Source organism: Castanea sativa, chromosome 2 (assembly GCF_040712315.1).
Source record: "Castanea sativa cultivar Marrone di Chiusa Pesio chromosome 2, ASM4071231v1".
Taxonomy (NCBI): Eukaryota; Viridiplantae; Streptophyta; class Magnoliopsida; order Fagales; family Fagaceae; genus Castanea; species Castanea sativa.
The window spans coordinates 13485957-13538179 of NC_134014.1; the positions used below are offsets into that span (position 1 = coordinate 13485957).

A 52223-nucleotide genomic window follows, 5' to 3' on the forward strand; every position below is an offset into this window, starting at 1 on the left:
TCCGTTGAACCAAGCCGCTGACCCACTCCGTCGACCCACGCCGCAAACGCATCTCGAAGTCTCTGCTCTGACCTTGCCGTCACAGACCCACGACAAGAGCTCCTCCTCTTCCTCCTCCTCCCAGCTAGTAAGTCTTTCAAACTCTCACTCTCACTCTCTCTACCCCACCTCTCGCTTGCCTCGATTCTAAATCGGAATTGTAGATGAATCGGAATCATTGTGGGTCTGTGATATAAATAAAAGAAACATTGGAAACAAACCTTAGATAATAAAAACATTAGAAAGTAGTATATTGTTGTAGAATGTGATATATTGCTGAGAATGGGTCTGTGACTGCTTTTTTTTTTTGCCGCGGTTTTGGTATTCCCAACTTGTTTAATTAATAAATTTATTAATATTTAATTATTTATTTTAAAATTATAAAAGCGCTAATTAAAAAAAAAAAAAACCTGAACCCCGTCGTCTCTGGAACATACCCCAAACCCCTAACCCTACGAGCCGACTAAGAGAGAGAGGACTTTGGACTGTTGGTTTCCGCCACAAACCTTACCTGACCGTATTTCTTCATTTCAAAGCCCAAAACTGCATACAATCTCTGTAAGTTGTTATCATTACTATTTGTTTAGTTAGTTTGCTGGGTTATTACTTTGTTTGGTTGCTGAGGAGTTGAAGGAAAGTAAGTGAAGGAGAAACTTTTGGGATTTTTTTGGCTGTTGTTTGTGGCCCTCTATGTGTTTCCAGTTTCAATTGGTTTTCTACTTTCTTTCTCAGCAACCAAACACTGAAAACCCATTTCAAGTTTCTGTTTCTTCTGAGCTAGGCAGACGACGTTGTTACTTGTTAATTGGTTTTTGGATTTTTTTTTTTTTTTTGGTTTAAAAACGTTTTTATAATTTTATTAAAAACCGCAGTTAATTTTTTTTGAGAAATATGATAGGATCTCATTCATTCTCAATTTTACTTTTATGTCTAGCGACGTCGTTTAAGTTACAACATAAAATAAAAACCCTATAAAGCTTTGCTCCCCAAAAACACCAAAACAACAACCCACACACACTGTCACACTCACGCACACAATCGTTCTCTCTCTCTGTTACCAATCAAAGGGAAAGTTCGTTCTTCTTGTATGTGAAGTGAGAATTTGACTTAAAGTTTTTCGATTCTTCTCTTTTCTACTTTGGTGGAATACTTTGTAATTGTTCCATTTAAGACTTTCTTTTTCACATTTTCAATTATACTAAAACTTTCCTTTTGACAGTAAAAGAAGCCTAGAATCTACGCAAAAAATACTTGCTTTTCTAAATATTTTTGTTTTTTTTTTTTTTTTTTTCAAAGCGGCGGTTTCTGTCTCATTTGATTATTGCATTAAATTTGTTTGATATGGCAGAGCTGGATTAGGTTGAGAAATCGAGGGTTTTTGAAATGGATATTGATTCTGATTCCAACAGTTTGAATGTCAAGTCATCGGAGGAAGGTGCGGCAATGCAAATGGATTCTTCTGACTCGTCAGCCGCTCAAGTAATTGCTCTCACTCAACCCTTCTTTGTTTGTTTCGTTTTTTTTTTTGGTTTTTAATGTTTTTTTGTTGTTACATATGTTAATCTGTTTGGTTGCTGAGAAAATAATGGAATAGAATTTTACATTTTCAGTCAATTTTGTTTTTATAGTTTGTTTTTTTGTTTGTTTTTTTTTTTAAATAGTTCATTTTTCATGTGTTTAATCTCTGTTTGGTTGTTGAGAAAACTTAGGAAAGTATAGGAAATGAAGGAAAGTGTTTGATTTTACATTTTGAGCGCGTTTATATACATATTAGTTCATCTTTCATGTGTTTTATCTATGTTTGGTGGTTGAGAAAACGAAGGAACGTAATAGGAACACAAAGACAAAGAAAAGTGTAGAATTTTACATTTTGAGTGTGTTATTTATTTACTTTAAATTAGTTCATTTTGTGTGTTTTATCTCTGTTACTTGTTTAGAAAACAAAGGGAAGTAGGCTTTTTGAGTGCTTTGCTGGCTCAGGTCCCAATTTTTATAAATATACATAAACCCATGATTCATAGATTCAGTATCTGATTTTTTGTTTTTTGGTTTTCTGTAACACTTGTAGTTGCTGACTAAAGTAAGATTTAGCTTAATTTTGGTAGTTGGATGATGCACAGTATTGATTTTTCATTGATTGAATCTGTGTCAAAGGCAAAGGGCAAAGAAAAAGAGGAGCTTGCTGAGACAATGGATAAGCTAAATATTGAGGGATCATCATCTTGGCAGGCTGGGACTTCGTCAACCAACTTCAAGAGAAAACCAGTTATCATCATTGTTGTAGGGATGGCAGGTAATTAAATTAACCCTAATCGGTTTTGTTTAAAAGTAATATTGGTTGTCTTTTCATTGATTTATATGGGTTTGGATTTTTGGGAACTTTTTGGTATGTTTACTGTTTGGAGATAAAGACTGAAAGATGTTATATGGATTTTCTTAGGGAGTGGAAAAACAACATTTCTTCATCGGCTGGTTTGCCACACCCAGGCTTCGAATATTAGGGGTTATGTGATGAACCTTGACCCTGCAGTGATGACACTTCCATATGGCGCTAACATTGATATAAGAGACACTGTGAAGTATAAGGAAGTGATGAAGCAGTACAATCTAGGACCTAATGGTGGAATTTTGACATCGCTTAACTTGTTTGCTACGAAGTTTGATGAGGTAAAGCTTACATGTCAAATATCTGCTTTAGAGTAGATCTGTTATTCTAGCCTATGAGTTCTAGCTCAATTGACACTTCCTCCTCCCACAATGATGGGGTGGAGGGTGTAGTCATGTTTTAAGACCCATCGATTGTGCACATAACTTACCAATAAAAAAATATATATTAAACTGTTAGAACAACTCAATTGTTTAGCACGTCCGGCTTCACCTTTGCCATTAATGAGGCCTTGTTGTGAGTCTTGTGACCTATAGAATGGGTGGTATTACAGCCATTTATAAGTGTCCTCTTTGGACTATCAAACTAATTACTTATAAAAAAAAAACTATCAAACTAATAAACATCCTGAAGAAATCTCTTGGAGAAAAGGTTAGATTGGAATTGGCTGGTTTAAGCACATAGATTGTACTTCTGGTTCAATATCTATTAATTTGCATGCATAAGCCAAGCACTTTTCAGCCATGGATACTCTATGGTGATTATATATTTATGGATTGGTTTATGTTCTCATTTCAAAATCTTTTACTCTCATTTATTGTCTGTTCCATTTTTCACCAAGTATTTTTTTGTATAATGATCTTTATGATGCCTTATATCAGGTTGTTTCTGTTATCGAGAAGCGAGCAGATCAGCTTGATTATGTTCTTGTGGATACTCCTGGACAAATTGAAATATTTACTTGGTCTGCTTCTGGTGCTATTATTACAGAAGCTTTTGCTTCAACCTTCCCTACTGTTGTCACTTATGTAGTTGATACGCCTCGTTCTTCAAGTCCAGTTACTTTCATGAGCAATATGTTATATGCTTGTAGTATACTTTACAAGACAAGGTTGCCTCTTGTGCTGGCATTCAACAAGACTGATGTGGCTCAACATCAATTTGCCTTGGAGGTTTGTTTTTACTTGACCCTTCAAGTACATAATTTATGTTGAAGTTACATTATTTAAACCCTTGTGCTTCTAGCTTTCTACTTACCAGAAAAATGGAAAAGAAAAAAAAGAAAAAAAAAAGAAGAAAAAATTACTGATGCTTCTGTTTGGTGATAATTTTGATCATGTCTTATGTTGGTGAACCTTTGGAACTAAACCCCAAAGTCTGAACTAACAATTTCATTAGTCAAGCAAGTAACATTAATATCAATATGTTTAGATCTTTTGAAGTCTATACTAGTTGGGACTTTGTTTCAGTGGTCTAGAATTTGGGGTTTCACACAATGTATTTCCATTTCTGATTTTCTACAATCTGTCAGTTTTTCTTCTTGAGTTACTTGTAATTGTTTTAAGTAGTGTTAATCATATGTACTTTTTATTCAATAAAACTTTGATTACCTATATTAAAAAAAAAGATCTATTCAGGTACCCAGTCTGTTTGGTGCATTGAGAAGCTAAATTAGGGTAAACTCATTAGTGTTTGGGATCTTTGTAGTCTGGTTGAATTTGTATTACACAAAGCTGTGCATTTTCTATCATGCCAAATTTTGTTAGTGGTTCTAACAGAAAAATATAATGTTCATTTCTATCATGTTTGATTGCCAAGGTTATTTTGGAATTCTACCTCAGCTGGTTAGTCTTTTTTATTTATTTTTTTAAAATTATTCTAAATAGTTTTGCTCCTTTCTTTTCAAAGCCAAATGATGAAAAAAGAAAGAAAAAGTAAATATCATTTATTCTCTTCACTTCTCGTATTTTCTGAAAATTTAAATTTGACTCTTCCTTTTGCCTCTTTTAAACAAAGTATTTGATATGATGGTCTAAATCTGATTCTCTGGATGCAGCTGTTTTCTCACCCTTTGCTTTGGACACTATAATTTTTTCTCCTTTCCCTTTGTTGTCTGGTTAACTTGCATATATATACAACCAGATTTTGTTTTGTATTTATATCCTTGTCTTGAATGCTGATGTGCATGCAGTGGATGGATGACTTTGAGGCCTTTCACGCAGCAGTAAGTTCAGACAGCTCATACACATCAACTCTAACTCAGAGCCTTGCCCTTGTTCTGGATGAGTTCTACAAGAATTTACGGTCAGTTGGTGTGTCTGCTGTTTCTGGTGCTGGAATAGACGCCTTCTTCAAGGCCATTGAAGCAAGTGCCGAGGAGTACATGGAAACTTACAAGTATTGCCTGAACTTGATAAATGTTCTCCTTGCTTTTTTGTTACAGTTCTATTGCTTGGCAATGCTATTGCTACCATAATGGTCAGACTAAATAATCAAACTTTTATTACTTTTGCTGCTTATTCTTGTTTGTGCAGGGCTGATCTCGACAAGAGATGGGCAGAGAAGCAACGTTTGGAGGAAGATCACAGGAAGGAGAACTTGGATAAATTGAGGAAGGATATGGAGAAATCTGGGGGAGAAACTGTTGTCTTGAGCACTGGTCTGAAGGACAAAGGAGATAGGAGTAAAACCATGATGGATGGGGAAGATGAAGAAATAGAAGATGAAGATGATGATGATTATGAGAGATTTACTGACGATGAAGATGCTATAGATGAGGATGAGGACGAAGATGAAGAAGTTTCCAGATTCTCCTTTTAGTACAGCTTCAATGCTGACAAAATTTTCTTGAACCAAAATTTTGTATAGAATTTTCACTAGTAACTAAATTTCTAAACCACTGATTTAACGCCATATAGTTTTGCATGACTTGTGATTCAACGTTTACAGCACTCATTTTTGCGTAGGTAAGTTATTAAAGGTTCTGCTGTTTGGTTTGATATGGTATGCATAACTTTGTAATTGTACTTCTGCTGCTGTTCTTGATTATTTTAACCTGCCTCTACAAGTGAAATGTTGGATTTTGAACATGGAGGGTCTGTCATTGCATTTCAGTTGTGTATTTGTCATTGCATTATTGCACATGGAAGGTCTGTTAAGAATGATGAATTCCATATTTGACAGAGTTCCTATCAATTGTGGCACATTATGCTCATAGAAACTCTTGTTAGCTTGTTAAAGCTTCTCTACTTCTACTAGTGCTTGCTTTTCTTACCGACATGCATCCATGGCTTGGCTTTGTGAGAATGTGTGCATTTGGATGAGCTTATGGTTATGGCACGACCGTGTGAGAATGTGTGCCTTTGGATGAGATTATTTTTATCGGTTATCTTGTTTACGGTATAAAAGGTATAAAACAAGATTTGTCGCCTGAAAAAAAAGTAGTGTTTTAGAAAGTTTTACGTTCTCTTTTTATTAAGGATGAAAATAAGTTGAACCAAATGAGTAATATGATGTCATGTCATCTATTCATTTGTTACTTTTATTTATTTATTTATGAACTATTCATTTGTTATTCAGCTAAAAAAAAAAAAAAACTATTCATTTGTTACCTTGTAAACTATTCATTTACTAGTGATTGAAGTGTTTATATGAAAAAAAAATTAAGATTAAACACACACCGACCAAACCGCACTTGTAGGGATATATTTAACTGCATATACCTTTTAATTATTTTTTCATATTAGTTTATTATATTTAAAGAATCACTAGTAAGTGCTAAAAAGTTGCAAATTATTAAGGAGTGGATTACAATAAGAGTACAATAATTTACATGATTTGATGCCTTCTGACTAGAAGATGACAAAGAAGACACGTGTGTTTACGTACGTTTTGAAAAGTGGACCACGTGTTGACCATAGCCTAGTTGTGTAGATTCATATTAGATTACAGACACCACCACTCTCTTTTGGTGCGGTGGTCACTCTACTGTGGCATTAGGTATGGGAGAATCTATATTACTCTTGGCATTCAGATTCTTAAGAATCACATTCTTAGGAATTACATTCCTAAGAATGTAGCTATTCCTATATTTGGTTTCATTGAGAATATTTTAAGATTCTTAAAAATGTGAGATAATAATGTTTGGTTTATTCCTAGGAATTTTAAATGAATTATTTATTTTTCTTATTCTATCTTTAGATTTGAATTTGAACTACCAAGTCCTTAAAAAAAAAAATATCCCTCTAAATAAATAATGAAAAATCAAATATTAATTCTTAATTATGAATTTTTTTTAAAAAAAAATCTTCCTCTAAATAAATAATGAAAAACTAAATATAAACTATTAATTATGAAAAATTCATTAAAATTATAGTTTAACATTTCAAAATGACACGTACAATACAAAAATAACTATTTAAATTCTCAAATGCTTTTATTCTTAATAATAATTTTAAAAGAGTTTAATCCATAATAATTTGTTTTATATTTTATCTTAATTGCTTAAATGATAATGAAAAAGGGTTAAAATTGTCAATTTATAAAAAATACAATTTTCTTTAAGCTTAGGAATCTGGATTTTCACCTGTTTTAAAGGGATATCCACATTCCTATTGAGAGGGGAATCCAAATTCCCCTAGTATCTGATTTCTTAGCGTGATTTGCAACCAAACATGAAAATTTTTAAACATTCCTGAAAATCCAAAAATATTACCCCGTACCAAACGCCACATACAAATATAAATGCTTATGGGGGTGGGAGGCAAGGGTCGAGGTTCAAGTCTCTAGGAGGAAGTTGCAACCAAGGTTCAAGTCTCTAGTATCTGATTCCTTAGCGTGATTTGCAACCAAACATGAGAATTTTTAAACATTCCTAAAAATCCAAAAATATTACTCTGTGTCAAACGTCACATACAAATATAAATGCTTATGGGGGTGGGAGGCAAAGGCCGAGGTTCAAGTCTCTAGAAGGGAGTTTCACACGCATATACACCTAAATTAAGTTAGAGTAGAAATTCTATATTGTAAAAAAAAAAAAAAAAGAGTAGAGAAAATTTTATCAAAGAAGAGAGAGACAAAAAAGAAAAAAGAGATGATCTTTTTTCACAATAATAAATTGTAATTGAAAGAATATCAATTTCAAAGGACTAATTATTCAAAACACGTTTCATCGTGCACCAATCTCATTGAAAGAATATCAATTTCAAAGGACTAAATATTCAAAACACGTTTCATTATGCACCAATCTCATATGCTAATGAAAAATTTCGTGTCACTAGATTAATTGGGCAACATAGATTAATTCAAAATTATAAATAAATAATAAAATAAAATATTTAATTAATCAAGTTTCATTTAAAGTAAATTAACGAGTTATACATAAACACATATTGATTTTATGTCCACCAATTATGATACATAATTTCATTACTTGAAAATTTTTAGTAAATATAATTTAAGTAATAGAGTTTTATATAGAATAAACTACGCATAAAATTAATAAATTACTTGATAATTTTGGTAATACAATTTAATTAAAATAATTTATTCTATCTTAATGAGAATTTAACTACTTGTTTCAAGATAAGATAATCACTTGACTCAATCACTGGTTGTAAGATGTGGGCATCCAGCTTCAATCTTTTTTTTTTTTTTTTTTTTTTTACGAGATAAAAATTCTATTCTAACTTAATCTAAACTCTTATTTATCTAATCTGTTTAAATAGGATAATCCGTGATTTATGATCATCAAAATAATATATCTATATAATAGCCTATTAGCTGGCATAATCGGCTTCTTTATTTTGTGCGATCTTTGTAGGATAAGAAGGATGGTGGTACTGGTAGATACCATTGTTGTGTTTGTGTCCCAGTTAATCATTGCGTCTTTGTTAATATTGTTATAGTTGAGTTTGGCATTGTTTCCAAAGGTAGCCCTAAGGTCAGTGACATTGAGATTTTTATGTGCAACTGTGCAAGTACTAATGTACCATATGGTATAAGTTATAACCTTGGAAGCACGGGTGCGGCGTTTGGGCTGCCGCACCCGCGTCTGACGCGGGGACACACAGGCGACGCCGCTGCCTGCGCGTCCGTGCCGCCTTGGGCATTAAAAAAATACTTTTTTCGGCGCGATTCGCGCCGATACGGGCCGACGCGCGCGAAATCGAGCCGATTCGGCCCGAATCAATACGTATCGGGATCAAACCGGTACCGGCAAAATCGGCCGATACCGGCCGAAATTCAAAAAAAAAAAAATTTCTCTTCAGCTAGGTTCTCTTCCATTCTCTGTATTCTAGTTATTATTTACTATTGCTCTTAAATTTGGTATATATTTATATAATGTGAAAAAAGTATGTTTAGCAATATATTAAAAATAAAAATATTTTTAATAATTTTTTAATTGCCGCACCCGCACCCTACTTTTTCAAAAATTGCCGAGTCCCGCACCCGCTCCCGCACCCACACCTGAATCCCGAAACGCACCCGTGCTTCATAGGTTATAACTACGCATAAATGATACGAGGAAGAATTGTCATATGATTATTGCACCAGGGCCAGAGGGGTTAGAGAAAATGATGTAACAAACTTACTTTTGCTCAAACTGATTATATTGGTCACTTTCGTCGAGAGCTGAAGCTTTTCACTGCAAACCCAATAAGACAGAAAAGGCTACCCATCATTATTTGTAATCATCGTGTTTAGAATCTTTAGATTATTGTGAGTTACTAGTTCTAACTCAACATTGATTCTCACATAATAAATAAAAAAAAAATAAAAAAAATAAAAAAAATTCTAACTCAACATTTGGCCAAAATTAGAAATTAACATTAATTTCCAAACAATATAATTAGTAGGCACTGTTACAAAACTATATTTTTTACTAACATCTCGAGTCTCATAGACTCAATTTTGGGCTTAAAAATCGAGTCTTTGAGAGTCGATTTTCATGGTCTGATCCCGTCTGATGTGGCATTTTTTCCACCTGGCATCTACCTGAAAATCGAGTCTTAGAGACTCAATTTATAAGCCAAAAAAAATTATAATCATTCATACTCCAACAAAAACACTATATTAGACTAATTTTCATACAAAATCCAAATAAAAAAATACCCACAGATGACCCAAACCCCAGCTTTCAAACCCAAATAAAAAATAAAAATCACCAAATCTTTGTCACAAAAAAAACCCAATCCCTAACCAACCAAGACCTGAAGGAGGAGGAGAACGATTGGTGGTGTTTACGGTGTGATTAGTTACCTATGGTAGTTGCAGAGGTCATGGGTCTCGTTCCCTCATTACTAAGAAAACTCTCTTCCATGTCTGTGGAGCACCAAAGCTAGTGTCAGTAGCACCCGATCAGAGCCTTCAGTGAGGAACTAGCAGCAGCGGTGGTGAGGAAAAGCTCAAAAATTCCTAGACAACTATTTGGCGCATTTTCAAACCCAATGTGTTGCATGGGTTTGGCGCAGTGGTGCGGTGGTGGCGTGGTCTGGCTGGATAGGGTTCCGAGTCACTCGGCGCGGAATGGACCTGCGAATGCTAGTGCTTGTGGAACTGAAGATCTGAGTTCGGAGAAGGGTTTAGGGTTTTGGAGGAAAAACTCGCCACGAATGTCGCCGGCAGTTGCAGCTTGCCAGTGATTTTCATCTTTGAAAGCTAGATTCGCCCATTTAGTGAGAGAGAGAGAAAGAGAAGGTGTTTGAATTTGTGTGTGTGACAATGAAGAACAAGAACTCAGCTGGTTTTTTTTTTCTTCCCTGTAAGTGTGTATGTGGCTTGTAGGATAAATCGAGTTTCTAAGACTCAATTTCCAGGTGGACGCCACGTGGAAAAAGTACCAACTTAGACTTGATCAAAACATGAAAATCGACCCTCAAAGAGTCGATTTTTAGGCCTAATATCAACTCTTTAGACTCGAGATGTTAGTAAAAAATATAGTTTTGTAATAGTTCCTACTAATTATTTTGTTTATAAATTAATTTTAATTTCCAATTTTGGCCTCAACATTTCATAATGTAGTACTAGTACCTCATTTTTTTCCATGTAAAAGTGAATTTCACTAAGAATTTTATAATTCAATTGATATTTTTTAATATTTTTAAAATTGAAAGTCCAATTTTTAAATTCTTTTTTCTTTTAACTATTGAATTTTTTATATAGTTTTTTTAAAATGATGAATTTCACTTAAAAATTTTAGGGGGATTCTAGGCTTTTGCCCTTTTATTTATTTATTTTTTTATTTTAAATCTAGCAATATGCTATTGTTTTGAAACTATTTAGGTCCGTGTTCCTGTTTTGAAACTCAATTTTATCAAAATCAAGTTTTAATGTAAAACTCGATTGGTTTAAAATTGAGTTATGCCAAATGAAATTTAAAAAAAAAAAAAATTGTGGAACTCGAGTTCATGGAGCTCGAGTTCCATTTCCATACAATTATTATTATTATTATTATTATTATTTAAAGTTTGATCGCCTATACTTGATTTTCTACAAAACAAGTTTTACATTGAAACATGATTTTGAAAAAAATCGAATTTTAAAATAGGGACACCGACCTAAATAGTTTCAAAATAGAGACATATTGCTAGATTTTAAAAAAAAATAAGGGTAAAAGCCTAGAATTCCCAAAATTAGACGTAAAACTTGTAATATTTAAAAACAAGAAAGATGATAATACTCTAGACTCTAGAAGCAATGTAGGCTCATCTTTTGTAAGTTTCACTAATTAATGGCTTGTTTATTTGTGTTGTTTAAACAACTGTTTTCGTTGTTTAAATAATACAACACGTATTTTTACAATATTTTTTTTACCCACACGTATTTCCACAATACTTAAATTAGAACAACATTACCAAACACGTCATAAATTTGTTGTGACATTCATCATTCATGAAGGTAACAAAGTTTTGTAGGTTTCAATTAGCTCAACTGGTAAAGTTTTTTATTGTAATATAAATTAAAAACTTTTTTTTAAAAAAAGTAACATGATTTAAAGAATATTTGAATAATTTTTCCCACTATTGAACAAACTCAACTTTCTAATACTATTATAACCAAACCAAACAAAACAAAACCAGGGACAGAAAATTTCAATTACAACCTGTAACCTGTTGTTTGTGTCAAACAACTTCAAACCAAACCGGACGATTGTGCCAAACAAACAGTTCATACTTCATATATATTACACGAAAGAACCAAAAAAAAAAAAAAAAAAAAACAGTTCATATTTATCCGGTGACAAGCCGGTAATCAAGACTGACCTCTAAAAAAAAAGGAATAAACAAATTTAAAAATGCAATAGCCGATAAGAACTGTACCATACTTGGACTCTTTTTTGCATTACAAGTCTGGTTAAACTATAGATCACCGCAAAGCTCTCTTTTCTAACTTATCTCAATATTTATAGTCCATAGATTCCAAACCAAAAAAAAAACAGATTACAGAGTTGCTGAAGAAATTGACAGATTACAGAGTTGCTGAGGAAATTGAATTCCGAGAAAATCAAAGGGAAAAAAAAAATGGCGAAACACGAAGAGCTACCAATCCCAGTGTTCTCGTCGCTTGAGCCAGTGTACGGCGACGGTTCTCAAGCTGAAGAAGCTCAGCTTCGTTTCGACAATCTCAAGTCCAAGTTTGTCCAAGTTTTCGGTCACGCTCCTCACGTTTTCGCTCGCTCTCCAGGTGTGTGCGTTTATCGGTGTTTGGTTGCTGAGAAAGTGTTTAGAAAAATTCCAAAATCAGAGTTTGGAGAGAAATAAAAACTCTGTTTGGTTGCTCCGAAACTCTGCGATAATAAAAAAAATAACTCTGTTTTTAAATCTCATTATAATACTGTTGAAAACGACTCTAATTTCTTTCTCTCTCTCTCCGTATACGTGTATGTATGTGTGTATGTATATATATATATGTGTGTATGTGTATCGCAGTAATTTCAATCCTTAAAGACTGTTGTACGTATATTTATGTATGAATGAATCTATATTTGTGTATGTATGTATGTATGTATGTGTACGTATGTATAATGTATGTCTGTATCATATATACATGCGAGACGTATGGATAGGAAGGAGAATTGTGATGATAAACGTTGTGATTGGTGTTGCTTTTGATTGAATTTGAGAGATTTGTTGATGATAGATTAGGGAATTCTATGGTGGATGAATTGATTTTGTGGCGGTGCAGGGAGAGTGAACCTGATTGGAGAGCACATCGACTATGAAGGTTACTCGGTGCTGCCAATGGCGATACGACAAGACACGATTGTGGCTATTCGGAAGCACGATGAGGGAGAAGGCGAAAAGGTTCTTAGAATCGCAAATGTTAGTGATACGTATCCTATGTGTACGTATCCCGCCGATCCTGATCAGGTATAATACTGGCGATCAATTTTTTTTAGCTGTGATTTGTGTTTGTAGCTAGAATTGCCTTACTTGGCGTTTTTGATTGGATAATTGACTGTTTCTGTTAATGATATTTTTGGTTTAGATAGATGATTAAACTGTTGTTGTTGAATTAGAAGTTCAGATCTGATATGTGGAATAAAATCATTGCATTAGATGTTGGTAGAGTTCCTTTTTGACATTGGATTGCTTTTTCACTTTTGAGACCAATCTTTACTGTTCACCATGCCACTTACAGCTGTATCCCTTGACCACTTGTGTTAAAACTAAATTTGGTATAAAAGATTTTGAGATTGTTTAATTGTGCAGGAAATTGACTTGAAGAATCACAGATGGGGCCATTATTTTATTTGCGGGTGAGAAATGAAAACCCATACTTTTTATTTTTGGCTCTCTGTTATTGCTTTCTAAGTTACTAGTATAATTCTAGGTTTAATTTTTTTCTGAAGCCTATGGTACTGAATGTTGGGCTCTTAAGAAGCAACAAATTCATTAAATGAGTGTATTTGAAATGAGAATGCTAAGATGGATGAGTAGATAAGAAAATATAGGACTCAAACACGGAATTACACTTAAAGATGGGGTGGTCCCTATTGATTAATGCACAAGTGAGAAAGAGTGAGCTAGTTTTAAGTTGAGGGAATGAAAAAGGTATAGGAAGATAAAAAATAACATTAATAGAAGTAGTAAAAAAGGACATGTCAATCAAGGAAAACAAAAAGTATATGTGACCAACTGTGACTAGTCTGTTGAGGATCCATAATTGACTCCAAAGTTTTGTGATTAGAGCTTGGTTGTTATTGTTGTTGTAAATTCTTTCTGAAGGCACTTCAAAAGGGCATGTTTTTGTTGCAAAGTTGAAGTGATATTGGGTGCAGTGTTGTACCAAATGACCTTGATGAGATAATGTGACAGTATCTAATGCATGTTTTGTGTTTTGACCAAATTGTAGTACCCTACCTGACCCATTATTTTTATTTTTAAATTATTCTATATCTCTTTCAAAACAACTACTTTCTGCATTTATTTTGACAAATAGTGTACAAATTATAAATTAGCAGAAAGTGATGGTCTGTATTCTCCAGGTACAAAGGTTATCATGAATATGCTAAATCAAAAGGAGTGAATGTTGGTGAACCAGTTGGACTAGATATTCTTGTTGATGGAACAGTTCCCACAGGTGTGTTTCTCATTATTCATATGGAATGGCATTAGCTATGGTGTTCAATTGAAGTTGATCAGTTCACTATCATTCATACCATGACAATGATGTAATTCTTTACTTTCATGCTAGAGTCAAATCTGGCTCACCATTTTTTTTTTTTTTTTGAATTTTAGGATCTGGACTATCAAGCTCTGCAGCATTTGTTTGCTCTTCCACAATTGCGATAATGGCTACTTTTGACGTAAACTTTCCTAAGGTACATATTAATCATTACAGATTGTACAGTGTTGTAATTGTTGTATATAAGGGAGCACTTAAGGTTAAAGAATCACTTATTAAACAGACCCGACCAGAACTTGTGTGCATCTGTGCCTGCAGTTGCTTGATAAAGTGCTTGTTCTACATAAAGTAATCTATTTTGTGGTAAAACTATAATTATGGTTAGAGGGTCCTCTCAAAAAATTCAACATTACTGAATTTGGCAATGTAACATTGTCAATTCATTTTCCCAAGCACATGAAACTATGAATTTTTGTCTTTTATTAATTTCTTGTTCTCTTCTGGGGCAGCCCATTAACAAGTGTTGAGCAATTCTAGCCTTGATATGCTTACAGATTGTCAAACTTTTTATATTAAGCAAAGCATATTAAGTAAATTTCAATCCTATATTACTCATACTTGCAAATCCTATGATTTATACTTGATTAATATGGCAAGCCTGCCTTCTGGTACCGTTGGCAGTTATTTAAGTCCTATATATCCCTTTATTTAACTGTTTCAGATGCTAACAAATGTTTCTTGTTGAACAGAAAGAAATTGCCCAACTTACATGCGAATGTGAACGACACATTGGAACACAATCCGGTGGAATGGATCAGGTCATACATTTTTGCTTTTTAATGATTAATTCCATTCTACTTTTCCTGAATTCCTGTAACATATGCATAATTATGTTCCTCTGAAAGTGTGACTTATTCTTGTTGTATTTGGTTTAATTTCCCTAATGTACTAGTCTCTTTTCACATGACAGGCAATTTCGGTTATGGCCAAATCTGGGTTCGCAGAGCTGATTGATTTCAACCCTATTCGTGCTACTGATGTTCAACTTCCTGCTGGTGGGACGTTTATAATAGCCCATTCCCTGGCAGAATCTCAGAAAGCAGTCACTGCTGCTATCAATTACAATAACAGGGTTGTTGAATGCCGGCTGGCTGCTGTAAGTTTCAGCATTTCTTAAAGATTTGAATGCTTTTTAACCAAAAAAAAAATCTTGAAGATTTGATCATAAAATGTTCCTATAAATTTGCCAGGCAGTCTTATATATTTGACTTGAATTATGCCTGCTTTAGGTTTCATATCACAATTTTCAAGACACTTGCCAATTACTTTCACCATGTTAGAAAAGGATGGGTAGCTAGAGGAAGATTTTGAGGGTTGTGGTTCAAATATTTTTTCTTAGAGACAGAGCTAAATTTTGAGTTGGATTATAATAGAAAAGCCCATGCTATCAGCTGAGAAACTGAACTCTCTCTCTCTCTGTGTGAAGAGATTCATGTTTTTCATTTCTTACTTGAACATTGTGAGGGATCACTACTTTTTTTACTTTCATAAATATCTTTATATTCACGATGTGATTATATTAAAAATAAATAAATAAATACTTACAATGTCATTGTGAAATATCTTCAGATTGTGCTCGGTATAAAGCTGGGAATGAAACCACAAGAGGCAATATCAAGTGTAAAAACTCTTTCTGATGTTGAAGGGTTATGCATATCATTTGCCAGTCCTCGTGACTCTTCTGATCCTGTACTTGCTGTCAAGGTATTTCTTTTTCTTATCTTCTGCCGACATTGAAAATATTTTATAACAAACATATTATAGCATAATACATCCATGTTGGATCTTCTAGTCACGTGTGTGTGCATGTGATGAATGTATATAAATTATCTGTCTTTCTTAAGGAATTTCTGAAAGAGGAACCTTATACGGCTGAAGAGATTGAGATAATCACAGAGGAAAAGCTAACATCAATTTTTGGAGATTCTCCAACTTCTTTGGATGTGTTGAGAGCTGCCAAGCACTTTAAGTTACATCAGGTACTTTCTAATTTGTGGTCTATAGATGGCAAAGATTAGTTTTAACCATTTCATAGTGAATTATGATTTGGAAGTTATGAATCTTGCCTGTTCATATTTTCCATGTTTTAGTATATTTTTTTAATAAGTACTATAGAATTGTAATAAACAAAGGAATGCTCTAAATGAAGAGCTTCCTAAAGAGTTCAACCGAATTCTTAAATGATCCATAAAATCAACTAAAGAAATACAAGAAACCCCCCAAATCATTGTACAACATTCAAAATAGAAAGCACAAGGGGCCTTAAGATCAACCATAGATCGCTCCATGCTTGCAAAAGTGCAACTATTCCATTTCCTCCAAATGAGGGGTCATGCAGCATATATAACTAAGAGCATGCCTCCCTCTCAGCCCTTTACATCAAGATAATACGTCAATTACCTTAGGTGGCATCACTACAGCTGGTTTAAAATGATGGTTATTGTCTAATTTATATATTAATTTTACTTATCAAAAAAAAAAATGATGGTTATTGAACCTGCTTAAATTTAATGAAGTGTTGTAGGTATTCACTTGCTGCTCATTTTACAAATTCATTCAGTCCTAAGCTTGCTAATCTACATCACAAGTTCATGATTTCTATTGTTAACGGATATGCAAACAATCATGGTCTTGAATCTTGTAGTTTCCTTAAAAGCAAAAAAGGGGGAGGGGTGTGGAGGGCCTGTTCAGGGGAAGACCCAAAAAAAAAAAAAAAAAAAAATTATAAGTACCCGAGGTCCTGAACCAGCAGCTAAGTATTAACCTGTGTTTCTGAATAATTTTTCAAAATAGTGGTCATATCATAAATATTATCTTAGAAATTTAAAACCAAAATTTAAAAATATCAGTGCAATTTCATTTCGAGATTTGGCTCACTTTGCAATTTTTCTGAAATATGACAGCGAGCCGCTCATGTTTATTCTGAGGCCAAGCGGGTACATGCCTTTAAGGACACTGTATCATCAGATTTAAGGTGAGTCACATGAATTGATTGATAGTAGTTTTATTAGCATGCTTATACATGTGCATGCATTTATTTTGGTTGAGATGAACATTGCTGATTGTTTATCAGATAGAGACTATGAGATGTGGTGAAACTAGAAGTTGGAAATGCGGGGCATTCTGTTGCTACTCTATGATTTCATGCATGTGCATGCTGCTACTTGTTTGGCCTTTGTATGTAACTCTGCCTTTGTTGTCACTTATGGCCTTAATCCTTTTATGAGGCTGGTCCAAGCCCCAAAAAGGAGGGAGGTGGTAAGTTGGCGTCCAGAATAAAACTTAATCACCATAGTTTATGCATTATATGTTCGTGTCATTTCTGTAATTGGGATATTCTTATATGCATTTGGATCCCTTATGAACTAGGTTAGGACTTGGGAATTATAATTTAGTCATTGGTTGAAGGTCTGATGGTAATAGAACTCTGTGATGTGGATTATACCCAACTTAATTATGGCTGATTTTATTTTTCATTATTGTTTTCTGTTGTGTCCTTTTAAATTTCAGTGTTAAATAAATTACATGATGTAAAACCTGTTCATGCTATTATCCAAGTTCAACTTTAAAAAAAAAAAAAAAAAAACGAAGTTCAAGTTTATTCAATTCTAATTTTCTACTAATTCTTGCAGTGAGGAGGACAAGCTAAAGAAGCTTGGTGACCTTATGAATGAGAGCCATCACAGCTGTAGTGTTTTATATGAGTGCAGGTATAAATGTTCAAGTCCAGCTTCTAGAATGTGAAAGCACACACTTCCAATTATTTCTCATCATTAGTGAAAAAACCTCGTAAAAAAATTGGAATAATTTCTCATATAAATTTGCAGCTTATATGTACTCAATTAAATGTTTTTGGTGTTGACAATTTTTCCTTTTTTTTTGTTCTTTAAAAAATTTGAGCATTTCAAAAAGGCTCTTCACAAACATCTTCTTGGCAGTTGGCATTCTCTACTTAGAGAGAGAGTGATGTGTCTTTGTTGCTTTTGCAGGACTTGATTGAAAGCATGCATCTTTATTACATTAAAAAATGTTGAATTTGATCTACTACTATTATGATGATGATTTTGTCCCCTATTGTGCACTCTACAATCTGCATTAATCATTCTTTTATGAAATATGCTCTTTTATTTCACAGCATCTTGCTGTATTTACTTTTGTCTTATTTTTGTTGTAACTAGCTGTCCGGAGTTGGAAGAACTTGTACATACATGTCGGGAACATGGTGCACTTGGGGCAAGGCTTACAGGAGCTGGATGGGGTGGTTGTGCAGTTGCTTTGGTGAAAGAGAGCATTGTTCCACAGTTTATCCTCAATTTGAAGGTAAGTCTTCTATGTCCTAAATGGAAATTTCTCCCTGTATAGTTAGACGAAGCAATTGTTGACAATGTGATTTGTTACGTGTATCAGGAACGCTACTATCAATCAAGGATTGACAAAAGGGCTCTTAACAAGAATGATCTTGGCCTCTATGTTTTTGCTTCAAAGCCATCAAGTGGTGCTGCTATTTTCAAGTTTTAGTATGAAATTTGGGGATTATAGGAACAGCCAGGTCTGCTATTAACTTAATTTATGTTGAGAAACCTCATGAAATTCTTGTCTAGTTGATTAAATTCTGATCTTATCATTTTAAAAATTTTTCTTGGAATGGAATTATATGGACCTCCTTTACAAAGAGACAGATTAATCTTCTCAGAAAATAATTACGATCTGGCCTACAAAGTTTGTTCACTAAAAGAAATATCTTTCATATAAAAATGTATCCATTTAAGCAGCTAGTCAATTTCAATACTCAGTTTTATAAAGCTTCACTTTTCTAAGTACAATTATACTTAGGGAAATCAGCAAAAGCTAAACCCAAATGCATGGACTAAGCTTATTGTTGTTGAATTAATTCAGTGATTGTGACGGAACACTGGAAAACGATACATATCATGTTAGCCTTGCGGCAATGCATCAGTAGTGTCAAAGAATTGCTGGTGCGATCTCACTAGAGACAAACCAAATCAAGATATTTCCTTTATCTTTTTTGGTGGTCCATTAACTGAATAATTGGTTTCGATCCAAAAAAAACGCTGTATGTATGTATATTGATGGGGGGTGTAGGGCCGTTGTGTTGTGATGGTTGTCCCATCAGATATACTGTTCTTCATGGATTTTGTATATCGAATCCCACGTGGGTTTGCACTAAAATCCCAATGCTTGGCGGACCCAAGTTGACTGTGGTTCAAAACAGGCTGACCGCTTTATATCTGTCGGTTTATGACCCTACAAAAGCCTATATTTAGGGGAAAAAAAGGAGGAAAAAAAAAAAATAGCAATGCTAATGATACAAAAATTCTCATAATTTTTTGCCACAATTAATAGTTTAGTTACAGTTAAAACTCATTATAGTTGTTTATATAACTCGGTCACCTTGTAAAAACCAGTGTAGGACTCAATAACGTGACGTTTGGTACGGGGAATTCACATTACTCTTGGCATCCAGATTCGAATCACATTCCTAAGAATGTAGTTATTCCTGTGTTTGGTTTCATTAGGAATATCTTAAGATTCCTAAGAATGTGAGATGATAATATTTGATTTATTCCCAAGAATCTTAAATGAATTATTTATTTTTCCTATTCTATCCTTAGATTTGAATGTGAACTATCAAGTCCTTAAAAAAAAATCTTCATCTAAATAAATAATGAAAAACCAAATATAAACTATTAATTATGAAAAATTCATTAAAATTATAGTCTAAACATTTCAAAATGACAGGTACAATACAAAAATAACTATTTAAATTCTTAAATGCTGTTATTCTTAATAATAATTTTAAAAGAATTTAATCCATAATAATTTGTTTTATATTTAATCTTAATTGCTTAAATGATAATGAAAAAATGGTTAAAATTGTCAATTTATAAAAAATACAATTTCGTTTAAACTTGGGAATCTGGATTCCTACATGTTTTAAAGGGAATCCACATTCCTACTGAGAGGGGAATCCACATTCCCCTGGCATCTGATTCCTTACCGTGATTTGCAACCAAACATGAGAATCTTTAAATATTATTAGGAATCTTAAAACATTACCCCGTACCAAACGCCACATAAATGTCTACAACACACAATTTGACCACTCTAATCCACATAATCTATGGTCACGCATTAAGCATGGCACTTGCCAAACACCAAAAAAATAAAAAATAAAAAATAAATAAATAAATGCAACCTTATAGAATATATAAGGTATTTTACTTTTGGGTCTAACTTTGAAGTAATAGGTGATCACTTAGCTAGATACCTATAAAATCATTCGAGAAAAACTTAGATAGAGTTTAGATATATATCTTTATGTATAGTATTTTAAGTACTCTAATATTTTTTTGAGTATGGAACCGAAAATAAACTACTAATACAGTGTTAGATACTACATAGTAAATATAATTTTAGATACTCTAATTGAATTCAATCAAAGTAAATGTAAACCAATACTACAAATAAAATGTTATCCTTTTCGAATATAATTATATTTTCGTGCCACCATTTTTTTAATATTGAGAACAACGATAACTAAACTTTATTAGGATTATAAATCCATTCCATCGTGCCACCCATTCTCACGTTAGCAAAAGTTGTGCGATGTGGACCCACCTCTTCTACGGTTTACCAAAAGCTATTCAATAATTTTGATTTTATTATGTGTAACCGAACCTTTACTGTATTGGCCATGGGCAAATCAACTTATTATTTAGAGTACGCACTCATCATATATACCAAACTAAATGTCCAACTGTGCTAGCAGTTTTGTGAGAAAGCGTGTTCTGTTGATCAAAAAATACCAAACTAATGTCCCTTTGTTTTTGTCCTTTTCCTCGGCAGGCACCGATACAAGAAAAACTCTGAACTCAATACTATTTGGAAGGTTCAACAGTCAAGAACACAGTTATGACTTATGAATACGGATCACACTAACAGTACGACAAGGCCCTTGTTACAAATTTTCGTTTGAGAATTGGTTATTTTGGTTAACTGATTTGGATAATGTGAGATAAAAAGCTAAAACTTAGTTTATTTTTAAAAAGTTGAAAGTTAAATTGTTTGGAATAAAACTGAGATAAAAAGTAATATGAAATTTGTAAATAATAAATAATTTAAACAAAATGTTAACTTTTAATTAGTTGCCAAACATACACTTCTTGTCCATAAAGAAAGCTTTGCAAATTCAAGAGCGGAATATTTCTCTACTAGGAACAGATATAAGATGTATTGAATGATAATTTCACAATGTGAAATAGTCCATAATAAAAAGTCATGTGTGTGTATACATATACATATATTTTTATTTTTTATTTTATTTTTTAGAATCATCATGTAAATATTTAATGCAATAATAACATGTTAATAACATAGAACAAAGTTTTACCTTAAGCATGTTTGGAACTATTTTTTTAATCTATTATGTAACTATTTATATGTATTATTTAAACAAATTACATAATTTATTAAGATAAATGTGACTAAAACTACACATAAATGATCTCTTTAATTACAACAAACATATATATATATATATATATATATATATATATATGTATGTGTGTGTATTCCAAACATGTTTGAAGCTAAACATTTTTTAATATACACACTCAATAATTGTAAAAAAATTTAGATGGAGATTGCCAGGTTGGCACTGTGAGTTTATTTTCGGTTTCATCCAAAGAGATATGATAAAAGTCAATTAATTTCAATAAATTTTATTTGGACATGCTATAAAAATAACATGTCAAGAAGATGGTTGATTATTACAAGCTGCTCCTATTGGCAGAATGTGGCAATGTGTCATGCATTATTTTCTATTTCCTTCCCGGAAGCTCCGAATGATTTTAAAATTCTATGCTCTTGACGTCTTCTTCAATAGTAGGCGTTGCGAATTCACTATCGTGCTGATCAATTCTCACAAATCTTAACCAAATTCAACCCCCTTGTTGCGAATTCACTATCGTGCTGACCAATTCTCACAAATCTTAACCAAATTCAACCCCCTTTTTTATTTTTATTTTTAAACAACTTAATCCATTGTAACTGATCTGCCAATCAAATGCCGTCAAACCGCAAAGATTGGATCTCACCCTTTCCTACAAAATCAAAGACAAAGTAAAGTTAGACACAACTTTTTTTTTTTTTTAATAACTATTATAAGTTGTGATTGAAGCAATATCAATATCATATTGCTCTCCTATAATGAATAAACACCGTTTTTATTAACACGAGATTAAGGGTGAATTTGGTTGGGGTGAAAACAGGGAGGATGAGAAATAAGAAGAGAAAAATAGGGTGAAAAATGACATTTTTCACTGTTTGGTTGAGAGAGGGAGAAAAGTGGTGGGCCCACAAGTTTTCTCTCCTCTCCCTTCAAAATAGAATCTCTCCAAATTGGAAAGAAAATTGGAGTGAAAAGTGAAATTTTTTTTGACAAATTTGCCCCACTTTTCTGGTTTTTTTTTTTTCCTTTCTTTTGTTTGATTAGGTGGTGAGTTCTTCTTTTCTTTCATTTTTTTCTCTTAATTTTTTTTTTTTTTTAAGAAAACACTTTTGGATGATTTCTTATACTATTTTTTTGAAATGTCCACTTTCATCTATACATAATTTTAAAAAAAAGTATAATGTATTACTTTCTCTTTTATTTAAGAGGGACATGATGGTAAATTTATACAAACCTTATTTTCAACCAAACCTAAAAGTTTTCCATCCCTCTACTTTTCCACCTTCTGAACCAAACACAATTGAGAAAAACTAAAAACTTTTCTATCCTTCCACTTTTCCATCCTCTCTATTTTCTATACTCTCACTTTTCCATCCTCCCAATCAAACGGACTCTAACAGTGTGTATTACTTTAGCAGAGAAAATTATTAGGTACTCTCGAAGTACCATAAATGCGTACTCTCTCCTCTCATATGAATGGTGGGCCTCGCAATGAATTTAATTAGTAAGACCCACCATTCATGTGAGAGGAAAAAATATACATTTATGGTACTCCGGGAGTACATAATTATTTCCCTTTTACCAATTGTGAAAAATACCCATAATAAACACCATTCATGTCACATGAACTGAATTATTTAAGACAAAATTTCACATCTAAATTGGTGGGTCCAAATTAAATCCCACCTTCAAAACATCAAAATCCTCCTTTAACTTCCAATATCTTTCTTCTTAAAAAAAAAAAAAACAAATTCCATTATCTATTTATCTTCATAAGATCTCAGACACATTTCTTTCTCTTGTGGAGTTGGTTCCCTAGTGGATTGGACCTACACACCCATTGTAGTTTAGGCTTATGAAATTGTTAAGCTATTTAATAATTATTTTTTTAATATTAACCGAAGCTTCTTTGATTAGACCAAAGTTGGACAGCACCTATTCCTATTATGCAGACACAGTATAGTCCAGTCCTGATCCAGCTAGAGTATGACTATAAGTACATAACGGAAGTTTATTTTTGTTCCTTATTTTTGCAAATTCAAAACTCGGGGCTGTCACAGACTAGATATTCTTCCATCTAAGATCATAGGAAAGTGACTTTCTACTAAAAAATGGACTTCACCGTCTTTATGTCTAATTATATATGTATTGTTATTGCCCACTTTAATTTTTTAATTTAAGGTAAACTGTTTTTAATGCTTCAACTCTATGAAGAGTACGCAAACTCTTACCATTAGATATATCCCCACAAATTGACATTTTTTAGACTGTATTTGACAAGATCAACACTAAAGAATTTTTTTTTTTTTATAACTTTTTTTTTATCATAAAAAACAACTCCAAGTAGTGTCAAATAATCTAACAAATGAAGTTTTTTTTTTGTTATTATACTAAAGATGTAACATTGAATCCTTTGACATGAGCAAAAAAAAAAAAAAAATTGAATCCTTTCATTAAAAAAAAAGAGTAACATTGAATCCAACTTACATAAGAATAGTAAATGATTAAATTAGCTATGTATGTGTTTGAATTAATTTATTTTCATAAATTTATTTTATTTATTGTATAAAAATTACAACAATATCTTTAGTTTCATGATATTTTAAAAAGAGTAAAGCTATAGACACAAACTAATTTACAATATTTTTACAAACTACTGATGTGACTTTAGCATTTTCTAAATAATTATTGTAAATAAAAATGTGATGTCAGTGACGAGCCCATATTAAAACTAGTAAGAATTTGTCATATTAGCAGTTTGTAATAATGTTGTAAAATAGTTTGTGTTTGTAATATTACTCTTTTAAAAATTTGTACATTCTATTTCAAGATGGAAATAAACTCATCGAAATAAAGAGTATAAAATTTTTACCCCACATCCAATAAATTACTGAAAAATAAAAGCATAATCCTTAAGCTTAATATCTTACAACTTATTTTATAAAGTAAATTAACTAATTGTTTTAGGTACAACTTTTAAAAGTTGTTGTGGGTTTGTCTAAGTTTTTAAAGCTAATTGCATTTATTTGGTTAAGTGCAAGTTTTTAAATCCCTCATTATTATTTTTCTCCAATAATACCTATACTTTTACAAATTAAACATTTTTATGCAAGATAACCCAAAAAAAATAAACTTATTCGAATGTGCATTTAATCAATCTTTAATTACTTTTTTGTTAATAAGAAAGCTTTAATTAATTATCCAATGTGCATTTTATCAAACTTTAATTACCTTTGATTTTTTAAGAGGAAAACTTTGAATATTTATATCTCACCAAAATAAGTTATATCAAATATAATACACTGAAATGTGATTAGTGATTAATTCTAGTTATCTCAATTAGTAAAATCTTGTATGATCAAACAAAAGATCTGGATTTGAATCTCGCCCACATAAGAAAAATAAATCTATTAATGTTTTGATCTAATAATAAAGAACAATTGTAAAAAAATCGAGGCAATTTTTAGAATAGCAGTGTGAGGGAGGGCAATATAGTAAGTTAACATACATCTAAAACGTATTAACAAAATAGCATCTCGAGTTTTAGAAACTTAAGTTCCATTTTAAAACTCGAGTCCGAACACTCGCTTTGTAGTTGATGACGTGGACAGCAAATTTCAGAAAATGCCACATAGATCTCGAGTTTGTAAGACTTGAGTTCCACAAAACAGCAAAGACCTAGCATAACGACATTGAAGAAAACCCAGTAGAAGAAAAACAAAAACCCAGTAGAAGAAAAACAAAGAAACCCAAAGAAAAACAGAGAAACCCAGCAGAAGATGATGATGAAGAAAACCCAGTAGAAGAAAAACAAAAACCCAGTAGAAGAAAAACAAAGAAACCCAAAGAAAAATAGAGAAACCCAGCAAAAGATGATGAAGAAACGAAGATGATGAAGAAGAAGAAGAAGAAGAAGAAACCCATAACGATCTGACGACGGAAGAAACAAGAAACGAAGATACGAACTAATCGACAAAAGCAGAAGATGGTGAAGAAGCCCGAACTAATCGAAAATCAAACAAGAAACGAAGATGATGAAGAAGAAGAAGAAAACCATAACGATTTGACGACGGAGGTTGAAGGAGATAGAACTGATTTTGGTAATAATTATGGGTTGCTGCAGATCCATAATTTTGCGTGTCACTGCTACGTTCTTGGAGAAATGGGTTGCCTCCGTTTGAGATCCACTGAAAATACAGGAGAAGATGAAGAAGACAACGAAAATATAGGGGAAGATGAAGAAGATGACGAAGGCTGAGCTGAAAGGGAAAAATGTTAGAACTCGAGTTTTTAAAACTCGATTTCTAGGTGGAATTTTGTCCACATCAACTTTCACTGCTTGGGTCTCGAGTTTTTAAAACTCGAGTTCAACCATTAATCTCGAGTTCAACCATTAATCTCGAGTTTTTAAAACTCGAGATGCCAGTTTCCCACTTTGTTTTGCAACAGGACAACTAATGATATTCTTAGAAAATTAAAGTTAAATGGAAAAAAAATTCAAAAAAACCTGATGTTATAAGTTCAAATAAAAGGCTAAAATCTAAATAATACTGTCCAATTAAGTTTAGGTGAGTTGTCATTTTTGTCCATAATTTTTTTTTGTCATTTTAGTTATTGAATTTTGAATTTTCACACTTCGATTATGGATAACTTTGTTGAAATTAAAATTAACAGAATATACCAGTCGAGCTATATTTATAATTAAGTTGGTCTTTTCTTTTATTGTTGTCTATGAAAATATAGTAAATCTTTATCTAATTTAAGACAGCTTATATAGATGGTGGAAGAGTGCATGACAAATCTTGACAAGAATTTAAAAAAGTTAATACTATAATTTATTAGAGTTTATCTTAACTAAAGAAGATAAAACTTGGATTATTACCACAAAAAAAGAAAAAAAAAAAAACTAGATCAAAGTGAAATCCTGCCGTTTTTGTCGGTGAAGCCTCCTTGCCAACATCACACAATCTGTATTATATAAAAATATGACGCAAAGAGAGAGGAAAAACAACAAAGACTCATTAAAAATGAAATCTTAAAAACAGCAAACTCTAGTACTTTCCCGGCTCTCTCCCCAAGCCCATCTCATCTCTCCTCTCTCTCTCTCTCTCTCTCCGTGCGTGTATTTTTTTGTGAAAAAATAGAGGCTTTTCTTCTTTGTTCCGTTTTCGACGGTGACCTTTTGCCCACATCGGATCTGGGTTTTCTTCGTTTTCTGTTAAAGGTAACAGCTTTCCTCTAAATGCTTCTCTTTGTTAAATTTTGATTTTGATTTTGATTTGTTTATGTTTTGGGTTTGTGTACAATAATATTAATAATTATATGTTGATGCATTTGCAACTATGTAAAGGGCTCTGATGGATTGTTTTACTTGCTATATATAATGGGGTTTGATCGATTTTTATGCTGGAGATTATAGTTAATAACTTTTGGCTTGATGACATTTTTCCTTTTGCCATAGTTTTCATAGACTTTTGTTGTTCTTTGCTTTGTTTTCAAGGTTTTTAGGATTCGTTGTGACTTGGGTTTTTCCTATTTTGAAGCCACATTGTTTATTATACTGTTTTTTTTATATATTTGTTTGCCCTTTTTATTAGTTATGTGCTAAGCATTTGGTTTATTGTGATTGGAAATGTTTTGACTTTTGAGATGATAGTTGATTGATGTTCTTTTGTTTCATTAGTAATTTCAGGGTTTTGTTCATTGTTGGGGTTATTGTTATTATTGGTGGGAAATGACAGGTGTGTAATTGTTGTTTTTTGGTTGATTCTTAGTGGAAAGGCAGGCAGGTCGTGTAAAACAAGTTAAACTGCAATTATTGGAGATTTATTGCCCTTAATTGTGACTTAAATTGGAAAGTGTTGTTTGCTTAATGAAGGTGGATGTTTTTGTGGCCACTTTTTGCATTAGAAGTTAATATATATAGCAAAGAGGAAATTTTTGTTATGGGTTGACTTTGAAGACTCAAGTTTCGGTGGTGTTCTCACCGTTCTGGATATATTGAGATTTTATTATTTGGAGTGTGGAGCAAAGGGAAAAATTAAATTTGTTTTGTGGGGTTCATGGATCATACGATTCCAAGAGAGCGAGATTTTGAAGTTGATCTCGAAAGTGGGGTAACAATTAGTGAAGAAAATTCAAGCAAAGTCCCTGTTTCGGGTGCTGTAAAGCAGGCAAAGACATTGCTAGGGAAGATTTGCAGCAGGTTTGTTGATGGTTCAATCAATAGTGAAGATACAGATAGCCTGTGTGGCAATGTGTTAAATTCTGATGGAGTTTCTCCTGAGAATGTGAAGGTGGTTAATAACAAGATATTGGAGGGGGAACAGGCCAAAGATTATGTGGAGAAGACACCGATAAGGGAGAAACGTAAAAAGACTAGCAATAAAAAGGCTCCAAAACCTCCAAGACCTCCGAGAGGTCCATCATTGGATGCAGCTGACCAAAAGCTTATTAGGGAGATCTCTGAACTTGCCATGTTGAAGCGTGCTAGGATTGAGCGGATGAAAGCCTTGAAGAAGATGAAAGCTGCTAAGTCACAATCTTCAAATAGCAGCAGCATATTTGCCATGGTGTTGACTGTCCTCTTCTGTCTTGTGGTAATCTTTCAAGGTAATATTTTCTAATTGAACTTAAAGTTAATTTACCTTTATTTATTTTGTATTCTTGTCCGCTATTTTTGTGAATGGTGTGCATTTTTTCTTCATCACTTCCCCTTTTTCCCCCTCCTGTGACTGCTGTTTAGAGATCTAGCACTTACAGATGCTGTGCGTTCATACTCTATCGGCATGTAGCCGATGAATCTTCAATAGATTCATTTAATTTTGGAGGTTTTAAGGCAAAATATACTATCATAAATAGGGTAAATGAAAAATACCAGAGACACTAATGAATGGCACAAGAGGTTTTATGGTCTTATAGAAATTCCATGTGCAGGGAATTTCTATTTATGTGTCATTTTCTGCCATTTCAAAAATGGCTTTGACAAGATGATGGATTTACATAAAGCTTTGACAAAATCTTATTTTTATGAAAATATGCAAATAAGAAGAAAATTTATCCTTTTATTGACAGCGAGGTTTGTGTGCGTGTATGATTTAAATTATACTTATTTTAATTTTGAACGTTGGAAGCATTTTCTAAAAGAAAGTTTCATGGAGTAGGTTTCCCTTTTTTTCCCTCACCTTTTCATAGTGCTTTCATTACCAACAAGCTTTTCAAATTGATTCTCAAAAAAAAAAAAGAGCTTTCCAAACTGTTTATGAGCAATGCATTCCTCGTGTAAGAGGCCATTGATGTTTTTGATAAAATCATTTTAAGGAGTGTTAGTTTTCATATATCCGTATGTTTAGAAGAGTTTTATACATCTGTATTTGACTTTGTCCTTCCATTTTTTTGCAGGAATGTCATCTAAAACAAGTTCACCAGTAAGCTTCCAGGGTTCTCCTGTGTCAGCAAGAGCAACAGAGGGTGGTTTGATTTCAGTTCAGTACTATGCATTTCCATCTGCAAGTGAGCCCGATGGACCTGGTTCTGGGTCTCCTAAGTATGTCTACTATTCATATTGGCTGTCAAACTATGTTCCTTTTTATTTTTGTTTTGTTTTGTTTTGTTTTATAATTTTGTCACACATAAGGACAATAGTGGTGTGGCAGTCAAGTAACAGTATTCTGTTATGGTTGTGCCTTGCAGTTTAGTAGAGCAGATTGCTGGATCAGATCCGTCGGAAAAGTTGACAAGAGTTGTGGGATGAAATGGGGCATTATTGAAGAGAACTCCAAGTCTATACTGAAAATATTGGAGTTGCTCTTGTAGTTTTCCTGCAAACCATTTTTCCTTGCACTTTTCCTATACGTGATCTTTTGAATCTGAAGTATTCGGGTAATTTATCCCCCATACTGTATATTCTTTAAAATTGGGGGGTGAGTTTGATTACTGCACAAGTATTATTACTGTTTCTATCGGTGATGCCAAATTCGTTTTATAAATTGCCTCCTTAGCAATAAGCCAGGCTGAATTCTGTTCAATTTATTGGTTATTTTGTAAGGATATTTTATGAAACTCAGAGTTGGAGGAAGTTTTCTTTACAGCTTTGCCAAATTCAAGTGAATCACTCATTCTTGAATCCTGTTTTACTGAATTTTACTGTTTGAAATTGCTATGAATGTAACAAAGCCTTTGGTTTTCGTCTGTATATTTTATCTGGTCTTCTTTGTAGTACTTGGGGTTTCTAATATGCTCCAGATGATAAAAGCGAATTTCTCTTTTCTTCACCATGTAAAATGGTGGATGCCAATGCCATTTTTTAGAGTGAAACTGTGTGCTTTCTCAATTATCAAAAAAAGAAATAGTGCACATTCTCAGAATCTCAGTTATCAGAGTATAGACCTCTTTAGATTTGGAAATGTGTTTTCCAGAGAATGGTTGTTTGCTGTGAATTTGATCAAAGTAGGAAAAAAATGAACAATGTCATTGTTGAGGGAAATGCCCCTAAAGTTGTTAAATCAATCTAAAATCAGAGACAAGAGGGTGGTCTTAAGAGATATATAGGCAGTTTATTGAAGCCTCTGAAGGCAAAAAATGTGATCTTCTTGTTCTACACCCCCAGTAATTTTCCTGGGGAGATTCCCTGAGCCATTTTTTTTGAACAATGAAAGTCAAGTTAGGTAAAAGAAAAATAAAAAGATGGTGTTTTGGTTATGCTTTATGATTCCAGTAAGTATGGTTGGGCAACCAACTGGTCAAAATGTATAATCAAGGAGCTCTTTAATGGTTTTCTTTGAGATCTTCTGGTGGTACTTAGATACAGTGATCACTGTGGAGGTATGTGAGATGATAAGATCTTCACAGAATATTCCCAGGTCTTTCTCAATTCTACTTCGGAGATAGTTCGTTGGAATGGTCCATCAGTGGCAGAACCAGCTTGTACCATTTAATGCCACATGCTGAGCCACAATCTAACATGGGGCTTCACGTGCGAGCTAGCTTATTGATTTGGTTAGTGCCACTCGAATTATTGTTTCTGCTTGGGAATTGATCAGCTTGAGAAGATAACCTCCTTAATATCTCTAATTAAAAATAGGTATTAATAAATACACTTAGGCAATTTTTAATAAATTATAATAGAAAAGTTTTGACATCACTTTTATGAGAATGATCATACTAACGAGTGCCTTTGGAGTAATTGTTAACAATTCATTTTAGAAAAATTTTGATACAATTTTTATGGAAAATGAAAAAAACTGTCAAAACATGTAAAAGTTGTTGACAACATTTATTGTTTTATTATTTTTTCAATAAAATGTTTCTAAAATAGCTCTTAAACCAATGCCTTAAGCTGGCATTGATTAACAATTCCCTTAAAAATAAAGGGTCTTAAATTGCTATACAACCATCTAAAGCTTATATGAAAATCTCTTGGTTTTGTAATTCTACAAACCAAGTAGTTACACTAGCAGTCTCTTTCTTCTTCTTCTTCTTTTTTCTTTTTTTTGTGTGTGTCTTCTTTGTTTCAAACCTCACAGGTTGTATAAAAAAGAAAAAAAGAAAAAAAGAAAAAAAATGATGTTATTAATGTTAGGTACAAAATTTATGATCTTTCTGTTAAGAATTCATAGGTTTTGCATGATGGTTTTAGGTGTAGTAGTTTGGTACTATGTGCTGCACATCCAGCTCATAAATGTGGATATATGTGAAATGCGTGACTGTGATGACTTAAAAACTAGATCAGTTTGTACCCCTTTTGTGTGGACAATGTTTTGGTTGATAAAACTTAGGTATAATTCTTTAACTATTATACCTTATATTTCTCAATTAAATTTAATTACATGACAATACTATCTTTTTTTAAAGATAATTAAATTAAATTAAATTAAATAATATGATTTATTAATATAATCACATAATTGAATTTAATTAAAGAACGTAAAATATGGTATTTCATTTTTTTTTATATATAAAAAAGAATGTTTTAACTTATGACGTCCACTTTTTAATGATTACTTTTTATTATCAGATCAAGATATTAATTAATTTTTAGTGTAGGCGGAATTCGAGTTTTAGATCCTTTTATCAAATAAACTAACTAAAACCGATCTCAGTATAAGCTCTTTATGGCAGGAATTTTCCTTTGGACCCAACCTCGCACACTGCACTCGCTGCCTCCACAAGCTGGGTCAGGGTTTTCACATTGGCAAGGAAACCTGACAAGAAGGCCCAAACCCATCCCACCCAGGCCCCAGCTCCTTACAACAGTCAATGCCCTTGTTCTATTACTATTCCACAAAAGAATATTAAATCCAATAACGACAGTACTAAATTTATGGTTGAGACTGCAAAGTACAACTATCTAGACAAATCTAAAAGGTTCAGAACAATAATCGTAGAATATGAGGTTTAAAACAATTAGTACATGACATTCAAGCCCTCAAAAAGAAGTAAGAGAATGAACCAAGGTCACTAACCCTTCAGCAATATATTGACAATGTCTACAGCCACATCAGAGAGGCCTTGCACAAGATTGTTCCAATCAGTCAGTGGTGACTGGATTGAGCCTGAGAATTTCTTTTCACATGTACCTGCTTCCTTTGCAACATCTGATATACCATAGTTGGCAAACCTGTAATGACCTTTAGCCAAAGCATCTATAGCTTGTGGGAGAGTGTACTTCACTACAGGGATGTATAATTCTGCACAATAAGTCAAAGATCTCTCTAGCTCTGGTTCAGGGGCTTGCTTAATCAGGCCCTCTATGTAATTCAGTGCATCAGTTACATTTGCCAATAGAATATCAGCCATTATCTGGGCGAGGCCTTTGACATCTGCAGTGGAGCTTTGAGGGTTTGATTGCAAAGATGAGAGGCAAAGGTCATAATGGGTTGTTTTCTTGCATGTGTGTTCTATCAAATTGTCACTTTCATCATCCACCGGAAAGATGGAGCATTGAATTAATGGTACATGAAGAAGAAGAAGAAGCATAAGAAAGATAGAGGCTGGAGAGATTGAATTCCTCATTTTTTTGTGGAGCTCTAAAAAAAAAAAATTGATGGACAAGAATGGAGGTTGCTAAGGTACTTGTTGAGCTGATGATATATGATATGGGAAGATTGGGCTCTTTATGTTAAGAAATGGAACTTTGTTGGATTTGCTTTTTGTATGGCAATATATACATGCTGCCATCAAAAGGTATTGGTGCAAATAAGGTCTCATTTATGGGTAGTTTCCTGCTACCATGTTTTGCAAGTTTCCAGTTTCTTATGGAATTTGCGTCTACATCATATGTATTACAGTATTGGGTGAAGTCGCTTGCATCACTCATTTTGTCTTTGATAAAAATCCTCTTTTTTAATGTGTATTTCAGTTTATTAACTTTATACTTTCTATTTTTATAATTAAATAGTTCCAACGGAAGAGGAGAATCTGAATCTGAACATCCAAGGCATCTAAGAAGTACCAATGAACCAAGGCTCTTAATTCATTTTATACTCTACCAACTATAATTTGTAACATAGTTTTATTTTTACAATTGTATAAATTATTATTATTATTATTTTTTATAACAGTATAAATTAGAATACTTTTACTGTGGGAGGGGAATTTTTTGTTCCAAAGTTGATAATATTGTAGTTTAGTAAACCTTTATTAAATGAAAAATTCTGGTATCACACCATTGGCCATAACTCACCCATGTGGCAAGTTGTGGTTGGTGAAAGGGTGATGGTAGGACACCCTTCCACCAATCATAACTCGCCACATGGGCGAATTGTGGCCAATGGTATAGTACTGAAATTTCTCTTATTAAATCCCTTGATTTGCGGTGTTTAGCTTGAAATAATGTCAACAAGTCACATCTTGAGAAAAGAAAAACCGAAACTCATCTTTACTCTAAAGATTTACCTTAATGGAAGGAAAGTTTGCCTCCACTTTTACAAATATTGTATTAAAAAAAAAAGGACAAAATTTAGGTGTAATATTTTAGTTGCTGTTTCTTAGGTTTTTATTTTAAAATTCAGTTATGTGACTACTTAATTAAAATATACACTTCCATCTCATGAGAAAAAATTCACATGACTAAATTTTAAGAGAGGAACTTAAGGAACAGTACTTAAGTACTGTACCTAAGTTTTACCCTTAGAAAAAAGTATATTTCATAATTCACAAAGTTTTCACTTTCACAAAGTCTGAAATCCATAGTCTGTCACTTTTAGTGGAAAGCAACTTGTTATAGCACAAAAGCTCCATCTCTCAAATATTTCTATTAGAAGAAAAAGAGTGATGTTTGGGATGTTATAAATTTTATTATTTAAATGTTACACAAAGGTGTTATTAATCACAAAAATTACAAATATTTCTTTATTATGTTGTTGATGCGACGATAATCATATTCATTATTACATAAATTAATAAATCTTTTAAAACAAAATTGGTAGTAGTTTAATAATTTTGATATTTTTTGGAAATTTTTTTTCCTGAAGTTACTACAGCCTCTCTCTCTCTCTCTCTCTCTCTCTCTCTCTCTCTCTCTCTCTCTCTCTCTCTCTCTCTCTCTCTCTCAATTAAGAGTAATGCTATAAACACAAACTATTTTACAAATTAATGTTGTGGCGAACTTTTTACTGGATTTTCATCTAGGACCACCATTAACATAACTTTTTTTTTTTTTACCAATAATCGATCACTCACTACATTAATAGTTTGTAAATTATTTTGTAAAATAGTTTGTATCTCTAAAAAAAAAAAATGTTTGAGATCTAATTGGTACCCAAATTTTGTGACATATTAGGGGTTAAAAAAATACTTTGAGCTAATTAATTTTGTTAATCATTCTGAATCTCTTTATTTCCCTATATTTTTAGAAAAATCTGAATCTCTGATTAAGTGTAGCCCAGGGAAGTCCTTCCACGGTTCTGGAGCAGGAACACCCTTCAGGCCTTCACTTTATTTAATAGACAAAAAAAACAAAATACTCATATCCATTTCAGCAAAAAGGACTGAGGAAGTTTCCTTTATAGCCTGAATGTGCTTTCTCAATTTATTTTTATTTTTTTGAGAAGAAAAAAAAAAGGAATTTATTCTAAAGTACATTTTTTACCCCCATACTCTTTCTAAAGCTTAAGTTATTCTAAGTTCAATCAATTTAGACGTACCCATTTTTTCATCTACAGCCTTTTCTTTCAGATCAGTTTTCGTTTGAAATTAATGTCTACATCAGTAGCATAGTTTTCTTCTTTAAGGCTACAAATGGCAACGGGCTACTAGATGATTGCTCTGGTCGGCTATAATCTTGTCCCAAACGATATTTTTTGAGAAGGTATTATTTCAAAACATATGGTGTTATAGGCGGAAATTTAATCCTAAATTTTTTATTTGATAAGTTAGAATTGAACTCTAAATTTTACATTTTTTGAGAAGGTAATATTTCAAAATATATGATGTTATAAGTGAGAATTGAACCCTAAATTTTTTATTTGACAGGTAGGAATTGAACTCTAAATTTCATATTTGATGACAACAAATTTTATTTGTTGAAATAACAAGAACCATGTTTCTAAATGCAAATTTTGATGTTACTTCCAACCAATGATAGAACTATTAGAATGTGAGGGTCACTTTTTGTCTGTGGACCAACCATATAGCTTTAAACTATATTTCAAAAGGCTTGGTACATATATATGGGCTGCTTATTCCCCTTTCACATTATGCACGTTTAGAAGCTACTCAAGGTGACCACAGATATTTTATTGCTTCAAATACCGCCTAGATAAAAAGGGGGCTGTAACGTCTCAATTCCTGGGGGCCATTACCGCTTTTGATTAATCAATTCTGTGGTTAATGAAATACAAGAAAAGGTTAGGAGAATATTGCTGATACAATATTAATTATCTTATCTATCTGATGTATGCATTATCCTTCTTATAACATGTGAATACTTCTTATAACATGTGGATCCCACAATTGTGAAAAAGGCAGATGCACGAGACACTTTCTTTTCTAAAGTAAAAACAAAAGTCACATGAAATGTATGCAGTGGCACCTCACAATAACATCCTTATCTTGTAAAAACCTCCAAATTAATACATCATTGTCTGTTGAGTTATAGTGACCCTCTAGAACATTACAACGTACCGAGTTGGCCTCCTAGGAAGTTAACCCTGGCCAAATTAATTTTGGACTGCAAAATTTATAAGTGACGCACGATACATACAACTACACGTGGATACTTGAGACCATTCTAAATTAAAATAAATAAATAAATAAATAAATAAATAACATTCACATGAATATTAACTATTAAGCGATGTTTTGATATAATAAAATCCACAAAAGAAATAATGTATTTGTTTATATTGTGTTTATTGGTTAGGAATTGCTCATTTTGTGATTTTTTAAAAATTCAAAATTCCACTTAATGCTCTGTTTGTTTCGGCATTAATATTTTCTAGAAAATGATTCATTTTTCAAAGAGCATTTTTTGAAAATCTATCTCATTTTTCAGTGTTTGGTAACAACCTTAAAAATGTGTTTGAGAATGTTTTATAGTGTTTGATATGCATAAAATTTTTATAACATTTCATGTATAATTTAAAACGTGTATTATGTAAATCAGCTAATGTAATCAATATAAATTAAAAAAAAAAAACCAAGGATGAATTTAGTTTTCATGTTTCAGATAGAAGGAAATTTATGCTTGCACAATCTGTTCTAGTTTGATGACCAAATTTTATTTGATGGTTCTAGGCCTTTGGAACTAGAAATCAAGCTTATATATGCCTGTGTCATGCATACATGAATAAAAAAATATTAAAAGCTATATTTTGTCCATAAAAGATAAGAATAGAGATTCATCCCACAGTACAATTTGAAATTCATCCCATGACCTCCTAATGGCGTCGATCCTAATATTTAGAGCTAAACAATTATCTCTCAATTGGAAACTTTTTCGGCAACTAGCCAACCCCTCCTAAGAGTATGGTGATAACAACGATATGGACTAACAATAGATTACAAAATCAAAATAACTATAGAATGATAAAATAATTAAAGATGACAATAAGACAGTAAAAAATTTATGTTTCAAGCAGCTAAAGAAGAATGTAATATTTATAGGAGATGAGAGGCTTGAGAGAGAGATTGTTTTCCAAATTTTTTTTTTTTGGAAAATAACCTATAAAAAATAAGCCTTATTTTTATTAGAGTTTTCCGTTAACTAAATATAGTTTTCCGTTGACCAATTTTTTTTGGTGCTACCAAACACTGAAAAATGTGGAAAACTATCTTTATAGAAGGTTTTCCAACGAAACAAACAGAGTCTTACAATTCACTGAAAATATCTTTAGTAAGATAGACACCTCAAATACAACTCATGTGAATTATGATTTTCTTTTTTGGTAACCCATTCAATGCACAAAAAAAAAATTATTTTTTATTTTTTTGTCTAATTATGAAATATAATAATTATGGTAACTATTAATAGATATTTATTATGTTTGAGTTTGTTTATGAAATTATATACTCTACTATTTAAAGAAAATATTATTTAGTAAAATTTTAATAGAGGTTATAAATATACAATATAAATGGCTTGCCTTCAAAATATGAAATTATATACCCTACTATTTAAAGAAAATATTATTTTGATTTTGATTCACATGTTTTATGTATTCCTAAATCCAAAAAATAATTTGGTTCATTCTAAGGCCTCTCAAAAGATAAAATTTTGGTTTCGCAGCTGGGCAAAAGACATACTAAAAGATTTAAACTTGATTTTAGAAAGTACTTGATTGTAGATTCACATGACATCCCATGAATCTTGATAATACAAATAGAGAAATGCATAAAGCTACTTAAAGCAATAGCTTGACAATGGCCTCAGTAACTCTTGCGACATTGTTCACACTTGTGTTGTCAACAGTCAGCGGTGAATTGCCTGAGAAACCTTCTTCACATAAAGTGGCCTCTTTGGCAGCATCTAGTGTACTATCATCAGCAAACTTAGGATCACCCTTAGTTAAAGCTTCAATGGACACTGGAACATCAGCAGTTATAATGCCACTATAGTACATATCAGCACAAGAAAGTAATGCTTTCTTTATCTTAGGACTTGGGCTATGATGAATAAGGCTATTGATGTGGATTAGAGTTCGAGTTGCCGTGGTGTTGAGTACATTAACCATTATGAGAGCTAGCCCTGTAACATCTGCTGTGGCACTTTTAGGATCTGATTTAAGGGAAGAGATGCAAAGATTGTAGTTTGGTGTTTGCTTGCATGTTTTCTCAATCAAATTGTCATCATTGGAACTCAGTCTGGCACATTGACTTGATGATAAAAATATGATTTGAAAGACAAAATAAACAAGAACTATGAACACCAAAGTTCTCATCTTTGTAGAAGAAAAAGATGTTTATGCTTAGTGGGATAGAGAATATTGTGTGGAGCTTATACTTAAATGTACTAGCTCTTTTATAGGGAATTTGAAATTTGATATATAACTGAAATTTCAAAATAAAATTCACCAAATAGTTATCCTAACTAATTAACTTTCATGTATATGACAATTTTTACTATTATTGTATTGATACAATTACAACTAAATGACTTCTTAAAAGGTAAATAATATTAATAAAGTACAATTATCTATAACATAAATTCGTAAGATACGTTATATCTTTGTTCCAATAACATTTAACTCCTTTCCACGTGTAAAATGTACCTTGATGCTTTTTTTTTTGGTTTGTTATTAGTGTTTTATGATTTTTGTTATCGAGTGCTGCACAACCCCTGTTAAGTCTGCAAGATTTTACTGAAATAGCCCTACTTTAATTAGAAAATCAAGAACACCACCTTAATGTTGCGTCATAGGAGGCAGAGAAACAACTAATATTTCCTACTTTTACTTAAATACCATTTCAACCATTTTTACCTTCTTCTTTCTATCTCTATTGGTCTACCCCATCTTATGGCTTCTCCATTCATCTTTTTTTATTTTTATTTTAGAGAGTTCCACTGGACTTGCTAGAATACGAACACGTATCTGCATCTCAACGTCTTCAATAGAATTGATTACTAGACACAAGCTCAACCCCTTTATTTTTTGATTTTTTCCCCTCTACTATACTGCTACAACATCTGGGTGGACTGGAACCTAGTTTTTTTTTTATATTTATTTATTTAAAATTTAAATTAATTTAAATGGTTTATTATTATTATTATTATTATTATTATTATTATTATTATTATTTAGCTTCCAAAAAGGAACTTTCAAAAAAAGAAATAATTGGACCCCTAAAATCAAATATTTATGAGATGGAACATTAAAAGAAAAAAATAATCTTAAAAAAAAAAAATTTAAGATTACATAGATAAAATTAGTGCCACAGTAAAAAATGTTTTTCAAAAGAAACTTATATATATTTAATCTCTTATATATGGCTCTGGTTAGATTGGGTCAAGGGGTTATACTTAGGGGTGTTTACTTAACCGTATAAACTGCAAAAATTGCACCAAAATTGCCTGTAAAATGGCATAATCTTACCTCACTGCAAGTAATAGTGCCCCGCAAGTAATAGTGCACCGCATGATGCAGTGCAGTTTGTAATAAGAAAACCACACAAAATGCACCCTCTCTATATATTATATATTAATTTTTTAATATTAAATATATGATTAATAGTTTAGTTACCCTAGTTTTTTTTTTAAAAAAGGTTTAATAACTCTAGCAAGTGTTGATTAGGAAATTCAGCTCAAAATAAAGAAAAACTAGCTCAATAGTTTAAAACCTGGCACAAAACAAAGGGAAAAATCAGTTTTGGGCTAGGTAGGAAAATCCCAAAATTGAAAAATATACTGGCTTCAAACTGCATCTTATACACCGCACTGCACATGTGACGACAAAAGTGAGGTGCAGTGTGGTTATGATTTTGGCTAAACTCTAAACCACACCGTACTGTACATGTGACTGCAAAAATAAAATGCAGTGCGGTTATGGTTTTGACTAAATCGCATTGCAAAGTGAAATACTAAAAATGGCTCAAAAGCACTGCATCGCGAACACCTCTAGTTATACTTATATATGTTTAATCTCTCGTAAAATTTTGGACTTTCATCAACTATTTAAGCACTCTTTTTCAATATATATTATTACAATTCACATAATATACCTAAATATATTCCAAATTTTTAGATTCATCAAACTAATTCTCAAATATACAAAATAAATCAAACTTAAAATTTAAAATAACGATAATTAAATAAACTCAAACACATGGTGAGTTACTTTGGGTCAAACAAATTGAAAAAAATTATCAAATTCGAACTTGACACAACCCAAGACATAGATTAGGTAATACTTATATATTTCTTTTACTTTGCCTTTTAATTGTAACTAGGAAAAAAACCATGTATTTTCTCTTATTTATGTTCATTTGTTTAACAAATAAACTAAAATCAAGCAAAATTTAAGCTTGACTATTAAATGAGCTAAGCTCAAACATAATAATATGTTCGCGAACATGATAAAAGATTTATGGTTTATTATAACTAATAATTTCATTCGTAGTAAAATTCATTGATTTGTGATGGGGTAAAAAAAAATGTAGTCAATGGTTTTACTATATATAAGAAAGACTAAAGTGCAAAATACACTCCTAAAGTTTGGGGTCTTTTAATTTTACTCCCTAAAGTAGAGCTATTTTAGTAAGACGACTAAGATCATGCATTTTTCAAGATTGTAAGTAGGATCATAAAATATAACCGATCCTACATTCATGAAAGGTCCTACTAAATGGGCACTTAATCTCTGTCGAAAGTTTAGCCCAAAACATAATGAATAGAAAACAAAGGCTAATGGCGCTTTGTGGAAAGAGAAATCAAAATAAACTAAAATACAAGAAAGTTCATAAAATATACATAGGTTCAAAACTTCAACTCACAGACAGCAAATAAAGGAAACTGAGAAAGGTTGTGAGGTAAAGAGGGAAGGTTCCCCTATACTAGTACTTCCACCCCTAGGCTTTGGAATCGTAAAAATTCTTGTTAGCTTATTGGGATTTTGTGTCAAAGTTTCGAGTCCAAGGAAAAAACTTGATCTCCCTTTTGTGGGCTGGTGGTGAGTATTTATACTAAGTTTTGGGAGATGCTTGTGATCGTTTTTTGGGTTGAGAGAAGGCTTTTAAGGGTGTGGAGTTATGAATTGTCCACCTTAAGCCCCTAGCCTCGCCCATGTTTGAGGGAATAATTAAGTACTCGAGAAGTTTTGCATGCCTATGTTCATAAAAGAAAAAAAGAATAAAAAAACCCTACTTGAATTTGTTATACTAATTTGAATTTGAATATGAATTGAATATTTGCTTTGTCTAAGGGGTGAAACTATTGACTTTTTAAATTTCTCCCCTTAATTTTTATAAATTCGATAGAATTTCCCCTCTTCATATTAAAAAAAAAAATTATACAAACACTCATTCAAACTTGACTTTTTAAATTTCTCCCTTTCATTTTTATAAATTCGATAGAATTGACCCTTTTCATATTTGATGGGGTATAAAAAAAAAATACAACTCCAACTTCGTCCATGGAGGTCGTCCAAGACAAAACCAGGTAGGCAAAGATTGTAGGAACCTCGTCCAGGATAAGGCCGTCCACGCAGTAAGGTGCGTGGACGAAGCTTTGCATGGTCAAAGTTTCACAACGCCATGCCATGTCGTCTAAAGAGAACCATTAACCTCGTCCTGGGAGATTGTCCAGAAAGGGATGACCTCGCTTGGAAGCAAGATGCGCCTAATTGGAGGTTCCTTGGACGAGCCCTTGACACTTAGGAAAGATTCCTAAAGTGAATATAACAACTCTGTATTACACGCATAACTTCCAGTGACCGTTTTGTGAGGAAAATGTAACTCCTAAACAGTTGAAGAAGTTATCCCTGAACCTTCACACCTCCTCAAATCCAAGGGAGGTTACAAGTTTGATAATTTTCTTTAGGACACTATATAAACGCCCATTCAGACCAAACAAAGGTATGTTTTACATTTCCTAAAAAGTTGGAATTCCAAAATTATAGAGAGAAAAATTAACTTTGTCATCAGAGGGTTCTTGGCCGGCAACCTCGGTCACCTTTGATCACTTTTCTTTCTTTTCAGACCACCAAGGTAGCAAGTAGTTCTTTCAAGTCCGAAGCATCCAGCCTACTAATTTTCATTGCATCATCAGTTGGCACCATCTGTGGGGAAAAGTGTTCTTTTCGTTTGATTGATTGTTTTCAACGATTAGCCTTTCCTAGACAAAAGGCTGAATGGTTCGAACAAGATCGAGGGCTACCAGCCTAGGTCAGAGTACGGATGCCTCTAGTAATATCCTCCACGATCGTCAGTCAGCGCCTGTCATGCGACCGCCTTCCGTTTAACACATACAGTCCATGGCTGCCGCTATGGCGGAATTGACCCGTCAGAATCAAGAGTTGAATAGGGAGATCAATCTTAGGAGGCAGTGCCATGATGGGCACACGGAAGGATGAGCCCAGAGTCAGGAAGATGGAGGAGAAAATGTTGAATCCGAAAATTAAACAAGGGGTACTGCTTCAAGAAGAGTGCCACACTTGGAAAGGGAGATGTACCAGATGAGAAAAGCCATGGATGAGATGAAGGAGAATATGTGGCGAGCGAACCCTATGGATGATTTAGTTCACCAAATGGACTCCCCTTTCACGGCTTCCATCAACAGTCACCTCCTACCCCGAAATTCAAAATGCCTTCATTGGATTTGTATGATGAAAATCGTGACCCGTGTGATCACATCGCTAACTTCAAGACGACCATGCATCTTTAAGGGGTCCCGGACGAGATTATGTGTAGAGTTTTTCCTACCACACTTAAGGGGTTCAGCAAAATACCCCCAAATTCTGTAGGTTCATTTGAGGAGTTGAGTAAGTTGTTCGTCAACAATTTTATTGGAGGGCAACGCCATAAGCGTTCCTCTTCTAGTTTGCTAACCATAGAGCAAGGGGAAAATGAGTGTTTGCGGTCCTTCATTACCCAGTTCAATAGAGAAGCCTTGACGGTAGATGAAATGGATGACAAGTTGCTATTGGCCGCCTTTCATAATGGGGTCAAATCTGACTTGTTCATTCATAAGCTCTATGAACAGGAACCTCAGACTATGGCCGAACTCGTCCACTCGGCCCAAAATTTCATGAATGCTGAGGACGCTATCATAACCAAGAAGAGAAAGAGAGCAGAACGCTCGGAAGCAGGTCACCAACGTTATCCAGATCAGGGTCCTCGTCCAAAGAAGGCTCGGGCAGAAGAGAAAAAAGAAAGAGATGGTAAGAAGGCGAGTTCCTCAGCGAGAAATCAACAACACACACCCCTGAATATGCCACTAGAGCAGGTGCTTATGCAGATCAAGGATGATCCGTCCTTGAAGTGGCTGAAAAAAATGAAAGGAGATCCTAACAAGCGCAATAGGACCAAGTATTGCCGCTTTCACAGAGACCATGAGCACGACACGAACGAGTGTTTTGATTTGAAGTAGCAGATAGAGAATCTTATCAGGTAAGGAAAATTAAGGAATTTCCTTGGTCGAGATCAAAGAGATGAGAAGCTAAAAGCCAAGATGGAAGAGTCATCACGACCCCCACTTGGAGAAATCAGGGTTATTATAGAAGGAACCTCGGCAGTTCAGTCGTCCAAGTCAAAGAAAACATACCTAAAGGTGGTGCAAAACGTCTAGTTGTCTAGATGATCTCCCAGGACGAGGGAAGTAGATGAGCAAGCCATCACGTTCACATACGAGGATACTGGATGAGTTCACCACCCGCATGATGACGCGATAGTCATTACCCTACTCATTACTGACTATGTGACCAGGAGCGTGTTGGTAGACAATGGCAATTAGACGGACATTCTGTATTACCCCGCCTTCTAGCAAGTGAGGCTAGGACGAGATCAACTTCAACCAGTGAATTCCCCATTGGTGAGATTTGGAGGAATGAAGGTGCAGCCTGTGGGTACCATCGCATTACCAGTGGTGGTTGGAGTGTACCCCCAGCAGATAACCAAAAAGGTAAACTTCCTTGTTGTTGATTGTGCATCATCATATAATGCTATTATTGGAAGGCTAACTTTGAATATTTGGAAGGCAGTAACCTCTACCTATCATTTGTTTGTCAAATTCTCGACTAAGCATGGGGTGGGCCAAGTACAAGGAGATTAGTTAGCCGCCAGAGAGTGCTACCTAGCCATGTTGGCAATGGACGAACATGTACAGACAATGAGCATAGACGAGAGAAGAGTCGCAGCCTAACCCATTGAGGTGTTAGAAGACGTCCCTTTAGACGAGAGCAGACCCGAGAAGTTCATTAGAATTGGAACGAACATGGAAGAAGAGGCAAAGCATACTTTGGTCCAGTTTTTGAAGAAAAACCTTGATGTCTTTGCATGGAGTCATGAGGACATGCTGAGTATTGATCCGAATGTCATTACTCACCGTCTGAATGTGTGTCCCTACTCTAAACCAGTGTGTCAGAAGAAGAGGGTTTTTGCTCTTGAGTGAGATAATTCCATCAAAGAAGAAGTCCAGAAGTTGATTACTGCGGAGTTCATCTGAAAAGTTTATTATCCGGACTGGTTGGCGAACGTAGTCATGGTAAAGAAGGCCAACGGCAAGTGGAGAATGTGTGTGGACTTTATTGACTTAAACAAGGCTTACCCCAAGGACAGTTATCTGTTGCCACGCATCGACCAGCTGGTGGACTCTACGGCAGGTCACAGGTTGTTGAGCTTCATGGACGCCTTCTCAGGCAACAACCAGATAAAGATGGACGAGGTAGATCAAGAAAATACCTCATTCATTACTAGCCAAGGGTTATTTTGCTACAAGGTAATGTCCTTCAGTTTGAAGAACGCAGGGGCGACTTACCAAAGACTGGTTAACTATATGTTCCACCCTTAAATCAGGCGAAATGTGGAGGTTTATGTGGATGATATGCTAGTAAAAAGCCTGGACGAGGGAAAGCATCTAGACGACCTTCAAGAGACCTTCGATACACTTTGGCGGTATAACATGAAATTAAATCCAAGCAAGTGTGCTTTTGGAGTTTTGTCGAGGAAGTTTTTGGGGTTCATGGTTTTGCACAGAGGAATTGAAGCAAATCCGGAAAAAATCCAGGCGATATTGAATATGGAACCACCGAAGAACATTAAAAAAGTCTAGTCTCTTATCGGACGAGTTGCCGCCTTTAACAGGTTTGTTTCGGAAACTACCGACAAGTGTTTGTCATTCTTTAAAGTCCTCAAGAAGGCGTTTGAGTGGACGGACGAGTGTCAAAGCACATTTCAAGACTTGAAGACTTACCTCATGACAGTGCCGTTGCTAAGTCCATCTGTACTTGGAGAGGAACTATATTTGTATTTGGCGGTGTCCCCGCACGCTGTGAGCTCTGCGTTGGTTAGAGAAGAAGGACGAGTTCAAAAACCAGTGTACTATACAAGCCGGGCATTAAGAGGGGTGGAAGGAAGATATCCGATGATGGAAAAACTAGCCTTTGCCTTGATCACGGCTTCTAGGAAGCTGCGGCATTATTTCTAAGCTCATGTTATTAATGTTCTAACGGATCATCCCCTAAAGAAAGTAATGAACAAGTTGGAAGCTGTAGGGCGACTGATTTAGTGGGTAGTGGAACTTAGTGAATTTGATGTCGGATACCAGCCAAGGAGCGTGGTAAAGGCACAGGCGTTGGCGGATTTCATTGTAAAGTTTACTCCCAGCCAAGACGAGTTGAATAAAGACGAAGGAGATGAAAGGTGGGTTATTAATGTAGACGGGTCATCCACAATATATGCAGGGGGGATTGGAGTCATACTAAAATCCCTGGAGGGTGACAAATTGGAGTACGTTGCCCGTTTGCAGTACCAAACCACCAACAACAAAACTGAGTATGAAGCTCTACTTAAAGGGCTAGAATTGGCTAAGTCCCTAGGGGCGAAATCAATAATAGTCAAAGGGGATTCTCAGCTCGTCATCAACCAAGTGAATGGATTGTGTGATGCTAAGGAAGATAGGATGAAAAAAATATCTTAGTAAAGTGAGACGGCTTGTCCAAAATTTACGAAAGTGAGTTTTATTCAACTCCCAAGGGAGGAAAATATGGAAGCGAATGCCTTGGCAAAAGCAGCTTCAGGAGGAGAAGTTATGGACGCATATGACAGGATCTAGTACATGCCCAACATAGACCTTCCAGATATACAGTAAATAGGAGGGAGACAAAATTGGATGAGTCCAATAGTAATCTATCTTAAAGATGGAAGGCTTCTAGAAGATAAGGACGAGGCTAGGAAGCTAAGGGTTAGAGTAGCCAAGTACGTCCTCATAAACGAAATCCTTTACAAGCGAGGCTTTTCTCAACCTTACCTAAGTTGCTTGGCTCTGGACGAGTCGAACTATGTTCTGAGGGAAGTTCACGAAGGAGCATGTGGAAATCACTCAGGCGCAAGATCGCTTGTCCATAAGGTCATACGTACAGGCTACTACTGGCCTACAATACAGGCAGATACTAAGGCCTATGTCAAGGTGTGTGACTAGTGTCAGCACTATAGCAACGTCCCTAGACTGCCATCGGAGTACCAGACCTCAATGATGACCCCATGGCCCTTCGCACAGTGGGGACTAGATATCTTAGGTCCTTTCCTCATGGGAACCAAACAAATGAAGTTTTTGGTAGTGGGGATTGATTACTTTATCAAGCGGGTGGAGGCCAAAGCTCTTGCAAAAATCACTCAGCAAAATGTCAAGAATTTTGTTTGGAAAAATATTCTATGTAGGTTCGGGGTACCTAGGGTACTAGTATCAGATAACGAACGTCAGTTTGACAACGCACCCTTCAGGGACTTTTGCGAACAGTTTGGAATCGAGAATCACTATTCCTCACCTTCCCACCCACAGACGAATGGTCAAGCAGAAATAGCGAACTGATCCCTGCTGAAAATCATCAAGACTTGGCTTGAGGGGGCAAAGAGGATATGGCCAGACGAGTTACCAGGTGTTTTTTGGGCCTACAGGACGACGGTGAGAACCTTGATAGGAGAAACCCCCTTCAAGCTAGCCTATGGAAGTGAAGCCGTCATACCGGCAGAAGTTCATATGGCTTACCATTAAGTGATGACGTATCAGGAGGAAGAAAATGAGGAACAACTTCGTCTTGATCTCGTCTCATTGACGAGGTAAGAATGTATGCGGAGCAGAGGACAGCAAGATACAAGAATCTTATGGCTAGACAGCATGATGCCATGGTAAAACCCAGGTGTTTCAACGTCGGGGACCTAGTTCTAAAAAAGGTGTCCTTGGTAACCAAGAACTCAGCTCATGGAAAATTGGGACCAAACTAGGAAGGACCCTACAGGGTAACCAACTGCAAAAGGCAGGGGTCGTATTACCTGGAAGCTCTGGACGGACGAAAGTTAGAGCACTCTTGAAACGTGGAACACCTGAAGAGGTACTATCAGTGATGAGTTTGGACGAGATTTTCCAAGGACGAGGTTGATACTATGGACAGTTATAGCTATGGTCTATGTGTTTACTTATATCTACTGTTGTGTTCTTATTACTACTATGATGTGTATTAAGAATAAAACGTGCACTAGTTCTTAAACTTTTGCACCGTCTACAGACAAGTTTGTGAAAGACGAGGTTATGTATTTTTCTTAAGTATTTTCCTACGTACTTTCATCAGGCACTAGCTTCTAAGCAGGCACCATATTTGTGAACAATGTTTATATAATGATGTGGTTTGGATTTCTAGTGTATTTTATACATAAATCTAACTTCCATAATAATACCCACAAAGGGGGCAAAACATTAAGACGAATGAAAATCTCTGGACGCAGGGATGTAACGTTCATAAGCTTTCCTCAAGATGAGGATAAAGTAAAGAAAAAATAAGCCAAGACATAAAAGACCATACAGTGAAGTACTAGTCCATGGACAAGCATCCTACCAAGATGCTCAGGTGCTCTAGGACGAGTCAAACACTAAAAGCATCTTGACAAAAGGCAAATGCCAAGTCAAGCCCATGGACAAGGCAAAGGTTTGACAAGACTGTTGCTATCTTGAATCGTCCATACACAAACAGGTCGTCCACAGGAAAAACGTGTGGACAAAGCTCGAGCATCATCCATAAGAAAAGCATATGGACGACCCTCTAATACATAGAAGTATGTAAATCTCAATAACAGCAGTAATAGAGGGTGACCTCGTCCATGCAATAACAATAATGGATGAAAATAGACATTCATTAAAGATTAAAAAGGGTAGACGACCACAGTCCAAAAACCCTTACAAAGTAAGCCTTAAAAGGCAACTGTTAATAAACTTGTCCAGAATATTCTGGACGAGAGAATTGTATTCAAATACATCTTAAAAAAGGTCCTAAAAACAGTGGACCAAAACAAAGACAAACAAAACAAACACTTTGAATACAGGAGGAGCATTAACATTGGGGTCGTCCTGAGCTGGCTTTGTAGAGGCATCATCCTCAATATTAACGTCCTCTAAACTCGTCTGAAGGAGGGAACTTGAAGTAACTCCACCAAGGTTAAGCGTAACAAGGCTGAAGTCAATTTAAGGGAACTTCTCCATAGCTTCCATCCTGAAATCTTCAAACCCAGCTACGTAGTTGGAGTCCAATAAATTAGTGAATTGTTTGGACCCTTGAAACTCTGTAATTGCGTCTTCCTTAGCCTTTGCAAGGAGGGCACTTAATTCGTCATTTTTCTTTTGGAGAAGCTCAAGACGAGCGTCTTTCTCTTTGACGTCTGTCTTCAACCCCTCGACGTTGCTCTTTAGCTTCCTTGCATCCTCCTTGGCCTTGGCAGCCACTTCAGCCCACTTCTTAGACTCGTCCTTCCCCTTTTGGACCGCCCTCTCTAGTAGAATCCTCGTTTTGTCGAGTTTAGTTGCTTGCCTAGACGAGGTGATAAACTTTAACATTGCCAGCACAAATTAAAATTTTTATCATAATATGTATATATGTAATTGACAAGACGACGCACGTACAAGAAAAATGAGTACCTTGAAGAGGTCATGAATGCCAAAACGTTCAAAATCCTTCAAAGACATGTCATAGCATGTCATCACGTCCTCGTTTGTTACTGCTTTCTCAAACCTTTACCAGGCGAGATCTTCGTCCCTCAGAAGGTTCTGAGGCACCTGTTGAGAAGGTTGAGATGAGGTAGGGGCAGCGACTTTGGACGGGATAACCTTGAGGGACGAGGACAGGGTTGGTTTGGTTGTCTTTGGTTTCGGGGTTTTTAGCCTTGGACGACCTATGCTTAGCTCTTTTTTCCTTGCGTCTGCTTGGAAGATTCTCTAAGTTAACTCCAAGAGATAAGCTCTTCCTTTTATCCCCAGTGGAAGGACAAGGTTGAGACTCCTCTGGGACAGGAAGAGGAGACTCACCAAGGGTAGGACGAGGTTGAGGCTAAACCTCGAGCCCCATATCCTCGTCCATTACCTCCTTCCCTTTATTGTCCTTCATGGTAGCCATTCCTGCAGAGAAGATTGTTAGAATCACTTCTAGAAATGACAAAAGATTACTCAAAGTAAAAACTTACGTCTGCGGACTGTACGCTTGTGGGCTGTGGCTTCAGGAGAAGGCTTAGGACCAAGTCCCCAAGTAGCGAGACGCTGGAAAGTGACCAAAGAGTGGAAGTCCCTCTCGGGGTAAATATGAGCTTTCTGAACTCGTTCAAGGTAAAACCTACCCAAATGAGGCCGTTTAGCATCTACAAAAAAGAGAGGAAAGTGATTAGACGACTACAATCAAAAGTCACAAAAAGTAAAGCTTTAACCACAGACGTACCTTCAGGACGAAGGTTCCCTAACTCTCCCGTGTAGGGAGGAAATGGATCCCTGTCAACCTTAATAGGGCGTCCAGCCCAAAAGCCAGAGACGAAGAAAAACTCCGTCTTCCATTTCCTATCAGAGGTGACTAAGGACTTAATCAACCTATAATCTCTCCCTCTGGCTGTGAACTGATAAAAGCCAAGGGATTGATTAATCTCGGAGGGCTTATAGCAGAAGAGGAACTCGTCCACAGTAAGAGGGCGATCCCCCTCAAACACTTCCCTCCATAAAACTTGCATAGCGACAATCAGCCTCCATGCATTGGGGTTAAACTGACATATACCTAAACCTAGCCTAGAAAGTAGTTTCCTGACGAAGGCATTAAGGGGCAACCTCAAACCCCCCAAGAGGTAAGCCTCATAAATACCAACACCAAAACGGGGTTGACAACACCACTCACCACTCACAGGTACCCTAGGATTCAAGTCTTCAGGAATTTGATACCAAGTCTTAAGAATGTCTAATTTTCTCTCATTTGTCTTAGAAGCAACCCCCACAGCTCAACTATAAACTACCTCTTCCTCGTCCTGAGCAGAAGACGAGGGAGCACTCGTACCAGCCCTAGACCCGGACTCAGCCCTCGTCCTAAGGCTTTCCTGAAGTACCTTTATGGGAACTCTAGGGACGCCAGACGTATACTCGTCCGTAGTGTTTCCCTCGCTACTGCTATTGCAATCACTACTACTATCACTAGACCCACTAAAACTACTAAGGTCATGATACTCGTTTATGGCTTTGACAACATTATTGCTAGACGAAGAAAGGGTTACCTTAGACATTTTTAAAGAAAGCTAAAAACTTGAGGACGAGGATGGAGAAAATACCTGGTTCTAGACGAAGAGAGACTATGGATGGACGCAAGAAACTTCTAAACGAGGCGCTAGGACGAGGATGTCAAAGAAGAAAATTTAAAAAATAAGGGGGGTAGTGGAGGAATTCCACTATTTATAGGCAACGAACCCTGGCACATGGCACGTCCATCGAAAAACGAGCTAACATGACCAGTCACCAATTAGATCATGACACATGGCACCCACCACAGCTTACATAACGACACACGTCCAAAAGATGACATCAGTTAATGTACTCCCTGGACAACCTATGGACAAGGGGGCAATTGATGGGGTATAAAAAAATACAACTCCAGCTTTGTCCATGGAGGTCGTCCAAGACAAAATTAGGTAGGCAAAGGTTGTAGGAACCTCGTTTAGGATAAGGCCGTCCACTTAGTAAGGTGCGTGGACGAAGCTTTGCATGGTCAAAGTTTCACAACGCCATGTCATGTCGTCCAAAGAGAACCATCAACCTCGTCTTAGGAGATCGTCCAGAAGGGAATGACCTCGCTTGGAAGCAAGATGCGCCTAACTGGAGGTTCCCTGGACAAGCCCTTGACACTTAGGAAAAATTCCTAAAGTGAATATAACAACTCCGTATCACACGCATAACTTCCAGTGACCGTTTTGTAAGGAAAATGTAACTCCTAAACAGTTGAAGAAGTTATCCCTGAACCTTCACACCTCCTCAAATCCAAGGGAGGTTACAAGTTTGATAACTGTCTTTAGGACACTATATAAACTCCTATTCAGACCAAACAAATGTACGTTTTACATTTCCAAAAAAGTTGGAACTCTAAAATTATAGAAAGAAAAACTAACTTTACCATCAAAGGGTTCTTGGCTGGCAACCTCGGTCACCTTTGATCGCTTTTCTTTCTTTTTCAAAACACCAAGGCAGCAAGTAGTCATTTTAAGTCCGAAGTATCCAGCCTACTGATTTTCATTGCATCATCAATATTAAAAAAAACATGATACAAACACTTATTCAAAGTTTTAATGGCTTATTATTATTATTATTATTATTATTATTATTATTATATCTACTTTTTCCCAACATATATTACTCATTGACTTTTTCCCAACAATATAACAAAAGTTTTTCATTTTTGTATTGTAATTTACTTATATATATTCTTTTTTTTTCTTTTCAGTTTCATGAATAATTGAATTTAGAATATGTAATTGGCCACTTTAAAAATAATATAAAATTTGTTATGAAAAAACTAAGTTTACACTATTAATTAATAAGAAAATATTATACTCGGTGATAATTATTAAGTACTAATATGAGAAAAATATATTATACTTATTATTTATATAGTTATAGTGTAAATTCAGTGATAATTAATAAGTACTAATATGAGAAAATATTATATGTTTTTATTTTTATTTTTCTTCTTTTATAAATATTTTAACAAGGATATCCAAATTTTTTCCTTAAAAAAAAAGTATTCAAACTTCTTTGAAAATCTGACATTTTTTTTTATATCCTAAATACTAATATGATAAAATACTATATGTTGTTTTGATGCTTCAAATTAACTTGACGACCTTTTAATTCAATGGAATTATGGGAAATTCAATCCTGTAAACTATTTTCTTATTGTCAATATCAATAGATTGCTATTAAGTTTATATCAATTTCTAGCTTTTAACTTTTTAATCCTTATATATGTTAACTTCTGAAACTCTTTTGTTTCAGTTTTAACTTATTGTTAAACCGTCTTGTGCTTTACATTACCGCAGCAGGATGTTTTCTTGCATGTTTGCTCAATCAAATTGTTATTGTTTGTTTGTTTGGCGCATTGGCTTGGCGGTAGAAATATGGTTTGAAGGACAACATGAACACAAATGAGTGCCAAAGTTCTTATCTCTGCAGAAGAAAAAGTTGATGGGATAGAAAATTGAAAGATTGAA

At 34.4% G+C, this 52223-nt stretch overlaps 5 protein-coding genes across 10 annotated transcripts; 3 read left to right on the forward strand and 2 right to left on the reverse strand.

Annotated features, from left to right (window-relative positions):
• Positions 1 to 451: 451 nt before the first annotated feature.
• LOC142626182 (GPN-loop GTPase QQT2) lies at positions 452 to 5422 on the forward strand. Of its 4 annotated transcripts, none has more exons than XM_075799980.1 (7): positions 452 to 597; positions 1388 to 1518; positions 2194 to 2332; positions 2480 to 2706; positions 3307 to 3597; positions 4617 to 4822; positions 4960 to 5422. In XM_075799980.1, exons 2-7 carry the CDS (start codon positions 1423 to 1425, stop codon positions 5243 to 5245), a joined length of 1245 nt encoding a protein of 414 aa, XP_075656095.1. In that variant the 5' UTR covers positions 452 to 597; positions 1388 to 1422; the 3' UTR covers positions 5246 to 5422. The 4 variants fall into 4 exon arrangements, with proteins under 4 accessions (XP_075656095.1, XP_075656094.1, XP_075656093.1 ...); XM_075799979.1 differs by lacking the exon at positions 452 to 597 and adding an exon at positions 1022 to 1124; XM_075799978.1 differs by lacking the exon at positions 452 to 597 and adding an exon at positions 1037 to 1133.
• Positions 5423 to 11722: 6300 nt separating this feature from the next.
• Positions 11723 to 18851, forward strand: LOC142625708 (galactokinase). The gene is made up of 13 exons (XM_075799402.1): positions 11723 to 12109; positions 12611 to 12795; positions 13138 to 13184; positions 13914 to 14008; positions 14167 to 14249; positions 14803 to 14871; positions 15024 to 15209; positions 15683 to 15817; positions 15958 to 16092; positions 17017 to 17087; positions 17746 to 17823; positions 18292 to 18433; positions 18521 to 18851. The coding sequence occupies exons 1-13, from the start codon at positions 11947 to 11949 to the stop codon at positions 18629 to 18631; spliced, it is 1500 nt and encodes a 499-aa protein (XP_075655517.1). The 5' UTR covers positions 11723 to 11946; the 3' UTR covers positions 18632 to 18851.
• Positions 18852 to 26596: 7745 nt separating this feature from the next.
• Positions 26597 to 29709, forward strand: LOC142623202 (uncharacterized). Of its 3 annotated transcripts, none has more exons than XM_075796597.1 (4): positions 26597 to 26808; positions 27359 to 28196; positions 28986 to 29130; positions 29277 to 29709. In XM_075796597.1, exons 2-4 carry the CDS (start codon positions 27647 to 27649, stop codon positions 29335 to 29337), a joined length of 756 nt encoding a protein of 251 aa, XP_075652712.1. In that variant the 5' UTR covers positions 26597 to 26808; positions 27359 to 27646; the 3' UTR covers positions 29338 to 29709. The 3 variants fall into 3 exon arrangements, with proteins under 3 accessions (XP_075652712.1, XP_075652711.1, XP_075652713.1); XM_075796596.1 differs by having other exon boundaries at positions 26600 to 26808; positions 27268 to 28196; XM_075796598.1 differs by having other exon boundaries at positions 26600 to 26808; positions 27277 to 28196.
• A 2184-nt stretch (positions 29710 to 31893) lies between these two features.
• LOC142625964 (cell wall / vacuolar inhibitor of fructosidase 1-like) lies at positions 31894 to 32879 on the reverse strand. Its single transcript, XM_075799724.1, has one exon. It carries the CDS (start codon positions 32595 to 32597, stop codon positions 32043 to 32045), a length of 555 nt encoding a protein of 184 aa, XP_075655839.1. The 5' UTR covers positions 32598 to 32879; the 3' UTR covers positions 31894 to 32042.
• Positions 32880 to 37412: 4533 nt separating this feature from the next.
• On the reverse strand, positions 37413 to 38010 carry LOC142623405 (cell wall / vacuolar inhibitor of fructosidase 1-like). Its single transcript, XM_075796812.1, has one exon. It carries the CDS (start codon positions 37961 to 37963, stop codon positions 37427 to 37429), a length of 537 nt encoding a protein of 178 aa, XP_075652927.1. The 5' UTR covers positions 37964 to 38010; the 3' UTR covers positions 37413 to 37426.
• Between the last annotated feature and the right edge of the window lie 14213 nt (positions 38011 to 52223).

Coding starts and splice junctions, on each gene's coding strand:
- LOC142626182 (XM_075799980.1), top strand. CDS start 1,423: ATGGATATTGATTCTGATTCCAACAGTTTGAATGTCAAGTCATCGGAG. Junction 1,519..2,193: donor CTGACTCGTCAGCCGCTCAA/GTAATTGCTCTC, acceptor TCTGTGTCAAAG/GCAAAGGGCAAAGAAAAAGA. Junction 2,333..2,479: donor CATTGTTGTAGGGATGGCAG/GTAATTAAATTA, acceptor GGATTTTCTTAG/GGAGTGGAAAAACAACATTT.
- LOC142625708 (XM_075799402.1), top strand. CDS start 11,947: ATGGCGAAACACGAAGAGCTACCAATCCCAGTGTTCTCGTCGCTTGAG. Junction 14,250..14,802: donor TTGACGTAAACTTTCCTAAG/GTACATATTAAT, acceptor CTTGTTGAACAG/AAAGAAATTGCCCAACTTAC. Junction 17,824..18,291: donor AGTGTTTTATATGAGTGCAG/GTATAAATGTTC, acceptor TGTTGTAACTAG/CTGTCCGGAGTTGGAAGAAC.
- LOC142623202 (XM_075796597.1), top strand. CDS start 27,647: ATGGATCATACGATTCCAAGAGAGCGAGATTTTGAAGTTGATCTCGAA. Junction 28,197..28,985: donor TCTTGTGGTAATCTTTCAAG/GTAATATTTTCT, acceptor ATTTTTTTGCAG/GAATGTCATCTAAAACAAGT. Junction 29,131..29,276: donor CCTGGTTCTGGGTCTCCTAA/GTATGTCTACTA, acceptor TGTGCCTTGCAG/TTTAGTAGAGCAGATTGCTG.
- LOC142625964 (XM_075799724.1), bottom strand. CDS start 32,597: ATGAGGAATTCAATCTCTCCAGCCTCTATCTTTCTTATGCTTCTTCTT.
- LOC142623405 (XM_075796812.1), bottom strand. CDS start 37,963: ATGAGAACTTTGGTGTTCATAGTTCTTGTTTATTTTGTCTTTCAAATC.